Raw genomic sequence first — 72,089 nt, 5'->3', positions numbered from 1 at the left:
CAACTCAAAAGAGGCAAAAAAGGGCAAAATAAAAACTGGTCCTACCGTTCCCAAACGTACGGAAATACGTTAGTGTTTATTTGACATTTCGATATAAACACCCAAAAAAAGTCACTTTGCCTAACTTCCGGGCTGTACTTATAATAATGTCGAAATGTCTGAATTTGATTGGCCGTTATTCTATTTATGAAGTGGTACTTTCATTCGTCAGCAGGTGACTCACTACTCCGAGAAAGAATCCACCGCCGTGTTTACTCGCCTGCCCTTCTCGGTAAGAAATGAAAGCATTTCTTCCTCCTCCTATCGTTCCTTGATTCGTATTTTATTTTTAAGAATATTTAGTTTGTTTTTAAATAAGTAACCAGTTTCCCCCTTCTTCAAAACTGTGTTTACAATTGTGGCCGAGGTTAAGGCCAACCACCACAATTTTACTCCTGAACCATTGGAGACGACCAGAGATAATTAAAATTAATTGTCACATAAGCTTCCCTAATTTCACTTTTGCGTGTAGGCCTATATCTAATAACAGTTTTTCTATCCTCCTGGTACACAGCATTCACTTTTCATTTTTATACGCCCACCATATACACAACATAGTAAGTGAAATCATCTGAGATATTTCAAAGGTCACCTGTTTATCTCATGTCCTCACTGGAATGTCATTCAAAACAAAGAAAATAATTATCCGAGCCTGACTCCACAATACCGTAGTTTTTATAGAGCAACGGACAAAACACACGAATGTTTAAAATCGTTCTTTCAATGCCGTGCGGTGTTTAGAAACGGAAATAATCCGTTTAATTTATAGGAAGTACTGGCAATACATTTGACTAGTTTACTAGGGTACCTATTATATCGGTCCGCCTCTGTGGTGTAGTGGTTAGCGTGATTAGCTGCCACCCCCAGAGACCCGGGTTCGATTCCCGGCTCTGCCACGAAAATTTGAAAAGTGGTACGAGGGCTGGAACGGGGTCCGCTCAGCCTCGGGACGTCAACTGAGTAGAGGTGGGTTCGATTCCCACCTCACCCATCCTCGAAGTGGTTTCCCGTGGATTCTCACTTCTCCAGTCAAATGCCGCGATGGTACCTAACTTTCTTTTGCTAGTTGCTTTGCGTCACACCGACACAGATAGGTCTTATGGCGACGATGGGATAGGAAAGGCCTAGGAGTCGGAAGGCGGCCGTGGCCTTAATTAAGGTACAGTCGCAGAATTTGCCTGGTGTGAAAATGGGAAACCACGGAAAACCATCTTCAGGGTTGCCGACAGTGGGTCTCGAACCCACGATCTCCCGGATGCAAGGTCACAGCCGCGCGCCTCTACGCGCACGGCCAACTCGCCCGGTACCTAACTTTAGGCCACGGCCACTTCCTTCCCGCTTTCTTGTCTACCCCTTCCAATCTTCGCATCTCTACAAGACCCCTGTTCAGCATCGCAGGTGAGGCCGCCTGGGCAAAGTACTGGTCATCCTCCCCAGTTGTATCCCCAACCCAAAGTCTGAAGCTCCAGGACACAGTACATGAGGCGGTAGAGGTGGGATTCCTCGCTAAGTCCTGGAGGGTAAACAGATTAAGAAGAAAAAGAAGAAGAAGGAGATCTATTATATCTTTCTCCTTCGATTCTATTCAGGTATTTATGTTATGTTTCATCCAGTGAGAGTTACACTATTTGGTTTTAAAATGAAACGGTACAGCAATATCCCACATCTTCCTTCGTTTTTATTTCTTCTGTTGTTTTGAAGAAGGTAGAATGGGACAAAAGCTTGTCTGCTAAAGACAGCGGTAATAGATTTACTGTGAATGGGCTTCAAATGTGATGATAATGGTTGTGGTGATTATTTCTTTGAGATGAAGTCAGCTGTGCACCCTTCCTTCTGTGTCAAATATAGTATAACATAGGCAGTATTAGAAATAGGATGTTGTTCGATAAAATGAATGGTAAGTCGCCAATTACACTTCCACAGAACGTAATTCATTGACAAAGGCAACATTGCAAGCACTGGATTTGCTAACGACCGAGCGAGTTGGCCGTTCGCTTAGGATTGCGTAGCTACGAGCCTGCATTCGGGAGATAGTGGGTTCAAATCCTACCATCGGCAGCCCTAAAGAAGGTTTTCCATCGTTTCTCATTTTCAAACCAGGCAAATGCTGGAGTTATACCTTAATTAAGGCTAGGGCCGCTACCTACCCAGTCCTAGACCTTTGCCGTGCTTGAGTGGCCGAAAATCTTCGATGTGTTAATGCAACGTTGTAATAATCGTGTATGGCCTCCGGAGAGGCCTGGTCGGGGTCTTTTTCTCGTAGGCGGCCTACTAGGCGATATGCATGTCTGTGAAGATGAGGGCCCTACCTAGGATCATTTCTAATGCTGAATACATCACACACACCCAGCCCCCGAGCCATTGGAATTAACCAATTAAGGTTAAAATCCCCGACCCGGCTGAGAATTGAACCCGGGACCCTCTGAACAGAAGGCGAATACGTGGACCATTCAGCCAACGAGTCGGAGAATGCAACGTTAAACGACTAGTAAAGAAATGGACTTTGCTTCAAGATATTTTTATTTTTTATTGTTAATTGTTAATGTATACGATAATGGAAATAACATCTAGGAAGGAAACAAATATAATAATGTAAATTATATTTCCATTCCTAGGATAAATTCAGATTGAAATTTGAGAAGGACTAACGACTTCCCATTTATAAACTAGTGCGGTGTATGATCCAAATACAAGAGTGAAGGAATGAATTATTACACGATTTAATAACTTATATTATACAAATTTGTAGTATTATGAATGTTTGGATGAAGTATTTTAGCTATGTAATAGCCAACAGTACTGAAACACTACACTGGATTCCAAGAGGTCACATAAGTTAACCTAGCCATATTTTTAAATTATGGTTGTATGATCCCTCTCTGACAGGTTTGTCGAGTAAATAAGTGAGATGATTGAATGTCTAATTTTGTGATGATTTTTTAAAAGCCTTTTAGGGCAAAGTCATGGTAAAAGTACATAAGAACTGCGAATAACTTTCGTTATGTAGAATGGGATAATCATAGGAACACAGAACAGCATGTAGCCCTATATCATTCTCCATGCACCATGCATATATCATTAGATATCAGTCTGATGAAACAAGATCATCAGCAGAATTTTCGTTCTACAAATAACTTTCGTCTCTAAAATTCGCTACCCGAAACTTTCATAGCATAAGCAGAGTCATCTCGGTACAGCATATTAGAACCTTCGGAATGAAGGGTAATTGCTTCCACGGCGCTAAGTTCTGAGCCCGACTGCATTTGCCCCCAGGAAATAACTTGGTACTCATTTTCGTGTAGGCTGATGCATGGTTTCAGGAACATGTGATATCGATCTTATAGCGGCATCGACTGTTAACTTCTGTAAGAGAGATCTTTCGCTTCGATAAAGCGCCCGTTAAATTAGCGGGCCCTGACTAAGATATATCTATTCCTTAACTTGGCGAGTGGGTGTGTATTGCCGTAATGTACATCGGCAGTTAATATACACTGACTGACAGAGCAAATGCAACACCAAGGAGGAGTGGTTCGAAAGGGATGAAAGTTGGGGAAAAAACAGAGTCGGCACGGAAGAATAATTGATGTTTATTTCAAACCGATATGCAGGTTACACAATGCGCACGGCATCGACTCAGTAGGATGTAGGACCACCGCGAGCAGCGATGCACGCAGAAACACGTCGAGGTACAGAGTCAATAAGAGTGCGGGTGGTGTCCTGAGCGATGGTTCTCCATTCCCTGTCAAGCATTTGCCACAGTTGGTCGTCCGTACGAGGCTGGGGCAGAGTTTGCAAACGGCGTCCAATGAGAACCCACACGTGTTCGATTGGTGAGAGATCCGGAGAGTACGCTGGCCACGGAAGCATCTGTACACCTCGTAGAGCCTGTTGGGTGATGCGTGCAGTGTGTGGGCGGGCATTATCCTGCTGAAACAGAGCATTGGGCAGCCCCTGAAGGTACGGGAGTGCCACCGGCCGCAGCACATGCTGCACGTGGCGGTGGGCATTTAACGTGCCTTGAATACGCACTAGAGATGACGTGGAATCATACGCAATAGCGCCCCAAACCTTGATGCCGCGTTGTCTAGCGGTAGGGCGCTCCACAGTTACTGCCGGATTTGACCTTTCTCCACGCCGACGCCACACTCGTCTGGGGTGACTATCACTGACAGAACAGAAGCGTGACTCATCGGAGAACACTACGTTCCGCCATTCCCTCATCCAAGTCGCTCTAGCCCGGTACCATGCCAGGCGTGCACGTCTATGCTGTGGAGTCAATGGTAGTCTTCTGAGCGGACGCCGGGAGTGCAGGCCTCCTTCAACCAATCGACGGGAAATTGTTCTGGTCGATATTGGAACAGCCAGGGTGTCTTGCACATGCTGAAGAATGGCGGTTGACGTGGCGTGCGGGGCTGCCACCGCTTGGCGGCGGATGCGCCGATCCTCGCGTGCTGACGTCACTCGGGCTGCGCCTGGACCCCTCGCACGTGCCACATGTCCCTGCGCCAACCATCTTCGCCACAGGCGCTGCACCGTGGACACATCCCTATGGGTATCGGCTGCGATTTGACGAAGCGACCAACCTGCCCTTCTCAGCCCGATCACCATACCCCTCGTAAAGTCGTCTGTCTGCTGGAAATGCCTCCATTCACGGCGGCCTGGCATTCTTAGCTATACACATGTCCTGTGGCACACGACAACACGTTCTACAATGACTGTCGGCTGAGAAATCACGGTACGAAGTGGGCCATTCGCCAACGCCGTGTCCCATTTATCGTTCGCAACGTGCGCAGCACAGCGGCGCATTTCACATCATGAGCATACCTCAGTGACGTTAGTCTACCCTGCAATTGCCATAAAGTTCTGACCACTCCTTCTTGGTGTTGCATTTGCTCTGTCAGTCAGTGTACATTGTAACTCTCGTTGCCATTAGACGAAAGTGTATAGACATGCTTAACGTTCCAAAACGACCACGATTATTATCATGGCCGTCCTCATGTATATATATAAAATAACTTGTCCTGACTGACTGACTGACTGACTGAGTGACTGAATGTATCTATATCTCAAAACTTTTAAAGTTTATAGGTGTAGAAATTGGTATTTAGAATCTCCTTTTAAAATAAAGAGACACGTATTTTTTTGTTTCCGGAAAATCCCAATTGGAAGGGTGGAAAAGGGTGAAAATTGGGTTGAATGTCTTTAATGAGGCTACTTATATTTCAGAACCTGAAGATATTACAGACCTGAAAATTGGTGTTTGGGATCTCCTTTAAAAATAAAGAAACACGTACATTTTGTTTTGGGGAAATCCAATTAATGGGGGGGGGGTGTGAACAGGGGGTGAATTTTTAAAATGAGTGTGCCTACATCTTAAAATTTTAAAAGTTTACAGATGTAAAAATTGGTATTTGGAATCTCCTTTAAGAATAAAGGAACACGTATATTCGGTTTTCTGTAAATGCCAATAGGAGGGGTGTAAAAGGGTGAATAATGGGTTGAATGCCTTATAGAGGATACATATATTTGAGAAACTGAAGATATTACAGAACTGAAAATTTGTATAAGGGATCTCCTTTAAAAATAAAGAAGCACGTTTTTTTGATTTTGGAAAATCCAATTATTGGCGGTTAAACAGGAGTGACAAAGTGGGGTGAATTTTTTGAAAGACTATATCTACAGAATATCTGAGAAACGTAAAATATTACAGACGTAAAAAGTGGGTGTTTGGAGTCCCCTGTAAATGTAAAGGAACACTGGTGATTTGTTTTTGGAAACTTCACTTAAGGGTAACTAAAAAGGGGTGAAATTTCAAAATATGAATTTCTACAGAATATCTCAAAAAACTTAACAAGTTACAGAAGTGAAAAATGGTATTTTTTATCTCTATTAAATATAAAGAAACGTGTATTTTTAGTTTTCGGAAATACCACTTGGGTGGGAGGGGGGGCGGTAAAAGTGACTGTAAATGGTGTTGAATTCTTTTAATTAGGCTACTGATATCTCAAAAATGAAGATGTTACACACGTGAAATTTTATATTTGGAATCTGCTATAAAAGAAAAGAAAGACCTCGGAAAATCCACTGAAGGAGAGGGGGGGGGGGAAGAATTGAAAAATTAATTGACTTAATTGTATGAGAATACATACATCTAATAAAAACTGAAGTTGTTACAGACGTGAAAATTGGTATTTGGATCTCCTTTAAAAACAAAGAAAAACGCGTTTTGGGGGGGAAACCACCTTGGGGGGCTGGAGTGAAAAGGAGTTGAATTCCTTTCATGAGGACACATAAATCAAAAACCGAAGAACTTAGAGTCGTGATAATTGGTATTTAGAAGATCCTTTACTATTAAAGAAACACGTATTTTTGCAGGTAAATTAACTTAGAAGGGAGGAGTGTGAAATGAAGTGAAAAACGTGAATTTTTTATGGGGATACTTATATCTCAAAACGGAAGGTATTAGACGTGAACATTGGTGTTTGGAATCTCCTTTAAACATAAAAAAACACACCTTCTATTATTTTTTTTCGGGGGGTGGTGTGTAAATATACTTAACGGCCTTGGGGTGTAAATGGAGGTTAGACCAATTGATTTTACTGTTCATAATGTACTTATAAGGACCCTCCGTTGCCAAGGCGGCAGCGCGACGGCCTCTCACAGCTGGATTGCGTAGTTCAAATCCCGGTCACTCCATGTGACATTCGTGCTGGACAAAACGGAGGCGGGACAGGGTTTTCTCCGGATACTCCGGTTTTCCCTGTCATCATTCATTCCGGCAACACTGTCCAATATTTCATTTCATTTGTCATTCATCGATCATTGCCCCAGAGGAGTACTTCGGCAGCCGGCATAATTCCTATTGTCGCCGCTAGATGGGGCTTTATTCATTCCATTCCTGACCCTGTCGAATGACTGGAAACAGGCTGTAGATTTTCGATGTACTTATTCTGATCATAAACCGATCATTTTTAATCTTCCCTGGGGTTCGTTTTCAACAGCCATATTTTTCTTCGGAGAACGTTCTTAGATTACAGTATATTCTCCTGGCATATAAATAAAAATTTGAACACATTTGAAATAAACGATAGGAATGAGATTGACCGTCAAATTGTTCACCTCCATAATAAGGTCAATAATGTACGGAAGTATGTCATTCGTATCGCCAGAAATACCGCACACTTGCCTACGCGCTACAATGGTGCTGGTCACATTGTCAACAATGACAATGGCAGCAGATGGAATTTACCGTCAAGTACCGGTATTGCATCTTGCTGTGGAGTCCAGATCATCAATAATAACAATAATAATAATAATAATAATAATAATAATAATAATAATAATAATAACAATAATAATAATAATGTTCTGGACCGTCGTCAAATGTGCGGACCTTGCTGGAAACGGGTCCTGGACGCGTAATAACTGAGAATGCAGTCCGGCCGCGGGTTCAGTACCGCCAAGGCACCCAAGAGGACAAAACGCCGGATCTCCTGAAGGATTTGAACCATATTAAAAATGCTTATAGGAAGAGATGGTACAGATTTAGGGGCCCAAGTGATCGGGTGGAATAACTGGAAGTACGAAATCGATTGCTGGTAAGAAAGATTGAATAATGGGAGGAAACTGGCCGTAATCTATTAGGAAACGAGTCAGATCGCGAAATTTGGCGGATTCTCTCAGGAAAAGATTCAGATCGCGAATTTCGGCGGATTATATATAAAACAATAAGCATTCAATTATAAATTTTAGTATTATACCGTTGCGAAGCACGGGTATCTTGCTAGTATTCTTATAATAGCACTGCTACCGGTAATTGAGCATATCCCAGTTATTTCTGGGGTCGCCGGAGCCACTTACGTTCATTTTGGTTTTGGCTGGGATTTAAGACCAGATGTCGTTCTTGACGCCACTTGATTCTTGAGCTCAAAATCTCGACCCAGGATCGATCGAGTGGGAAGCCAACAGCTAAGCCACAGAGCTGATCACGCCCCCAGAATTGAGCATTACATATTTAAAAAAAATCATAGTACTCTAGGCCTCGTTACGGAGGCAATGGGCATATAATTTTATCGTTAGTTTATTTTATTTATTTCTTAATCTGCTTATCGTCCAGGGTTGGCTTTCCCTTCGGACTCAGCGAGGGATCCCACCTCTAACGCAATAGAGGATACTACTGGAAAGGAGGACCAGTCCCTCGCCCAGTTAGCCTCACCTGCTATGCTGAACAGGGTCCTTGTAGAGGATGTGAGATTTGGAAGGGACGGACAAGGAAGTGGGAAGGAAGCGGGGATCAGTACATCGCCCAGGCGGTCTTACCTGCTATGCTGAACAGGGTCATTGTGGGGGAATGGGAGGATTGAATTAATCAATATTGGCTTTACGTCTTACTAACTACTATTTCGGTTTACGGATACGCCGAGGTGCCGGTATTTAGTCCCGCAGGTGTTCTTTTACGTGGCTGTAAATCTGCGAACACGAGGCTGTCGTATTTGAGCACCTTCAAATACCACCGGACTAAGCCAGGTTCTAACCTGCCAAGCTGGGGTCAGAAGGCCAGTGTCTCAACCCTCTGAACCACTCAGCCCGGCGAGTGGAAGATTGAAAGGGACAGACAAGGAAGAGGGAAGGAAGTGGCCTGGCCTTAAGTTAGGTACCATCCCGGCATTTGCCTGGAGGGGAAGTGGGAAACCACGGAAAACTACTTCGAGTATGGTTGAGATGGGAATTGAACCCCCCACCCCTAATCAGTTGACCTTCCGAGTCTGAGTGGGCCCCTGTTTTAGCCCAGGCACCACGTTTCTAATTTCCTAGCAGAGCCTGGAATCGAACCCAGACCTCCGGGGATTGCAGCTAACCACTACACCACATAGGTGGACTATGCTTGTTAATTACGCGGTATTTATCGCTATACTGTTGTCAAACAATAGTTACGTGTTTTGTAATAGTAAAGGGTAAATACATTACAGTACGCTTATGAGGCTCGGTGCATACTGAATCACGCCTGATAGGCGCTGTTGATGCGCACGTTTCATTAGAAAACCGTAATCAACCCTCGAATTATAATGACTGTCCTCAAACCATACGAAACTGAAATCCTCGCCTGCAAGGACATCGAACTAGAAGTCGGAATTGCTGCACGAACACTCGAAATACATGTGAGCACGCGTGTGGCAGTCTCGGATAGTTTCTGATCGCTGTGGGAACAAACCTCATGATTGTATAGAAACGAAGCATTGCGAGGGTTGGCTTATTGTGAATAGTTACGAAACTTGATTAACGAGATCATACTTAACAAATCAATGTTAGCGGCTATTGTACTGCGGAACATAGCGCCGATTTTTCGAATCGACAATAAGTGTAACAAATGAGTAGCTGCCGGAGAGATATCTCACCATTCCAAAAATTGGACATGTGTGATCTTTAAGGGCCTATAAAAACCACTATGTGGTAATATTTCAGCTTAGAACTCTGACCAGAAAGGTTTTGTCACCTAAGGTTCAGTATTGCATGAACTGTTTCAAAAAATTTTCCTTTTACATGTGATACATGTGCTACGGGACAGTATTTTACATATGATACATGTGCTACGGGACAGTATTTTACATATGATACATTTGCTACGGGACAGTATTTTACATATGACACATGTGCTACGGGACAGTATTTTACATATGATACATGTGCTACGGGACAGTATTTTACATATGATACATGTGCTACGGGACAGTATTTTACATATGATACATGTGCTACGGGACAGTATTTTACATATGACACATGTGCTACGGGACAGTATTTTACATATGATACATGTGCTACGGGACAGTATTTTACACATGATACATGTGCTACGGGACAGCATTTTACATATGATACATGTGCTACAGGACAGCATTTTACATATGATACATTTGCTACGGGACAGTATTTTAATATGACACATGTGCTACGGGACAGTATTTTACATATGATGCATGTGCTACGGGACAGTATTTTACATATGATACATGTGCTACGGGACAGCATTTTACATATGATACATGTGCTACGGGACAGTATTTTACATATGATACATGTGCTACGGGACAGTATTTTACATATGATACATGTGCTACGGGACAGTATTTTACATATGATACATGTGCTAAGGGACAGTATTTCTCCCTTCAGTATTATTACGTAACAGCGCAGCGACGGTATAATTTCTTTTGAAATTTTAAACTTGACGTGCACGAGTAAAAACCTGTCAGGGTTTTCCTGTTATGTCAATACTATGAACTATTTCAAAGAATTTTCCTTTTACATGTGATACATGTGCTACGGGACAGTATTTTACATATGATACATGTGCTACGGGACAGTATTTTACATATGATACCTGTACTACAGGACAGCATTTTCATATGATACATTTGCTACGGGACAGTATTTTACATATGACACATGTGCTACGGGACAGTATTTTACATATGATACATGTGCTACGGGACAGTATTTTACATATGATACATGTGCTACGGGACAGTATTTTACATATGATACATTTGCTACGGGACAGTATTTTACATATGACACATGTGCTACGGGACAGTATTTTACATATGATACATGTGCTACGGGACAGTATTTTACATATGACACATGTGCTACGGGACAGTATTTTACATATGACACATGTGCTACGGGACAGTATTTTACATATGATACATGTGCTACGGGACAGTATTTTACATATGATACATGTGCTACGGGACAGCATTTTACATATGATACATGTGCTACGGGACAGCATTTTACATATGATACATGTGCTACGGGACAGTATTTTACATATGACACATGTGCTACGGGACAGTATTTTACATATGACACATGTGCTACGGGACAGCATTTTACATATGATACATGTGCTACGGGACAGTATTTTACATATGATACATGTGCTACAGGACAGCATTTTACATATGATACATGTGCTACGGGACAGTATTTTACATATGATACATGTGCTACGGGACAGCATTTTACATATGACACATGTGCTACGGGACAGTATTTTACATATGACACATGTGCTACGGGACAGCATTTTACATATGATACATGTGCTACGGGACAGTATTTTACATATGATACATGTGCTACGGGACAGCATTTTACATATGATACATGTGCTACGGGACAGTATTTTACATATGATACATGTGCTAAGGGACAGTATTTCTCCCTTCAGCATTATTGCGTAACAGCGCAGCGACTGTATAATTTCTTTTGAAATTTTAAACTTGACGTGCACGAGTAAAAACCTGTCAGGTTTTTTCTGTTCATCTACCCTTTTTATAAAGAGAGCTTTACATAGAAACGTAGATGCTCGGGCTCGACGTAAGGACACATTACCACACAGCAGATTTTTTTTGCTAGTGGCTTCACGTTGCACTGACACATAGCGCAGATGGCGACGAGGGTATAGGAAAGGGCTAGGAAGCGGCCGTGGCCTTAATTAAGGTACAGCCTTTTTATAAAATGATGAATTTTGAAAAATCATCTTCAGGACTGCCGATAGTGGGATTCGAACCCACTATATCTTGGATGCAAGCTCACAGCTGCGCGCACCTAACCGCATGGCCAACTCGCCCGGTGACAGCACGTTTAGCACTGGCTCTGTTACGCAATACAGGGCATAATACGCGACCAGGGGCAGTTACCTGAACGAGTATAGAGGACCTGACAGGATAATACATCCTGCTCCAGGTAAACTTCTGCACAGGATGTCTGGTCTACGATTCTTCAACCTACCTGGAAATGCGTATCAATATGACATCATCATCGAGGATCGTATGAGACATGAAATAAGGGAAAGAAAGTTTTACTATTCCGAGGGAAAAACCGAACCTGGAGGGTAAACAGATGATGATGATGAAGTTTTACTGCATTAAATTCTAGGGGCCACCAAATCAGACGGATCGGATAAATGACGATTTCCATTTACTGGCGAGAAATGTCTAAAGCATTGACAGTGATGGACGGTGTATTCTCTCTCGGCTACTGATGGTGTCTGCACATAGATACTGAACCATCCTGTTCATTGGGACAATTGGATTAATTTTAGTATTGGATATTGGAATAACACAAGGCCACCCACGAAGCCAGTGTCTTACAGTCAATGTCATAAAGAAGTCCAGAAGAAGCGTTCTTGTGTGAAGTGTGTGCGAGCGTCATGATGAGAAATCTCCAGAAACTCATTAAAAGGAGTTATGTCCCAAGCCAAGCCTCTTGATGAAGATTGGGGACGCTTCCCAGATCCCGGCAAAACGTATATGAGGAGGGAAGAAAGAATTAAATTAATATCTTTAGTTACGGAAGAGTTGCATTGGATTTGAGACAAGAATTGCAACCTGCATAATTTCTGCTTTATGTTGATATGCATTAGGGCTGCATTCATTAATGCATTCGTTAATTAGAGCTCATGATATACTTAGTGCGGGAAAAAAATTTCGCGGGCGCGCGCGGATTGCACGCGACCAAGCGGCTTGATGACGCTATCCGGGATTATAAAATAAGACCGCATGGCATATCAGAGTCATTCGTGGACAAGAAGACTGCTTGAACGAGTCGTCATACTGCGTGTCGGTACTGAGAACAACGCTTTGTCTTCGAGCAGCACAGACGAAGAGTACAGCTAGATCTGCGAGGAAGTAAGTAAGCAACTTGAATATTCAGCTGAATTTAAGATTTTACCTGTGAGAATATGCTATGGGGAGATGAGGTATTGCTTCTAAGAGACTAATGAACTAGTAGCTTCATATTTCTATGAGGTCAAGTTATTACTGACGAAAGGCTAGAATTAATATTGGCTCAGGTTAGGCATTCTGAAACTATGTGTTGTCCGTGTGATAGGGTGAAAGAACAGTGACTGAGAGGAGTGAAGAAACTATTGTGTACCAGGTTAAAACTCTGAACGAGACTTGGTCAATGTGACGTGTGAGACACGATAGTAGTGGAGACAGGCATCGAGTTTGGACAGTCGGTAATATATGAATTTATTTTCAGTTACCCCAGCATCAAGTCAGAACGAGTGTTTGACAGCATCATTGCAAAGAAGCCACAACCAGGAGCTGAAGCCAACACGACAACGGGCATCGATCCAGGAACGTTGGGAGCACCTGATCAGCACGACACCGAAGGGGACACCTTCCAACTACAGAGGGAGCTGTACGAAGACGCCACACAAGCAAGAATGTCTCCAGGTGGTCAACAGTATCTGATGCCAGCTCCGCAGTCTATCATGATGTGGTAGATCCAGTGGTCCACAGGGATGGCCGCTCCGTTATGTCCCGATAAATAAGGTCAGAGCTTTCCAATTCTGTTTCAAGCATGTCATTTAAATTTAGATAGGAATATGGGGGCCGTCAGTCCACAGATTAGTTATGGTAGGAAAATTTTCCTTGTAATTTAGAGCTAGGCCTCAAACTCGAACCCCGTACTTTAAGATAGATGTTAATTGTAGAGTCCTTGTTAGCGTGTTCATATTTCATTTTGATTGTGTTATCATAACGTACGTGTATTTGTAAGGGTCTGATCGAACTCATTTGGTCATAGGAGGTTAGTCTAACAGATAGGTACTTTTATTAGATCGCATTTAGGCATTTGTTTCTGCAGACGTAGATGTGTATAGTTGTGACCAAGACGTGACCAGTAATTCACCCAGATTCACTGATAGAGCGAGCGAGTCCGAATATTTAAGAGATTTGAGCCCATGAGAGGCAGAAGTAAGATTTGCAGTTGATATGAGAGAGCCCAACAATTGAGAGTTTATTGAATATTTTTGGAGAGGCCTAGTATGGCCATGTGACTATCGCTTAATGATTAGTGTTTTTGTAGCACCAGGATTTAGCCCATGAGAGGCATAAGTAAGATTAGCGAGATTGCTGGAGATATTGAGACGAGGGCAGATAGCCCAGGTATATTTAAAAGAGGGCTTTAGCAGCTGATTACGTGAGGTGTTCTTTTGAAAGGCGAGAATTTAGCCTGTCGCCCATTTGAGCTCATAAATTAGGGGGCTGCCGCAAGTGAAGTGGTGAGGGTGGAGGTCGTTGAGCTTGACGTCACAGGCTTGTGAGTTGGTTATTGTCGTCTGCAGTTTGTCAAGTGTGCCAGGGGGGAAGAAACGACCTTCATGTTTTGAAAGCAGGGAGAGATCTTTTTTATGTCCTATTTGTTTTACGTAAAATTTTAACACTGACCCGTTTTATACTGACACCCATGTATATGTTGATTGGGTCCTTTTATATTGTTTGCATAGGTATCTTTGACGCCTTACACGTCATGGGACTAGGGTTCGTGGCCGAATCAGGTCATTGTAAATTTTGTAGTGATTTTTGTTTGCACCGGGGTTCGACGGCGCGAGGCATTGTAAATTTGATGGGAATCATTGTTTATGAGTAGTTAAACAGATATCCATCTTTCTAAACTTCGTTACTTACACTATTGTAACATGCTTGTTGCAGTACAGCTGTTTCGTGAAGGCAGTGAACTGGTTGTCATCGGCTCAGCGTCATTTTACCCTATCATATTGAAAAGCTCTTTCATTTGTAAATAATTCAATTTTGTGTAATAAATCCCTATTTGTTAAACTTTGAATGCAGCGATGTTTTCTGTTAGATATTTTATTTTATTTGATTTAGCGAATTCTTACCTGAGTAGGCACATGTCCTAGTGTTTTATCTTTATGTTGCCCCGTTATACCCATGTTATCCCTGAGAAGAGCACTTTCCCGGCTGAATGAAGAGGACTGTGTTCAGGTAAGACTATGTGCACCAGCTCACGTCTGTGAGAGTTCTTTCACTACTGTACTCTGGGTTCGAGACCGGCTTTCGCCTGGACGGAACTTTAAAGTGCAGTAGGGCACAATACCAAGTGATTTAAACTACTAGATCCAGTAGTGAATAATTACATTTTTACAAATCACTTTAAATAACTAACAAATGTAAATTAAAGAACAAGTGCATTGAAGTCAGAAATTGGTGTATTAGGATTTTTAGTAAACGAGGATTCTTCATTGCTTTTTTAGACCAGCAAGAAATACAGGAAATCGTCAGAATAAACTTTTGTCTGAAACATTTTAAATTGGATTTTAAGTTTTCTGTGATCGTTGCCATATAAATGCCGCTAGCTGTGTATCGACGACCAGGTATCTGAGGTCGTTCACCTCGGTACAGGACATGGTTTTTGGTTTGAATAACTGGATGCTGTTACGCAACAAGGAAACATTTTTTAAAAAATCTCGATGTTCAAGATTTTACCTCTCTGACATGAAGAATGTTCGATATTCCTTTTCTTAAAATTCTTAACTAGAGTCCTGAAGAAATTAGTTTAGACTCTGTTCGACTTCAATCGGCCAGCGAACATGACGCTGTCGTATTCAGCCGAACATTTCACAACTGAGAGATATGATGTTTTCTCTCTTACTTGAAACTTAGTTAAGATTTTTCATTACAAGAGACCAGTTCCTAAGACTTCTAGAACAGTTTTTAAGTTTTATATGTTTTCTTGTCCTTATGGGTTACTAGTTACTAAGCGATGATGTAGGATGTAACCATGGGCATTTTTATTTAACTTACAACTCTGAAATTAATGTTGTAAGTGGGTGATCAATTCTTGTTCTAATGATTGCCCCTTTTGTATTCTTTCAGTTTGCTGATAGTGTTAGCAAACATTTGGATATTAATTAATGGCTAGCGGATAACAATCGAAACAGAATTATTTTCTTACTCATAATGACAATGAAATCCTCCGTGGCTCAGACGGCAGCACGTCGGCCTCTCACCGCTGGGTTCCGTGGTTCAAATCCCAGTCACTCCATGTGAGATTTGTGCTGGACAAAGCGGAGGCGGGACAGTTTTTTCTCCGGGTACTCCGGTTTTCCCTGTCATCTTTCATTCCAGCAACACTCTCCATTATCATTTCATAGCATCTATCACTCATTAATATAAATCACTTTGGGAGTGGCGGCCCCATCGTAATAACAGCCTATATCTGATTCATTCATTACATCCCTGACCCGGTCAAAGACTGGAAAACAGGTTGTACGTTTTCATTTTCAATGACAATGAAGGCAGAGGAACATATTTATGGATGAAAACGTTGTTCTTTTTGATGATTTTGCTTTTGTTGTACGTGGTGGTGGTGGTAGTGGTAGTGGTACGATGCTATGGAAAACAACGGAAACCAGTATGGAAAAAATTTGACGCAGAGACAGAAAGGAGCCAACATTTACAAACTCAGCCGGATATTTCATACTCGATTGTGGTATACAACACTGCTTCACACAAACGTTTGGTAGTTTGCCGATGCAGCCGGGCGTCAGACTTCTTCGCTTTGCCTATAGTGTTCATACTCTGTCACTCAGGGCTCTACTCCGAATCAACCAATTTCCATATAAAGTGATACTTTCAATTTTGCATCAAGGATCCAAACCACATAGAATTCAATTCTGAATCGTAAAACAGGTCCGCGCAAAGTAAACTTTAACAGACTCCAAATCAGATAGATAGTCCTTAAAAAGTCACTTCCGATGTCAGTTTTCGTGAGAAATTGCTTTAGCGCTCTTGTACAATGAAAATGAAATGTTGTATGGCTTTTAGTGCCGGGATATCCCAGAACGGGTTCGGCTCGCCAGGTGCAGGTCTTTCTATTTGACGCCAGTAGGCGACCTGCGCGTCATGATGGGGATGAAATGATGATGAAGACAACACATACACCCTGCCCCCGTGCCATTGGAATTAACCAATTAAGGTTAAAATCCCCGACCCGACCGGGAATCGAACCCGGGACCCTCTGAACCGAGGGCCAGTACGCTGACCGTTCAGCCAACGAGTCGGACGGTCTTCTACAAGAACTTAAAGTACAAAAGAAAACAGTCTGGATGGCACAAGGGCCGAATGGGGAACCCATTTATATCGCGAAGATAGAAGACAAAAATCTCACACCATCTTAATGGCACAGCTTTGACGACGATCTAGTTTGATGAAGTGACGCGATCGAAGACACAGATAGATTTAACACTCGGCAGGATTCTGATGAGGAAGGAGATGATTGGTGTACAATGGACACGACAGTGATCGCGAAAGTCACCCGGTACTTGAGTATCGAGTCTGTGTGACTGTGAGCAAGATTATAACAAAGATTATTCTCCCAATTATAACTCTCAGCTGACATGTATGGTGACGTAGTAGCTATAAAATAGCAGTTAGACAAACATGAATCAATACTCCGCTGGTAATTTGGAGGTGCTGGGTTTATAGAGGATTCCGTGCATGGGACATAGATAAGAAAATTTACGAAGATCCTTGTAAATTGAAATAGAAAGGGGTAAATTCTTTCAACAGCGTGTCCTAATGACTTTGAACACCGAACAATAGATTACAACACTCTCCATGAGACTACAAAATTATCATATGTACCTTATTTTTTTCCTTATTGTTTTTTGCTGATAACAAATCTATCTGGGATATTAATTCCAAACAAACATACGAATTAATCTGTATCTAATAAGAATATGGACAATAGAAGCAATATTCCTAAACCACCAAATACGTGAAGTAAAAACAGGAGTTCAGTAATCAGTTTAACAAGCAACAAGGCGTACAGATATATAAATTTCGACTAGTTCAAGACTAGATATTCACAATAATCAAAGAAGATAATTGGTAGGGAAAATGGGAAGGAAAGGAGGAGGAAACGACGGGAGCCCAAGAGATGGAATTGTCCTTAGAAAAAAGTATTATTGCAATATAACTCTGACTGATACATAAACAGGGTGTAAATGCACACGCCTCCTATATTTGTAGTGCCAACTCTTCATGCATTAGTAGACATTTTATCAACATCTTCAGAAAATTGTAAAATGGCGTACATTTTATAGGCTTTAGATTGAATTTATGCTCAACAGAATTGGTGATATAGAATGGCATATTTAGGAGGCTTGGACAATCACCCACATCAATCATTAGTGAACTTTTGCTGTGATTAGCTTCGATAATTGAATACTCACTCACTCACTCACTCACTCACTCACTCACTCACTGCTCAATGATACGAAAGTGGTATGGCAAGGAATAGCAGGGTACCTAAGGGATCCAAGCGGCCCCATTCAAAAAACAGAACTGGCGGCCGCTCTTGCCATCAACCCTGGGCACTACAACCCGGACTTGGACTACGTCGGCAACGCTGTCAAGAAAACTCTATGTCAACAATCAGTAACATATAGCCAGAATTGACTTTCTGTCAACATATACACCTACTTATAAATGCTTTTCTAAAACTTAATGTATCTCAAGATTTCAAGCTGTTTATCCCGTTGTAAAACCTTAGGGCGTGGTGGTCTGTACCGGGGGTACATCCTTTCCGGCCAGTTAAAATGGGCGCCTTCTATAAGGCCATATATGTAAACAAACTTAAATTGGTGTATTACAAGATTCATTGGTCTTCGACTGTTAGATGTCCCTCTCATCCCTCTGGCGGGATCAACAATAATTAATTCTTAAAGGAAAGTTTTTTGACAGTTGGCTAACCTTAAGTTTTGAAGATTGTTTTGTCCATGTATCAAAGTTGTCATCACGTCTGTTGGTTCCTTCTTCAATAGTATTCAAACTATCATAAATTTGCAAATATTTTCCCTAGTAAATTTAAAATGGGCGGTGTGTACAGAAATCCAGCCTATCCGTAAACAGTTCTGGAAGCTTTCCCTCAAAATTATATAAAATGTGTGCGCTTTAGGCCTGTATTTTCTGAACTGTTCCAGTGTGAGGTGGTGTATTGACGTGAACCAGGAGGCAGGGGCGCGGGCGGGGTTCGGAAGGCCCAGCAACTCGAGGTAATGGCAGAATTTTCAGAGCTATGTGACAGCTCCTGCGCATAGCATTAGGGGAAGGATTCAACCTCTTCTTTTATGTAAATTTGCTGGTTTAAATGTAAAATTTTCGGCAAGTTTAAGGCCTCTATCCCATTCCCTACCGGTAAACATGTAATTTAAGGGAACAAAATGTGATTACTCTCTGTTGATTCTCATTCGACTTGGCATGGGGTGACTAGAGTTTTCAAAACCTCTAAACTTCTTTAATCATATTAGGCTTTACGATTTCTTACTTAGTCACCCCAGTGTAGAACCGGTTTAGCCCCTGTATCATTGGGCCAAAAGCCCACTTAGGGTTTCAACTGTTTCTACAAGGAAGGCAAGTGTCTCGCCTCATAGCCTTTTGTTTGTGGCAAGTCACGTTCACACTTTTCCGTTTTAATTAAGGCCAGTTAGTATGGGCAATCATGCCCCTGTTTATTCAATAATTGTTCCTGGTGTGAAGTTCCCTTTAGGATCAGTAAGGTGAGTAACAGATAAGCCCCAAATCGTGGCTACTTGGTGTAAATACTTAAATGAGGACAAACGATAGATTGTAAGTGCGCCATGAGAAAATTGATTCCTCTGCGAGGGTGGACGTTTCTGGTGCTTTTCTATCTCTTATAAAAAATTTTACCTGTCAAGGGCAGTAACGATCTTTTCTATGTAAATCAACGAAGCTATTCACGGATTAGAATCTAATCTGAAAGGCTGGGACTAGGTCCTTATAAGTATAAGAATGAAACCGAAATCCAGTTCACTGGAATAGCTATCAACTTACACAAAATTCAATATAAAAAGCAAGATAGGCGTACAAGAACAACTTATTTATCCCTAGCATCTGGAACATGTACCATAGACAGAAGACCTTGAAACCATGGTGATGGGTGTGAAAGTGAATGGAACAATGGTGAAAATAATTAAGTTTGTGGAAAATCGTGCTACGTTGGCAGGAAGTATATCTTCCTTACAGTCCATGGTCTGCAGAATGGCATCTTCAGAGGAAAAATTTAACACAGGAAGAACAAAATGCATGGTCATCTCACAGTCCCGAATCGAAGAATACTTGCATTCCAATGTGAGCGCCAAGTTCACTGTACTCATCACACGTGGTTTTCTGACGAACATTTCTGTGAATGATGGATCGCCTAACAGCTACCGATGCCGACAGATCAGCATCAAACATAGACACACCGTGGGTTTCAGCCGGTGTCACCGTAGCGCAATCCTGGCAGCTCGGAGGACCGTGTTCAAATCCCTCCCCTGGCGAAGTTTATTTCTCGACTGGTGCTACCAAGCTCTTCTTAAGTCACGTGCAAATTTAGCAACACCACCTTGCAAAGCCCATTTGATTTCGCCCACGAAGCGATCTGATGGGCTACCTTCAGCATCTGATACGAATGAAATGGTAACGGCGCAAAATATTGAATTTAAAAATATATGTTTTTGTGAGTTTCAAAGGAGTCAAATGGAAGTGGGACTCCGTTACTCCCATTGGTCTGAGGCCCTCTTAAAACTTTCTGAGCTCGGTAAATTCTGTGAAGCAGAATGCTATCCTACTTACACATAGGCCAAGTGAGGATCTCACCTCTAACGGAATAAGGATCACCAATGAACTGTTTAGCCCTAGCCGCCTGAGCAAAAGCAGGGCCATGACTCATAATAATAATAATAATAATAATAATAATAATAATAATAATAATAATAATAATAATAATAATAATAATAATAATAATAATAATAATAATAATAATAATAATGAGACTAATAGTAACAAAAATAATAATCCTAATAACAATAATAATAAACAAGAATCTACATATTAATTTGATACAAAAAGACTAGTCTAGCCCCCTGACCTTATATTCACCACATGACCGTCACAACAGATTCAGCTCATGTCCTTCTTACACAGCTGCTCACTTCGCATTCTTTGTTCCCTGACCCACTTCTCTGGATTCAAGTACACCAAATGACAAAAATTGCATACTATCCTGTAATATCGTAATTAGTAAGGCCTCTACATTTCCAACATACCATACCATTTACTTACTCAACTAATTCGCAAACTCAATGCCCTTCGTTATCACTTGGTCTTATTTAACCTCCAGGCTCGAAGTCTACCTTCTTCACTATGTACACATCACCAGCATTTCACTTACTGTTAAATTTACCAAACAAACTCCATCCACTGAATATCCTCATACTCTTAACCCGGCCTCCCTTACATCCTGTCTTATCTCTCCCTTTTACACATCTCCAGTACTCCACTTACCATTAACTTTACCTTACAATCCCATCAACTACGTATCATCATACTGTTAAACAAGACCCCCATAAACCTACATAAACACACATCCCCATTCCAAACACATACCCCCTTATTCTCTCCAAGCTATACTTCCACTTCGCATTCACTGCATATACCTCCCTTACACTCACCACAATCGCCCTAAGACTCTCCTTCTTCCATTTTTCTCACACAGGATTTTTACCGCACATAAATACCTCTACAATTCTCCTCCGTCTTCCCATTCCTTAATAATCCACCTTATAATACTCCTCTCATCCAGTTTTCCTAATATTTTCCGATGTTTGGCACTCAATAAACTATTTCTAATCTTACTTGTTTCTTCACAATTACCTAATAAGTGAAAATCATCCTTCTCTGCCCCACAAAGTATACATACTGACATATCTCTACCTTTTAAGCAGCCCTTATTCTTATGTAACCCCATCAGCCACCATACCAGCCCTCTCCTGTTTAACCTATCAACGTATCTAATATTTATCCCCGTTACTTCCTGTACTTTATTAAAAACACTAGGAGAACTTAATCTACTTTCTGCCAATAATTACGACCTATACATGTCTCTAATCCTCCTTGACAGCACCTTCAACCCTCTAGCTTCTGCCTTCGTCCACACCTCTTCCGACATGTAACCCAAGCCTATCATCTCCAAGTATCCCTTAATTTTTTCTAGCCAGCATTCCTTATACATGCTCTTCCGTTATTGTTCGTACGCGGCTTGTAATACCTTCCCCCTTCCTGTCTTTTCAAATTCATCCAGTATCTGACTATTCTTTTCACACACTCAAATTCCAAATCTTCCCCACACATTAATTCCGACCCTTCATTAGCTGTGCACAGCGGGAGCCCCATCACCATCTTGCCAAAATTACTAATAATTCGTCTTAATTCCACTCTTTTCTCATCTAACCCCCATACAATACCATACCGAAAATCCCTGATATTAAAACTAACCTCAAGGTTTTATAACTGATGCCCGGACATTTAGCTAGCAAGTTTTTGACTGAGGCTAGGGCGGCCAAACCTCTCCCTGCACGACCCATTTCCCGTCCTCCCTTTTTACTTTGTGTACATGGGCTACTAGCATTTTAGATTTATTCCCATTAATTTTCAAGGCCCATTTCTTCGCGAAATCCGACACTGCGTTTAAAGCCTTCTGCATCCCACCTGAAGTCAGAGTCATCAATATCACATCATCAGCAAAAATCAATCCCAGTACCTCCAACCCATTAATTACCAGCACGGCCCAGTTGCTTGCCCCATGCCCATCCAAGATATCGTTAATAAATAAAATAAACAATATTGGCGATAATTTGCACCCTTGCTTTAAACCCACATTGGACTCTAAGGGTCTGCTCAGTCTATCGTCTCCCAATTTTACACAGAACCTGACTATCCTATATATTCCCTCCACTGCCTTCATCATCTTTTCCGAAACCCCCAAACTACCCAATTTCTCCAATAGAGCCCCTCTATTCACCTTATCGAACGCCTTTTCAAAATCGATTGCCGCCACATGCACCTTATTTCTTGACAGGCTCCTGTGTGTTGAGTCATCAGTCCATAGACTGGTTTGATGCAGCCCTCCACGCCACCCTATCCTGTGCTAACCTTTTCATTTCTACGTAACTATTGCATCCTACATCTGCCCTAATCTGTTTGTCATATTCATACCTTGGTCTACCCCTACCGTTCTTACCACCTACACTTCCTTCAAAAACCAACTGAACAAGTCCTGGGTGTCTTAAGATGTGTCCTATCATTCTATCTCTTCTTCTCGTCAAATGTAGCCAAATCGATCTCCTCTCGCCAATTCGATTCAGTATCTCTTCATTCGTGATTCGATCTATCCATCTCACCTTCAGCATTCTTCTGTAACACCACATTTCAAAAGCTTCTATTCTCTTTCTTTCTGAGCTAGTGACCGTCCATGTTTCACTTCCATACAATGCCACACTCCACACGAAAGTCTTCAAAAACATATTTCTAATTCCGATATCAATGTTTGAAGTGAGCAAATTTCTTTTCTTAAGAAAGCTCTTCCTTGCTTGTGCTAGTCTGCATTTTATGACCTCCTTACTTCTGCCATCGTTAGTTATTTTACTACCCAAGTAACAATATTCATCTACTTCCTGTAAGACTTCGTTTCCTAATCTAATATTTCCTACATCACCTGCCTTCGTTCGACTGCACTCCATTACTTTTGTTTTGGACTTATTTATTTTCATCTTGTACTCCTTACCCAAGACTTCATCCATACCATTCAGCAACTTCTCGAGATCTTCTGCAGTCTCAGATAGAATGACAATATCATCGGCAAATCTCAAGGTTTTGATTTCCTCTCCTTGGACTGTGATTCCCTTTCCAAATTTCTCTTTGATTTCCTTTACTGCCTGTTCTATGTAAACATTGAAAAGGAGAGGAGACAAACTGCAGCCTTGCCTCACTCCTTTCTGGATTGCTGCTTCTTTTTCAAAGCCCTCGATTCTTATCACTGCACACTGATTTTTATACAGGTTGTAGATAAATCTTCGTTCTCGGTATCTGATCCCTATCATCTTCAGAATCATAAATAGCTTGTTCCAATCAACATTATCGAATGCCTTTTCTAGATCTACGAATGCCATGTACGTGGGCATGTCCTTCTTGATTCGATCCTCTAAGATCAAACGTAAAGTCAGGATTGCTTCACGTGTTCCTACATTTCTTCTGAAGCCAAATTGATCTTCTCCCAACTCAGCTTCAACTTGTTTCTCCATTCTTCTGTAAATAATACGTGTTAAAATTTTGCAGGCATGAGATACTAAACTAATGGTGCGGTAGTTTTCACACCTGTCAGCACCGGCTTTCTTGGGAATAGGTATAACAACATTCTGCCGAAAATCGGATAGGACTTCTCCTGTCTCATACATCCTGCACACTAAATGAAATAACCTTACCATGCTGGTTTCTCCTAAGGCAGTCAGTAATTCAGAGGGAATATCATCAATTCCAGGTGCCTTGTTCCTATTTAGGTCACTCACAGCTCTGTCAAACTCTGACCTCAAAATTGGGTCTCCCATTTCCTCAGCATCAACAGCCTCTTCATGTTCCAGAACCAAATTATCTACATCGTTACCTTGATACAACTGTTGGATATGCTCCTGCCATCTTTCTGCTTTGTCTTCTTTCCATAGAAGTGGCTTTCCATCTGAGCTCTTAATATTCATGCACCTAGATTTCCTTTCTCCAAAGGTTTCCTTGATTTTCCTGTATGCAGCATCTACCTTTCCCAGGACCGTACAGCCTTCGACATCCTTGCACTTCTCCTTCAGCCATTCTTCTTTAGCTACCTTGCACTTTCTATCCACTTGATTCTTTAATCGCCTGTATTCTTTTCTGCCCTCTTCATTTCTAGAATTCTTGTATTTTCGTCGTTCATCAATCAGGTCTAGTATCTCCTGAGTTATCCACTGATTATTAGTTGATCTTTTCTTCCTTCCTAACATTTCTTCAGCAGCCCTACTGACTTCACTTTTCATGACTCTCCACTCTTCCTCTATTGTGTTCCCTTCAGCCTTTTCATTTAGTCCTTGTGCAACATGTTCCTTGAAACAATCCCTCACACTCTTTTCTTTCAACTTGTCTATATCCCATCTTTTTGCATTCTTTCCTTTCTTCAATTTCTTCAACTTCAGATGGCATTTCATGACCAACAAGTTGTGGTCAGAGTCCACGTCTGCTCCTGGGAAAGTTTTGCAATCCAACACCTGGTTTCTGAATCTCTGCCTGATCATAATGAAGTCTATTTGATACCTTCCAGTGTCTCCAGGTCTCGTCCACGTATACAGCCGTCGTTTGTGGTGTTTGAACCAAGTATTGGCAAGCACTAAATTATGGCTCCTATACGTCTCCAAACCTGTCATCACTACCATTATACTTATCCACTGTTCTTTTCTTTCTTCTAAATCCCCCTTGGTAATCTGTCAATACTTCATTTCTTTCGGCCCATTCACTCAACCTGTTCGTCAACACCCCCGTGTAAATTTTACTTAAGGAATCCAACAGAGATATTCCTCTATAATTATTCAAACTGTTTTACTACCCTTTCCCTTATATATTGGACATACAATTTCTGTTTCCCATTCTTTCGGGTACTTCCCCTCATCAAAGATCTTATTGAATAGTTTAACTATGCCCTCTATCATTGTCACATTTTTCCTAATTTCTTTCCAAAACTTATTATTGATCCCATTACAACCCCCCGCCGACCTGCCCCTGATTCTTCTTTTCACTCTCAAGGTTTCTTCCCTTGTAATTTCCTTATCCAGTTCGTAATTTGCCACTCCTCTATTCCTCCAAATAACTTTTTCCCCCGTCTTTCTCAACCATTCTTCCCCTTTCCCCCGAGTAATTCACCAAAGTAGCTCACCCACAGTACATCCTCAATGCTCTTTGTATCTAGATTCCTTCCACCCTTAATTATTCTGTTAATCCTTTCCCAAACATTTTCAATGCTGTTAGTCTTACATTCTTTATTTATGGCTTCAGTTTGTTCCTCTAACCACGCCTTTTTTTACCTAACAAATTTTCTTTTTATACTCTTTCCTCAACTTACAGAAGACCTCCCTTTCTGCACTCCCACCTTTTTTCTATACTGTCCTAACGCACCCAGCACCCTCTTCCGCATTCCTTCACACTCTCTATTAAACCATTCTTCACCCTCGTTCTTTTCCCTCCTTCTACATTTTACCTTCTGTGCTATCATCTTTATTGAATGTTGTAGCAATTCCAAGGCATTATCAATATTATTCTCCTCTAACGCTCCTTCCCATCCATATTTCAGAAATTGTAATTCCTCTTTTGCTACCCTATCCCAGTCCCGTTCCACTTTCTCTGACCATTTGTACTTATTATATTTTTTTTTTGCTAGCGGCTTTACGTCGCACCGACACAGATAGGTCTTATGGCGACGATGGGATAGGAAAGGCCTAGGAGTTGGAAGGAAGCGGCCGTGGCCTTAATTAAGGTACAGCCCCAGCATTTGCCTGGTGTGAAAATGGGAAACCACGGAAAACCATCTTCAGGGCTGCCGATAGTGGGATTCGAACCTACTATCTCCCGGATGCAAGCTCACAGCCGCGCGTACTTATTATATCCACTCCCTAGTTCATCCTTCATCTTAACTTCCTTCCTACCGAGCTCGATAGCTGCAGTCGCTTAAGTGCGGCCAGTATCCAGTATTCGGGAGATAGTGGGTTCGAACCCCACTGCCGGAAGCCCTGAAGATGCTTTTCCGTGGTTTCCCATTTTCACACCAGGAAAATGCTGGGGCTGTACCTTAATTAAGGCCACGGCCGCTTCCTTCCCACTTCCAGCCCTCTACCGTCCCATCGTCGCCCTAAGACCTATCTGTGTCGGTGCGACGTAAAACAAATAGCAAAAAAAAAAAAAAACTTCCTTCCTTATATGCTCCTTTTCCCACATTTTTAACATAACCCACACTGGGAAATGGTGTGATTGAATCCAGTCTCCTACTTCCATACTTAAAATATCCTCCAACACTCGTTGCGATCTTAAAACCATATCTATCACACTTTCTCCCTTCTCTGAAATATAGGTCAATTTTCCCGTACTGTCACCCTCCTTCCATCCATTCAGAATATACAAATTTCCCGCAGCGCACATCTCTAGGAGCTTCTCTCCATAGCTGTTTATAATTTTATCCTCACTTCTTCTACTTTTCAACAAACACCTCCCATCTTCCCTACTATATACCGGGCTCTGTTCCCCTATTCTCGCGTTCCAATATCCGAATAGCAACATATCCTCTTCTTCCGCAAACTTCTCTCTTATCATACTAATATCCACCAATAGCTCTTCAGAAAGATGCTTATTTGCATATGCTGAACTACTAGGATGTCAATAAACGAACGCTAGATTTATGTTCTTCATCCCTCTCTCTGCCCATCCCATATTAAATCTCAACCATATGGTTCCTTTCATACATGTCTCTATATCCTCCACTAGTTCACTAATTTATTCGTTAATTAATACTACCATCCCTCCTGGGCCACGTCCCATAGTCCTCTCCTTTCTTCTATACTTATATCTAATCACAAACCCCTTCCATGAAAACTCTTTCCCTGTTTCCAGCCACGTCTCCAAGAGTGCCACAAATATCCCGACCTGGCAGGAGCTGGATAAGGGGAAATGATTATGATGACGATGATGATGATGATAATGATGACTCTTCTACCTAATAACACTGCCCCGCGGTACGTAAGTGCTGGTCTTAAACCAAAATAGCGGGTTCAATCGCGTATGTATTAATTTATTTGTGAGTGATACAAATGCTGAAACAGGGTGAATTCTGATTGAAATGTGTGTTGATCGTTCAGGGGCTAGCGACTTTCAGATCAGGAATGAAGGAGGAACCAATAAAGGTACCACTGTATCACCGAGGACTGACTGACTGACTAACTAAGCAATCGCAGATATAGCGCGTTCCTGTACCTGACGAACGAGCTGAATGGCATAGCAGCGGACGTAAACAAGCAGTAGTTCCTGGCACGGCCGAGTACAATCATTTTCTAAACATACAATTGGTGACCTATTGTACTATATGAACAAGATTAAAAAAGAAACACGACGAATGTTCCCGTGCTTATTGCTCGTTTACTTTTCACAAACACTGTGACTGTGCTTGTCACACAGCGGTACGGAAGGATGTGGATTTAGCGCTCGATCCATAATTAGGTGATATGAAGCTAGTGATAAAAGGCAAAATGGACGTGAAATGGTCGTTCGGTTTGCTTCATGTGAATACTTAACATGTTGTTGATTTGGGTGATTGTAAGTTATGCCGGAATATTTGGATGCCAAAGGCCAGTAATATAGGAGAGAAAACTTCTTGGACAGACATAATAATAGTGATGATAATAATAATAACGTTATTTGTTTTACGTCCCACTATCAATTTTTACGGTTTTCGGAGACGCCGCGATGCCGGAATTTAGTCCCGCAGGAATTATTTTACGTGCGAGTAAATCTACCGACACTAGAAGAAGTTTGACTCCGTAGCTGACAGCACAACGTTCTGGTCCTCGGACAGAGATGTTTCCGGCCGGGTTGTGGAATTCCAGTGGCTCGAGGACTCGGGTTTCCGCCTTCCTTGAGATTCTTGCATCTCGCACAGTGCAGCGTATACTTTCCTACACTGCTATTTCAGTCTGTCGAGCACACGGGTTACATATTGCACTATAACATACCTCTAAAAAACATTATTAAACTAGGAAAAAAATACACACAATTATACAAAAAAGACGTGTTTCGTTCCTGAAAGAACGTCATCAGATTCTATCAAATCAAACTAACATATTTAGAATATTTATGTTTAGGAACTTGAAATCTGGAATTTACATTAATGATGTCCTCCTTTATCTCTACCGAGCTCTATAGCTGCAGTCGCTTAAGTCGCTTATCTCTACTGCAGCATTTTTTTTGCTAGGGGCTTTACGTCGCACCGACACAGATAGGTCTTATGGCGACGATGGGATAGGAAAGGCCTAGGAGTTGGAAGGAAGCGGCCGTGGCATTAATTAAGGTACAGCCCCAGCATTTTCCTGGTGTGAAAATGGGAAACCACGGAAAACCATCTTCAGGGCTGCCGATAGTGGGATTCGAACCTACTATCCCCCGGATGCAAGCTCACAACCGCGCGCCTCAACGCGCACGGCCAACTCGCCCGGTACTGCAACATTTACTGCGAGGTTTCCGGGAAACAGGTATGTTACAGTGAAATATTTATATTTCACTTGTGTGTTCGACCGACTGATAAGCTATTAAGTTACATTACTGCTATGTCAAGCAGTTTCCTCTTCACGACAGGCACTTCACATCTTCACCAGGAAGATATTTTTTTTTGCTAGTTGTTTTAAGTCGCACCGACACAGATAGGTCTTATGGCGACGATGGGACAGGGGAGGGCTAGCTAGGAGTGGCACGGAAACGGCCGTGGCCTTAATTAAGGTACAGCCCCAGCATTTTCCTGGTGTGAAAATGGGAAACCACGGAAAACCATTTTCAGGGCTGCCGACAGTGGGGTTCGAACCTACTATCTTCCGAATACTGGACACTGGCCGCATTTAAGCGACTGCAGCTATCGAGCTCGGTCCAGGAAGATAGAGCATCATGGAACTTCTTCTTCCACTTCTACCGCTTTTCCCACAGCTGTAGGCTTTCGAGTGCGAACTGTGTCGTGCGTGTGGATTTGGCCCTGTTTATCGGCAGAATGCCCTTCCTGACGCCAAGCCAATATGGAGGGAAGTATTCACTATTGCATGTTTCCGTGGTGGTTGGTAGTGTGGTGTGTTGTCTAATATGACGAGAAGAGTGTTGATACAAACGCAAACACTCAATCCCCGAGCCAGAAGAATTAATCAGACGCGATTAAAAACCCCGATCCAGTCTGAAAACGAACCCGGGGCACTCTGAGCCGAAGATCTCAACGCTGACCATTCAGCCAAGGAGTCGGACAAAGCTGCATGAAACATTATTATTATTATTATTATTATTATTATTATTATTATTATTATTATTATTATTATTATTATTATTATTATTATTATTATTATTATTATTATTATTATACAACTCTTCGGCTGAATGGTCAGCATCGAAGCCTTCAGCTTGCACATAAGAGCAGTTGAGGGAAGAAGTTGCAGGGCCAAGGATTCTGGACAAAATGACCATACAAATAATCTTTATATTTTGAATGAAAAAAACCTACAACTTGTTTTCCAGTCAGTGACCGGGTCAGGGCTGGAATGAATGAAGCCCCTATCTTGCGGCGAGAATAGGAATTGTGCCGGCTGCCGAAGCCTGTCGCACTCCTCTGGGGCAAGCATTAATGACTAACAGATGACATGAAATGATAGTGGAGTGTTGCTGGAATGAAAAGATGACAGGGAAAATCGGAGTACCCGTAGAAAAACCTGTCCCGCCTCCGCTTTGCCAGCACAAATCTCACATGGAGTGACCGGGATTTGAACAACGGAACCCAGCAGTGAGAGGCCGACGCGCTGCCGCCTGAGCCACGGAGGCTCCATATTTTAAGTGCATTTCCTAAACATTTTGTTTTGTTCCATCTTTTCCGTTTCTCTTTTCAAACGATAACAATAAAAACAACAACAATGGGAATAAATATTTAGTAACGGAGATATCAAAATGTTCAACAATTCAAGCTATAGAGCTTCATAAATAACAGAGGAGGAAGAGCTCCCAACTCACGACACTACTAGCCTTTACAATGTTTAGGCAAATTTTTTGTGTACATGGTGGTCGGAAATAACGTGAACCGTGTGTATGAGCGTTAGAGGCTTGGGCATGCTGATAAATAACTTGAAAGAAATAATTCAATACCTCGCACCGTCGTCATTTTATCAGCTGCTCAAGTTAGCCAATCAGATCACTTCACGAGCGAATTCAAATGGGCTTTGCGCGATGGTGTTGCTAATCTGTACGTGACTTAAGAAAGGCTTGAGAAACATGCCGAGAAATCAGCATTAAACACAAACACACCGTTGCTTTCAGCCGCTGTCACCGCAGTGTACTTGCTTTGGCGTGATCCTGTCAGCTCGAAAGTCTGTATTCAAACCACCCTTGCCATGGCGAAGTTTTATTCTTCGATGGTGCTGTCACGTACAAATTTAGCAACAAAGCCCCTCAAATCCCATTTGAATTCGCCTGCAAAGTGATCTCTTTGGCTAACTCAAGCAGGTGATAAAATCAGACCGGTGGGAGATATCAAATTATTTCTTTCAAATGATTTATCATTATTACCTCCCTCTAACGCTCATATGCCCGGTTCACGTTGTTTACGACCACCCTGTATAGTGCAACCTTTTGATAGATACAGTATAACTTACATTGCTCTGGGAGATCGAACTCCCAAACCTCAAGAGCCTAATGGCCTAGTACCCACACCAACGTACTCTTTCAATACATTCGCAAAAGGGAAAAGATTAATGTTAATCTTATCGGCTTTTACACCTTTACACATTCACTACTCTTATTTAACAAGGAAGCAAGAGAAGAACATTTGGATCAGAAGGATCCAGAATAAACAGAAGCAAAGCTCATACTGCATGGCCTAGAACAGTTAAACAGAATGTTCAACAGGAAAGGCCAAAAGCAATAAGAAGTGGATGCTGAACCCCCTCGAGCAATCAAATGATATGACTTGAATAAAACCAAATGGGGCAGAAGACCTGGTGACACAGAGGATAAGCCACACTACATTGTAACTAAGACCATGAAAGTTAAAAACCGAAAAGCATGAAGGAATAAATTGTATTTTGAAAGGCTTACTGACAATAACGCTAAATAAACAAGGGAAATGAGGGCCCACACTCGTGCTTCTTTATGACATGACACCCGCTCGGGTGGTTAACACTCGTTGCAAGGAAACCTTGAAACCTGCGTTTTACAAGGCAAGTATGTAACGGTTAGGATAGAGCCGCAGACACTTTATTGTAATGTAGAATTTCCTAATTTAACTTACTTTTGTTCATGGTATCTTTTCGCCGCCACAAATATGTAAGTTCACATGACAGGATAAATTTTAGCCGCCTACCTTAGATGCTGCCCTAAAACCTTACTACTCAATGCACAACTTCACATGGATGCATAAGGTCTAAGATCTTAAGGGTGAGCTGGGCTGAAATTGGTTGAATTAAACTTGAAATGACAGTAGAGGCAACTTAAGAATAGAAGTAGGCCAGGAAGTATAAACCCCTAACTATTACAATACTAATGAGAGTTAATTCCAAGTACCTCCGTGGCACTCCAAACCAAAGTAGTGACATATGTTAGCAATCTTCAAAATTATGTGGTTTTTATAAAATTCATCATGTCTCCCCGAGACTTCGCCATACTCAGGCGTTTGAGGTGTCGCCTACCACTCGGGAGGGGCCTTACTGTTGGTACAAGTTGATAGGATTTCAGGGTCCGATTCCTCGTTGGGACACGGATTTTAATAGTGTCCGATGAATTCCTCTGACCCATCGACTGGGTGTCGGTGTTCGCCCCAACAAATTCTTCTTCATCCATTCACAATACGCCACACTATAACCACAACAGGGACACACAGTAGTTTAAATATAGCCATCAACATAGGATTGGTCTCAGGGAGGGTGCCCGGCCGTAAAGCAAGGCCAAAATTCACATGTGAGATAGGGTTTGCACTCGTGACCACAAAATATAGAGGGAAAAGTGGTGGAAGGACATTATTATCATTAGTAGTAGTAGTAGTAGTAGTAGTAGTAGTAGTAGTAAAGTTCGGACCGAGCTCGATAGCTGCAGTCGCTTAAGTGCGGCCAGTATCCAGTATTCGGGAGATCGTGGGTTCGAGCCTCACTGTCGGCAGCCCTGAAGATGGTTTGCCGTGGTTTTCCATCTTCACACCAGGCAAATGCTGGGGCTGTACCTTAATTAAGGCCACGACCGCATCCTTCCCACTCCTAGCCCCTTCCTGCCTCATCGTCGCCATAAGACCTATCTGTGGCGGTGCGACGTAAAGCAAATATCAAAAAAAGTGAAGTTCGGAATCATCTGCCTTAAAAACTAAAATTAAAACGATAAACGAAAATATGCATTTACTTTTAACTATTAGTTGCAGATGAATTAATTCATATCTCTACTGAAAATGTAGAGTTGCACTGGATGACACCATGTAGTTTCAGGAGGTCAAACTTGAAGGATATCCGGTTGTCAGCAAGTGGAGCCTTGTAAATGAAGAAACTTATTTCTACATAGCACAGCTTAGCGTGGGCATACTTGAATAAAGTCCAATCGTTAGCGGAAAGTGCCGGTTCATTTTTCGTCGAATCTCCTTCCTTTCCACAAAGAGTGTCAGCATCTTTACACAATGATGTATATCCAGGATTTCTTTCAAGTAAACGTAATTCTTCCCTAACTTGTCAGCTGCTCACCTTGTTCTCTCCATAACTCACTTTCAGATTGCTTCACAATACATCATGCACCACACAATTGCATGCCCATGGTTTCAAGGCGAGTATCAAAACACTTCTCATCGAAATCTTTAACAAAAACTTGCAACCTCGCATACTTTAGGCATCTTTAAACTACACCGAAACAACTATTAGCAGAGACAGAATGATACTGTACAGGGGCAATGCAAGTGTGTGGTTGAAATTCCATTCCACCGCTCCCCAGAACAAGCTATCTGAAGGTTAGCCGTTAAATGTGCGAGGTGAAAATTATGGTTGAGAAAGGTTTTACAGTGCAATAACACTGCAATACTGCTTAACCCCAAAAAGCTGTGTAAACACAGAAATTAGCCCTGGGAAGCAAACAGCGAATGCTTTTCGTGAAACCACACAGCAGTTAATTTTTATCGGCCTATGCATTTCAGTCCTGGTAAATCCCGTTACCCACAAGTGAAGGTTGGCAAACAAACGATCAGCTGCACAAGCATTATGAAATGATCTGCTAAAGTGTTCAATATTACATAAATATGACTAAAAATATGCCCTCATTCGATGACTTTTTAACTAACGCTAAAATATGGTCGAACATGTATATATATGACAACTAAAAACTGCTTCAACGTGCTCAAAAATGTTAGAAACCTGCTTAAATTAACTTAAGGATGGAAAAACAAGCCAGGATAAAAATACGACATGTCATAAAAACCCCGAGCTATAATTATTACCCACCAAATGGAAACTGCAAGAAAATAATATAGCAATGGAAAATAATAGATCGCCAGTTGTGTGAGACATTGTTTTCTCTATTCAAGGAGAATCTTCTATAAATTATACTGGTATGTCTCTGCTAACCAATAATGCTGTTCCGCGGTACATAAGCGCTGGGCTTAGATTGAAATAGTGGGTTCGATCCCAGCTCAGTCCAGTGATATTTGAAGGTGCTCTAATACGCCAGGTTCATGTCAGAAGACTTACCGACATGTAATAGGACCCCGGCGGGGCAAAATTCCAGCACGTCAGCATCTTTGAGAACTGTAGACGTGATTAATGGGACGTAAAACCAATAATATTATTACATTGTTACTGTGTTTAAGGGGCAAGTGATTGAAAAATTGAATCGTAGAAGGTAATTTTCTTTCGAGTTGGCTGCATTGTCAGATGTAATGCCATATTATACTTAAAATTGAAGTGATTATTGCAGAGGATTTCTTCTGTGAACCGCTGACAGTCCGTGCAGCTCCCATAGAAACGTTATTGATAATTCCTGGGTTCAACAATGTGAATACACTGGAATTAGATAAATGAGTGAGTGTTTGCTTCAACACAATAAATTCCTTCACAAGGAAGAGTATCGACTTAGTTACAAAAGTAAGAACAGAGCGAGTTGACCGTGCGTTTAGGGGCGCCCAGCTGTGAGCTTGCATTCGGGAGATAGTGGGTTCCAACACCACTGTCGGCAACCCTGAAGATGGTTTTCCCAATTTCACACCAGGAAAATGCAGAGACTGTACCTTAATTACGGCCACGGCATCTTCCTTCCAACTCCCAGCTCTCTCCTGTCCCATCGTCGCCATAAGAACTTCCTGAGTCCGTGCGATATAAAGTAAGTTGTACAAACAAAAGAGTAATTACCTCTGAAATGTTCTTCACTTAATTCAATCACGGAGAAGAAACCTTCATAAAACCTGCAAAACGCACGATGATGAAGTTAAATAGTGAATACTACTACACCATATTCAGGTAGGACAACATTTTCTATTAGTTTTATGCACCCATTTTTGACTGGTTAGTTTTGTAACTACATCAGTAATGCCTTCAGGTGGAGATGACTGACAGGAGAAGAGCCAAAACTTTCAATCCCACCACACGACTTCTAATTCTTATTTCCCTTTCATTCTCCGAGAGAACTTCACGATTTTTTCTCATTTCGATAGTCATCTTCATTATCTTCGTGATCAACTGAAGCCATTGAACACGCAGTTTTGTTGCTTACAAAAAACAGTCATGACAGTAATCAACCATCATAGCCAGTTAATTCATTGCACAATACTTCCACATCAACAATGCTCCCACTGACGGACTTAGGAAAAAACATTCAAATTCGTAAATATCTCCATCACTGTAACTACACGGCAAAAATCTGTCAGATATAAAAGTCTGAAAATTAGATTTCTTTATAATTACGTTATATAACTTTTAAATAGAACCGAACTTTCCTGAGATGTTTTCAAGTTTTTGAAAACGTAATAATCGGGCATATCTCCATTATTGTTCCTCGTGCAGTTAATAGGCAAGGAATGTTACATCTTGCACATATTTCGTTATGTACAGTTTGGGATGCAGTTAATATTAACATGAGAAATTTGAGTTTTCCCGTCCCGTCCCCGTTAATGTTGCTACACTAATGTAAACTTATCAAATAATATATAGCCTTGTGCACAACTTGACTATCTCTGAACTTAAATACCATCTTTCGAGAATTGTGTTAAGTGATGTCCACACAAACAGGCAGAAAGGCAGGCAGACAGCTAAAATTAAACAGAACGCATTTACCAATTTTGTACAACTAATTGGAAATGAACATGGAGTAAGAGGGAAGAATTTGCAGTGTACAGTCGAATTTTTAAAGTGTAGATCCTTCCACCTCTCCAAGAGCTTTCATGGCCCATAATGACTTTCTCTTCTTTAATTCTCTATCATAACTTGTAGCTGCGGTATTCATAAGTGAACAGCGTATTGTCATTAGCGAATTAAGGTTTAAAAATTCGAGAATGGCTGAGGTGAAGGAACTGTGGATGTGAGTGGGCAAAATGAAGAAAGAGTTTTGAACCACGAGATACGCTGGATGTCAGAGCTCAGAATATATGCGGTGTACACAGTGAAGGACACTCTCACTTGCTACGCGTCGTTCATTTGCTCACTTGCTGTTAGATTCAATACGCAGTGAGGTCTTGTAGACCTGGACAGCTGCTGCTCGCCACCACGAGAACAGTCTCATTTCTCGATCGTTTAACAGACCATCTAGATTCATAGCAGACGTCAATAGTGTTCGTGAAAACAGGACGTATCATTGCGTGTCAATTGTGAAACCACGAGTTGAGAATCCATACTAATATTTTCGTGTAAGTTTCAGTGAACATCAAGAGGTACCAGTTCGTAACCGGACGAGGCAATGAAGACCAGCATTAGGAAAGGCATTTACCCCGAAGACATCATCCATCGCATCTTACAGCACTAAAAGGGAGGACCGATGCCGACAGCGTCCTAATGCCATGAATCCAATCCAGAAGGAAACCAGGGTCATCCAGACATCCAAGTTAAGTCGTCAATTAATTTATACTGGGTATTATCTGTTCTATGTAGCTGTAATTAGTTAATTTTCTTCTTGAAGGGATTATTGGTTGAACAGTAGTTTGAGTAGAGCAACTTTAACCTGTCATTTTCTTGCGTTATGCGACGTTGAGTCTGTATTTTCTTCAATTATACGATTTTTAATGTGCGTGATGACTGTATGTCAAATCATCGATTGTGCGGGCATGAGTAAGTCATGTCATCGTATGAGTATCTGGTTTAAATATCAACCATCGGCTAACCTTTAGTGAATATTATTTTTCAATTCAATTTTTACGATATTGAGGAATATGTACATGTAATATTTTTACTTTTCGGAGTTTATTTCTCCTATATTGTTCTCAAAAGTGTTTGCTACGCTAGTGATACGAATAGATTTCTTTTGAATCCGATTTTATACTTTTAAGGGAGGACATTTTTTGATAATTACATTCATGTGCGGTTCGAGTCATTTATGTCATTTTATCCGTTATGGTTCGGACGGATGTTGCGAATTATATTGATATTTCCCTCTCACGTTGTGCCATGTGGAGAGATGTTGTATTGGATTATGATAATTTTGTGTGCTATTTGGGGACGAATCTTCGCGTCATTATGATCATAAGCACATGTAGTCTATTTTCTGCAATGTTGTGTATAATGATGAATGAATATTTAGAAACAATTTATCGTCATTTGATATACCTACGAGTAGTTGTTTTTCGTGAGAGAACCATAGACGGTAGCGTCCTCACAAAGTATTATCGAACCACGAGTTAAACAACATGTCTTCTTATAAAATCAAACTGAGCGTATGAGATTATTAGAGCCTCTTGTCATACCAGATGAGCGTCACCACATTGATATTAAATCGTAGCTGTATGATACTACCCAATTCCTCAATATTCGATTGATTTTCGTAACGACTTGCGTTCGATGTAGGCATTGACGATCTTATCAGTCACAATTACCCAGACCATTTACATAGGATTGATTACTGTTATTTCAGGCCATCTTTCATGGGATTATTTCATCTCCATTAAAATGGATGAGAAACGTATGGACACGTGTTGTAATATTTGTAAAATAGTACTTTTAGTCGTAGCTGCTTGCATATCCTTCCTTGGTAGATGATGGTAACGGGAGATTTATTACGTGCATTTCTTTTTGTTTCCACACGTTGAGTGACTTTTATTTTATTGTAATTTAATAATGTGTGTGTCACCATCGTTGTCCTAAGTTTCGGCGTTGTGTTAAGGTCATTACACATGGTTAAAGATTTAATTTTAAACTTTTTTACTTTCTTACTTTTGTCACGTAGAGTCACGTGTATTCTGAGGTAACGCTGAACAGATAATAAATGAAATGTCGAGTTAAATTGGAGGGACATTTAATCAAGCCAAATTAAGTGAAACTTAAAATATTTTTTTTTAATTTTCATATTTTGATCAGTCATGTAACTTAAACATTTAAAATATTGTTCCAGATTTTCCGGCAGGATTTGACATGCGTACGAGCATCATTCTCTTAAAAATAAAAATTAACGTTCATTAAATTCGAAAATGATGATTCAATGTAAAATGTTGTTAGAATTAGTAGGGATTTACTGGCATGTACCATCCCATTTGTTTTATTTTTGGATATACATAAAGATTGATCGTAAAATTTAAAATTCTAGTGATCATCTTACATAATCATAGTTCTCAGGATGACGAAAATTTTATAATAAATCATCTACCATTGATTTGTATTTGAATACTTGTATATATATTTTTATTTTTGTCATTACTGTTTCATGTTATCACTAAACTCTCTATCATTGACAAGTTTACGCTACGTAAACAATACTGTACACATATAAGATTGTTTTTAAAAGTGATTTGATAGAATCTGAAGATGTTCTTGTAGAGCGAAACATGTCATTCTTTGTATGTTAGTGTGTTTTTAAATGTATGTTTATAGTGTTATAATTTACATTATATTTGATGTGTGTTTGACAGACTGAAAAACCTATGTTACATTTAACTAAGTCAACACTGAAAATCATGGCTTCGTTCTTAACAAGTTGTATTTGAAGATTCGTTATTTGCCGATATCTGCCCATTTCCTTTGATCCACACCATTTTGGAACATGCCAATCCCTTACTGATCACCCCTGAGGGTGTCTTGTGCTTCTAATGTAGTTAGTCGCGGCATAAACGGGAAGAATACATACATACATTATCATTAAAGACTGTTATGCCTTTCAGCGTTCAGTCTGCAAGCCCCTGTGAATTTACTAAACGTCGCCATAATCCTCTATTTGCAACTAGTGTTGTGGCCTCTTTTAGTTCTATACCTCTTATCTTCAAATCGTTAGAAACTGAGTCTAACCATCGTCGTCTGGGTCTCCCTCTACTTCTCTTACCCTCCTTAACAGAGTCCATTATTTTCCTAGGTAACCTACCATCCTCCATTCGCCTCACATGACCCCACCACCGAAACCGGCTTATATATACAGCTTCATCCGTCGAGTTCATTCCTAAATTAGCCTTTATCTCCTCACTCCGAGTACCCTCCTGCCATTGTTCCCACCAGTTTTTACCAGCAATCATTCTCGATATTTGCATGTCTGTTACTTCTAACTTATGAATAAGATATCCTGAGTCCACCCAGGTTTCGCTCCAGTAAAGCAAAGCAAAGTTGGTCTGAAATCAGACCTAGAGTATGTAAAGACACTTTCGTCTGGGAGCTGACTTTACAGAATACTGTTGATCGCAAAGAGGTGCCTGCACCAAATACTTTAACAAGGAACTACACAGTTTTCATCCTCTAGTACATCAGTGCTGAAACAGACAAGTTGAAAGATGTACTTGTTTTCAACGCATGACCATTCCTTTGCGAGAAAATGAGTATTCCAAACTCTACTCCTTCGACGTGAAGGGGCTGAGTGGCTCTGACCTCAACTTGGCAGGTTCGCTCCTGGCTGAGTCCGATGGTAATTGAAGGTGCTCAAATATGTCAGCTCGTGTCGGTAGATTTACTGGCACGTAAAGGAGCTCCTGCGGGACAAACTTCCGGCATCTCGGCGTCTCCGAAAGCCGTCAGAAGTAGTTAGTGGGACTTAAAAACAATAACATTATTTATTCAAACATGGCGCGTCTATTGGATCTCATTCAGTAACAGGAGGTCTTGGAGAATAGATATGAGTTACGAGTGTCACGACGCACTGATACGCATGTAGAACCTCCACCCAGTTTGAACGACTGTAGTAAGATACAGCACATCTTCGGCCATAAATACAGTTCGAATAGGAACCGTCCATTGTGATGGTGCTTAAATGGAAACGGAAAAGTTAAATACACCAATAGTTTACTAGGCCTATTTTTTCTTTCTATGCGGAATAACATGATTTGTTCTGCTGTGCAAACATGAAAGCATGAAAGCATTTTATGCGTTCGACAAGCCCTGCTGGATAAATAGGGTAAGTAAACTGTGAACGTATCTACATTGAAAATGGCACCGTGCCTGAGTAACATGCAACATACAGTATGTATCATCCAAACCCGCACATTTGAAAGAGCATAGTTTGGAATACAGATTTACTCTCAGAGGAATGATCGTACGTTAAACGCAAGTAAATCAGTGAATCCATTCATTCGGCACTGCTATGCTGGTGACTGAAACCTATAAAGTTCCATAATAAAAACAAAATTGGCATTGATTTCACCGTTATTAGCAATCCCACGGAAAAGTGGAGCATAATATTTCACGAGCCTCCTAATACGATTTAAGAATACGGAAGAATGTCTATACCTTTAAGGTGTATGTTGGGTAATCAGCCCGAAGGCTGATTTGATTCTCAACAACTATGGCAACAGCTATCATATGTGCCCTAGTCGTCACTGAAGAGGCATACTAGGGAAATGAGGAGTAAGGTAGTTTGCCGTCTCTTTCCTCACTGAGCCAGAAGTTGCTATTACATATTATTCTGCCAAGCCCACTGAAATGTATGCACCAACCAACCTTATGAGTGATATTTTCACACCATTCCTAACAGGGATGGCTGCGTAAAGAATGGCATTATTAGCATCGCTCATAGTCATTTTCATACTGTCAAAGCCAAGGATGAGACTGAGACAGGTCAATGAAAGTAACAAATTAATTCGAGCCGGTGCCAGAAGACATAGCGCACTGTAAACACTACGTCTTGCCGGTAAAGGCATACCTCTAAGGTATCTAGAAGTATTTCAGATTGGATTTATTATTGACTCATCCTGGGTATATTGGTTTGGTAGTGATCTGCCGAAATATTCAAACAAGGTGCAAAAAATATATTATATCGGAGTACTCAAACATAAGACAAAGTCCGCTTTCCCAACAAATTACTGGAGACAGGATACAGATATGATAACATAAATACAAACATGGTAACTCTCCATATGAACCCCAAGGGGCAAAGCCACTGTAGAACAGCATGCAATATACACACTATATCTCAAAGCACCAACATTCTAAATGAACAAAGAATTCAAATAATGATCATATAATACAAACCTGGTTTTCCAAACATAATGCCTGTCATCATCACATCATAGGCATTCCCACGCTGGCGAGTGTATTGATTGCCCTCCAAATGTATCAATGTTGCGATTAACGGTTCTTAGATGGCTGAAGAGAGCAATTCTAGAACCGCGAACTCTGCCGCACTCAGAGGATTAAACGCATAATTAGCCAATTAACAGCTAGAACCAAACGGCATAATTCCATGAGAGGAATTACTGAGTTGCTATTCGATTTCTTTGAATTCATTAACATCGACTTCCTGCCAGTACGTTTTTATTTCTTTTTTCCTGTTTGTTTTACGCTGCACCGACACTGACAGTTATTATGGCGGCAATGGGATAGGAAAGGGCTAGGTCTGGGAAGGAAGTGACCATGACCTTAATTTAGGTACACCCCCAGCATTTACTTGGTGTGAAAATGGAAAAAAACGGAAAATCATCTTCAGGGCTGCCACAATCTCCCGAAATCAATCTGACAGCTATGTGACTCAACCAGCTAGCCAACTCGCTCGGTATTCCTACAAGAAAGCGTTTGCCACATTCATTACGCAGTACTTTCCCGGACGAACATTACCTTCGTGGAGCATGAGGCTGTCACTTTTCCGGTTGTGTTGCCACGGGCAAGTTGCCACCATCGACACCGTCCTTACTCTACCGTCAACACTAGTATTGCCCCACAACCATTGTCACAGTTCCACATGCTGGTTGGTACTACTTGTAATGACAGACTTTACTCTTGTTAATGTTGTTAAATACAAGGCGTCTGGTAATGTAGGTCAGAACGCGTTTAAACTCCAAGTAAAATTGTTCGTAAAAATGAGTCGAAATAGCCCACGTCTTTAGGCACATTCTTCAATCCTCCTCTTCTGGCCGACAACGTTATCTCAGTATTACAATATTGCAAGTGTAAGCAAATGAATTAATAGATTATAAATATCAGTACCTACAATAACTTAGCGCCTACAAGGAAACAAATTGTGCTGAAACTCATTTTCTCTCATATCGGCCACCCGGTATTAATGACTGGCTCATGTGAGAAAATTCAGCACCAGAGGAGACAATTGAAAGAAGTCACACCCTGGTTAAGTGGAGTGAGAATCCTACAACTAGAGAATTTTGACCATTTGAGATTTATCTGACATATTGTACCCTATAGCATCTGGTTCCTTTCAAGCTTTCGCTGAGAACAAACCGGAAATACCATAGTGGGTAAAATTACTCACCTAAACAGTGCTTATACCCTGGAACATAGCTTACCTGAACTCTTGATTTCATCTTCTACAGCTCCAGGTAACTCAGCCGGCGAATTATGTGGGTTAAATAAGGGCGTCGATAAAGTAAATTGAAGAGGAACAGGATAATTTGGGTATAACTACCTCAAACTTACCTAAAAACGTGAGTTGCGAACAAAGTTTTATATTCAAATGACATATTTTATTTAACAAAATCGAGAGATGAAAATCCAATAACGTTTAACTGGCGATATAATTGTATGAATTTGCATTAAATATTAAACAAATTGCAGGCCAAGAAATGGCATCTTCGATCGTTGCCAGCTTTCCTATTCATTCTTCATTAGAGCTGTTTGCTGAATACGTTCTCATTCTGCTTTCTCACGGTGCAGACAGATCCTACGAGGGTCATTGGTACCTTAAATTCAACATTAAAATATGAGTTAGAAATAAATAACTTCACAAAAATTAACCTAACAATTCCCCTATCTTTAGGGATACTTACTTTACACAACAGGACATTTTAAACTATAAACAAGAACTTATCACTGGCCATGCATATCTCGTCGCTTCATGACCGGGACATGAAGCTATGACTCATCTTGGAGACATGCAATAACTCAAAATAAATCACAATGCTGAAACAATATAATGACAATGCGCAGAGAACTTCAGGTATCTCCACATTCCTGTAAATTAAAATACAAAGAGAAAGGCGTTTATATTTCAACTATTAGAGAGTGCACATACATGGTTAAAACTGTCGGCAGGGGCAACGACCTTCTTACCTGCTCGGTGAAAGAACAGCTAACCCAAACGATGTCAGAACTCACTCCCTCGACAACCCCAGACAAGCGGCAGGGGTGGTGTAGCGGCCACCATGCATTCCTGAGGTGATTTACGAGTCTACCCAGCTGGTAAGTTAGCAGTTCTGGCTAATGGCGAGACTTCTTTCATACAACGCAGGCCCATACATAATAACTAGATTACCTTGCCCTTTCATAACATCGTTTAGCGTGAAACCGTCTTTCTTTATTCTCATTACTCATTGTGCGTATACCGACACACAAATTTATTCATCAATACAGCTCAATTCAGAGCATTCGTAACTCTTATTTCCTGTGCACATTTCTGCACGCACATATTCTCATCTACAAAGCTCAATACAAGCCACTATAAATCATATTAACACGCTCATTCTCGCGTTCCTTACGTAAATTAGGGGTCATTCTCTCTTAGCATCATTGGGCTGATTAAATACACTGACTGACAGTGACAATGCAACACCAAGGAGGAGTGGTTCGAAAGGGATGAAAGTTGGGGAAAAAACAGAGACGGCACGGATGAATAATTGATGTTTATTTCAAACCGATATGCAGGTTACACAATGCGCACGGCATCGACTCAGTAGGATGTAGGACCACCGCGAGCGGCGATGCACGCAGAAACACGTCGAGGTACAGAGTCAATAAGAGTGCGGATGGTGTCCTGAGGGATAGTTCTCCATTCTCTGTCAACCATTTGCCACAGTTGGTCGTCCGTACGAGGCTGGGGCAGAGTTTGCAAACGGCGTCCAATGAGATCCCACACGTGTTCGATTGGTGAGAGATCCGGAGAGTACGCTGGCCACGGAAGCATCTGTACACCTCGTAGAGCCTGTTGGGAGATGCGAGCAGTGTGTGGGCGGGCATTATCCTGCTGAAACAGAGCATTGGGCAGACCCTGAAGGTACGGGAGTGCCACCGGCCGCAGCACATGCTGCACGTAGCGGTGGGCATTTAACCTGCCTTGAATACGCACTAGAGGTGACGTGGAATCATACGCAATAGCGCCCCAAACCATGATGCCGCGTTGTCTAGCGGTAGGGCGCTCCACAGTTACTGCCGGATTTGACCTTTCTCCACGCCGACGCCACACTCGTCTGCGGTGACTATCACTGACAGAACAGAAGCGTGACTCATCGGAGAACACGACGTTCCGCCATTCCCTCATCCAAGTCGCTCTAGCCCGGCACCATGCCAGGCGTGCACGTCTATGCTGTGGAGTCAATGGTAGTCTTCTGAGCGGACGCCGGGAGTGCAGACCTCCTTCAACCAATCGACGGGAAATTGTTCTGGTCGATATTGGAACAGCCAGGGTGTCTTGCACATGCTGAAGAATGGCGGTTGACGTGGCGTGGGGGGCTGCCACCGCTTGGCGGCGGATGCGCCGATCCTCGCGTGCTGACGTCACTCGGGCTGCGCCTGGACCCCTCGCACGTGCCACATGTCCCTGCGCCAACCATCTTCGCCACAGGCGCTGCACCGTGGACACATCCCTATGGGTATCGGCTGCGATTTGACGAAGCGACCAACCTGCCCTTCTCAGCCCGATCACCATACCCCTCGTAAAGTCGTCTGTCTGCTGGAAATGCCTCCGTTGACGGCGGCCTGGCATTCTTAGCTATACACGTGTCCTGTGGCACACGACAACACGTTCTACAATGACTGTCGGCTGAGAAATCACGGTACGAAGTGGGCCATTCGCCAACGCCGTGTCCCATTTATCGTTCGCTACGTGCGCAGCACAGCGGCGCATTTCACATCATGAGCATACCTCAGTGACGTCAGTCTACCCTGCAATTGGCATAAAGTTCTGACCACTCCTTCTTGGTGTTGCATTTGCTCTGTCAGTCAGTGTACATTCATCTCGGCTGGGCCTTACTTCTCTGCATGAACATTCTGCCGTTCGACTCCCGCTCATTGACTGAAGATGCAATTAAAGGAACTATTGTGATGATCTTACAGCTTATACAGCTGGCAACCAAAGGAAATTTATCTCTAAACATGCTCATGCATTTGTCTAGCTAATGCCTACGACACAAGGTCTGCCTATAAAATTTTCTAGACTGCGCAGGTCCTTCTATTGACGATCTTATAAACAATCCCTTCTTCAGGGAATGACAAATTTATGTACAGCAATAAAGAAAACAACCTAAACTATAGTCAGTGGAAAATAACATGCAAACAAATAAGCTACCCTCACTGTACATGCCTGTCCTGAGTGTAAACTCTATTTACATGTTCGCCTGAAGGGCATTAACATTCTATTTTCATGTTTGGCGAAGCTATCCTAACTCTATCTCCCGCTTATTAGTTAGAATCTGTCTGACCTTCATTAGTTGCTACACTTAACGATCCTCCATGGCGGAAAGTAGCTTTAGTATCTCATGTTACTGTCGTTGGCAGAGGGCATCAATCCTCGGTTCGACACCAGCAACATGACCATGGTCTTCTTTCTTCTACCTGTAACCTCGTACTGATGACTCCATACGGACCGTGATGACCAACGCCGCTCGGTAATGGATCTTCTTCTCCCAGCTGCCAATGATGTCTCGATCGGACGTGATGACCAACGCCGCTCGGTAATGGATCTTCTTCTCCCAGCTGCCAATGATGCCCACCTTCATCTTCTCGTTCAACAGGCACGCGCCGTGATATATTAGCACCTGAGGGCGAATATTTGTAATCTAAGGCAACTGTAAGGAAATGCAGTGTTATCATACGTAACTGGTTAAATGCGTGTGTCCTTATTTCGCATTTTACTGCACTACTTTTAACTACTTGCCTAATATTTAAACTGATACTTGTATAAGATCGCACACAGACTTCGGGTACAAATAAAGTGCTGGCTTCCTGCTTTCTTACACTTGTGCCACACACATTAACATATTTACAGTTTACGTCGTTTATTCAAGTTAAGCGCCTAATATTTCTGCACTTACTTTCTGCCCACGTGAAACAGTTCATTTTAAGGCAATTGAATTTATTCTGTTCACTCCGAGCCTACACCGACTTAGAACAAGTTAGCGTCAGACTACTCTGGTTTTACTTATCCGAAGGATGATAATGGCAAAGTAAATTATTTCTAACTGGTATCATCTTAATCAGTTTACTGTTCAAATCTAAGACACACAGTTACTATACCTGCTGTTTGCTTTCCACACAGACAAAAAAAGTTCTCTAACTTCGAATCATAAGTATGAATGAATGCTTTGTTCTATCTAAGAGCAATCGACACACGAGACGTACCTCACGGACAGAGTTGAGCGTAAAGAATGATCTCCGCGTCCCCTCAGCGCAGTATTTATTGGAGTGACTATCCCAAGCCATGCGATGATTTTCCCAGCGTTGGCCTCTTGAGTTCCTCTCCTGGGACTGGAATTCTTCTCACGGTTCTTGAGATAAATGCCAATTAATTCGAAGAAGTGACAATTAGTTTGATGAGGCATATCAAATCACTCAGAAAATTGCTCTTAATAATCCGATCGTTTTATAATTTTAATATTCCATCCGTGGATGGAGATATCTCTCTTTTATTTCCATCAGGCCTGGTTTCTTCCGCTATTTCTTGCAGAGATACTGGCATCAGAAATCCCCAGAGTCAATTGGTTGGCTTGGCTTTATTTCCCTCCTTGTCTGGGTGAGAACTTCACCCCAAAGTGAAGCTATGATGCTCTCAAAAACGCGCACTATTGCGTCGTGTTGCACCGTATTACAGAACGGTTCAATATAAATGTACAGGTGTATCCATTATGATGTTTCAAACTTTCATGGATGGTGAAGACCGCAACATTCGAGTCAATAGTTAAGGAAAATTCTTCTTATTTAAGTCCATTTGCCTGCACAAGTTTCACAAGCTGTTCTATTTACAACAAATTTTAGAAATGGCGTCCCCCTGCGTTAATGTAAGCATGGCATCGTAGCACAAAGTTCTGTCGTACCCGTTCGAATATCCCCGGTGTCGTTTGAACAGCGTCGCATGCAGCGAGAATTATTGCCTTGTGTGTGAGACACCTGTCGAGACTGAAGAGGATATCTTAGCACATGTAGTATACAGTACATTCGGAGGTATCAGAACGAGTTTTGCTATAACGTTGGACTGCCGGCCGCAGTGGTGTAGTGGATACGGCGTTGGTCTACAAATGCCAAGTTACGGGTTCAAACCTAAGTTCGGTGGATTTTAGGGGTGTTTAAAGGTGACAACCCCATGCCGTTGGCTTCCGGCACGTTAAAGAACTACTGCGGGACGAATTTCCGACATCGCGTCGTCTGTTAAGAACGGACGGACGTTAAGAAAATTGGATTATTAATAAATTTTTACTTCAACGTTTCCGGACTACAGTTCCTTATCACAAATTGATCCATTTGCCGTCCCACATCATCCGTGAAAGTTTAAAACATCATCGCGGATACACCCGGTATGATCTCCTGATTAAATCAGTGAACCTTTTATAACTCGTTTCAGTGATACATTCATGACGTTCACAACGCTGTAGTTAAAATGACTCCATTCTTCGGATGGTTCTCGTAAAACCTTTGCATTTCAAAACCAAGTTATATATTTTAGCCTATACGAGATAACGTTGACACAATCTTCTGTTTATGTTTTGTGCATGAATGTGCTGTTTTCATATAATAGTTACATTATTAGAATTGTTTGTAACGCGCAAGTGGCCGCGCGGTTAGGGTCACGTAGCTCTCAGGAGATAGTGGGTTCGAACTCACTGTCGGCAGCCCTGAAGTGATTTTCCGTGGTTTCCGATTTTCACACCAGGTAAATGCTGGGGCTGTACCTTAACTATCTCTCCCTTTCCACTCCTAGCTCTTTCCTGCCACATCGTCGCAATAAGACCTATCTGTGTCGCTACGACGGAATGCGAATTCCAAATTCTAAAAAAAAAAAAGTTTATTTTAATCTCTGGCTAGACCTATTGTGCATATTGCATTTCATTTTAGTGACCGCACCCTCAGTTGCAAAATATTAGTGAACATCTAGCTTGGTATAGTCTACTGTTCAATGAAATTCCTCGATAGTTGTTGCAATCCATTTCTTCTTACATGAGGTAAATTACTGCTTTCGTCCAATCACAAGGTACCTGACTAATATTCCATGCTAATCTTAGTAGTCTGTGGAGCCATTTTATTTCTGCCTTCCCACTACATTTCATCTTTCAGGTGTAATTTCATATATTCCTACTGCTCTATGACAATGGAATTTATTTACCATGCTTTACACTTCTTCAAGCGGTATCTCACAAACATTATTGTACTCCTCAGCATGAGCGACGTCCACATAAATATTTCCTTTTTTGAGAAGACATTAAAATTACTATCACGCAGAAAGTTAACATGAAATCGTATATCATGTTCAAATCGGAACGCATTCTAGCTCACTCAACTAACAACAGAGGTTAAATTATTATCTTTTAATTGTAGCTGACGAGATTTCAAAAAGACATAGGAACTCTGATTTGGCAAAGGTAACATATGAAAGATACGGCATTCCTAATACTTTTTAAAGAAATGACTGTTTTGTCATGGACTTTACAAAACATGCAAGGTTACAGAATGACTGACCTCATTCGGAAGATAGTTAAGTTCTAAAATAGCAGCATTTTACCGGAAAACTACAAGAACATTCACCTACTACTAAAATGTTTTCAATCTTCCCCTGAAGAGGGAGGCGGGCCTCTTAGACGGTTACGCCATCTCTCAGGCCGGAAGATTTGTTACGGTGAAGGATATGCTCGGAGAAGGTGAGGGGGTTGGTGACCGTGCCCTATACTAGGAACTGTCCCGGCATTCGCCTTAGTGCAGGAGAATGGAAAACCACGGAAAACCATTTTCAGGACAGCCGACGGTTAGAGCCAGACATGAGGTCCAGCCCTGTACAGTCTCCCGAATAGAGAGGGGTAGAGCAACGGTAGAGCCATGGCCACCCCTCCTCTGTTCGGTTGGCCGTTGAGAGTGCAGAGCTGTTGGACCATGGACCACCCATGGCCACTTATGGACCAAGGCCCACTCTGCACCTACCGACCGGGATGTTCCCCCAGTTGACAGGCCGGCTGGTTACGATCATCAATCATCAGTCAATACTGATCTGCATTTAGGGCAGTCGCCCAGGTGGCAGATTCCCTATCTGTTGTTTTCCTAGCCTTTCCTTAAATGATTTCAATGATATTGGAAATTTATTGAACATCTCCCTTGGTAAGTTATTCCAATCCCTAACTCCCCTTCCTATAAATGAATATTTGCCCCAATTTGTTCTCTTGAATTCCAACCTTCATATTGTGATCTTTCCTATTTTTAAGACGCCACTCAAACTTATTCTTCTACTAATGTCATTCCACCCCACTTCTCCGCTGACAGCTCGGAACATACCACTTAGTCGAGCAGCTTGTCTTCTTTCTCCCAGTTCTTTCCAGCCCAAACTTTGCAACATTTTTGTAACGATACTCTTTTGTCGGAAATCACCCAGAACAAATCGACCTGCTTTTCTTTTATCTCTTCCAGTTCTTGAACCAAGTAATCCTGGTGAGGGTCCCATTCACCGGAACCATACTCTAGTTGGGGTCTAACCAGAAACGTATATGCCCTCTCCTTTACATCCTTATTACAACCCCTAAAAACCCTCATAACCATGTGCACAAATCTGTATCCTTTATTTACAATCCCATTTATGTGATTACCCCAATGAAGATCTTTCCTTATATCAACACCCAGATACTTACAATGATCCCCAGAAGGAACTTTCACGTCGTCAAAGCAGTAATTAGGACTGAGAGGACTTTTCCTATTTGTGAAGCTCACAAACTGACTTTTAACCCCGTTTATCATCATACCATTGCCTACCGTCCATTTCACAACATACCACTGACTTACATTTTATGATGCATGGACATAACCTACCAGGTGTATGCATAAGTCTTTTCCGGTTTCAGTAGGAGATGGTGCCAGCGAACAGTGCGCAGCATATGAATTTGACACATAAGTCAGTTTGTTCGTCTGACATTAACCTACCAACACACTCAAGTTGAGTCCGCCAAACACTAGCGTCTGTGTTGTATCGTTCAGTGATCATGGCGATGTCTGTGCCTGAAAAAGAAAATTTGCGGCACGCGTTGCTTTTCTTATTTAGTGAAAAGAAAAAGGCTGTGGAAAGTCATCGTTTTCTGGTAGAAACATATGGTGAACACGCTCCATCGAATAGAACATGTGAGACATGGTTTCGACATTTTAAACGTAGTGATTCCAATGTTAAAGACAGTGCGCGCTCTGGTAGACCACAAAAGTGGTATTGTGTAGTATGAACTCTTGAAGCCCGGCGAAACCGTTAATGCACAACGCCATCGCCAACAAATGATTAATGTAAATCACGCATTGATCGAAAGCCGACCGGAATGGGCCAGAAGACATGGCAAACTGATTTTGTCACACGACAATGCGCCCTCTCACACAGCAAAACCAGTGAAAGACACCTTGAAATCGCTTGGATGGGACATCCTTAAGCACCTGCCGTTCATTCACGACCTGGCGCCATCTGACTCACCTCTTCGCATCAATGACGCACGCGCTCGCAGAGCAGCACTTAAGCAATTTCTAGGAAGTTGGAAAATGGCTCGACGAATGGTTTGCCGCAAAAGACAAACAGTTCATCTGGCATGGTATTCATAACTTACCCGAACGATGGGCGAAGTGTGTAGAAGCCAACGGCCAATATTTTGAATAAACAAAAAATGAATTTCCCTTGAAAATTACGTGTTTTATATACGACAAAAACCAGGAAAATTTATGCATCCACCTGGTATTAATCAATCAATCAATCAATCAATCAATCAATCAATCAATCAATCAATCAATCAATCAATCAATCAATCAATCAATCAATCAATCAATCAATCACTACTGATCTGCATTTAGGGCAGCCGTCCACGTGGCAAATTCCCTATCTGTTGTTTTCCTAGCCTTTTCTTAAATGATCGCAAAGAAATTGGAAATTATTGAACATTTCCCTTGGTAAGTTATTCCAATCCCAAACTGCCCTTCCTATAAACGAATATTTGCCCCAATTCGTCCTCTTGAATTCCAACTTTATCTTCATATTGTGATCTTTCCTACTTTTATAAACGCCATTTAAACTTATTCGTCTACTGATGTTCTCCCCCGCCATCTCTCCACTGGCAGCTCGGAACACAATACTTAATGGAGCAGCTCGTCTCCTTTCTCCCAAGTCTTCCAAGCCCAAAATTTGCAACATTTTTGTTACGCTTCTCTTTTGTCGGAAATCACCCAGAACAAATCGAGCTGCTTTCTTTGGATTTTTTCCAGTTCTTGAATCAAGTAATCCTGGTGAGGGTCCCATACACTGGAACCATACTCTAGTTGGGGTTTTACCAGAGACAAATATGCCCTCTCCTTTACATCCTTACAACAAGCCCTAAATACCCTCATTACCATGTGCAGAGATCTGTACCCTTTATTAACAATTATATTTATGTGATTAGCCCAATGAAGGTCTTTTCTTATATTAACAACTAGGTACTTACAATGATCCCCAAAAGGAACTTTCACCCCATCAACACAGTAATTAAAACTGAGAGGACTTTTCCTATTTGTGAAACTTACAATCTGACTTTTAACCCCGTTTATCATCATACCATTGCCCACCGTCCATCTCGCAACACTATCGAGGTCACACTGCAGCCGCTCACAATCTTGTAACTTATTTATTATTCTGTACAGAATAACATCATCTGCAAACAGCCTTATCTCTGATTCCACTTCTTTACACATATCATTGATATATATAATAAAACATAAAGGTCTAATAATACTGCCTCGAGAAATTCCCCTCTTAATTATTTCAGAGTCAGATAGAGCTTCGCCTACTCTGAGTTCTATTTTCTAGAAATATAGCCACCCATTCAGTCACTCTTTTTTCTAGTCCAATAGCACTCATTTTTGCCAATAGTCTTCCATGATCTACCCTATCAAATGCCTTAGATAGGTCAATCGCAATACAGTCCATTTGGCCGCCTGAATCCAGAATATCTGCTATATCTTGCTGAAATCCTACAAGCTGAGCTTCAGTGGAATAACATTTCCTAAACCCAAACTGCCTTCTGTCAAATCAATTATTAATTTCACAAACATGCCTAATATAATCAGAAAGAATGCTTTCCCAAAGCTTACATGCAATGCATGTCAAACTGACTGGCCTGTAATTTTCAGCTTTATATCTATAACCCTTTCCTTTATACACAGGGGCTACTACAGCAACTCTCCAATCATTTGGTATAGCTCCTTCAACCAAACAATAATCAAATAAGCATATCAGACATGGTACTATATCCCAACCCATTGCCTTTAGTATATCCCCAGAAATCTTATCAATTCCGGCTGCTTTTCTAGTTTTCAACTTTTGCATCTTACTGTAAATGTCATTGTTATCATAGGTAAATTGGTAAGTTACCTCTATAGGCAAGCGGTATCTATCATTGTTCACTGATATTTTGGGACGGACGGTGCGGTCTCTGAGATGAAATGAACTATAATAGACCATTAAATGCAATATGTACATTAGGTCTAGCCAAAACAAAGATTTCTAACAATGAAATAATAACTTTCTAATAATGATACTATTCCCTCTTTCTTAATCTGCTTACCCTCCAGGGTTGGTTTTTCTTTCGGACTCAACGAGAGATCCAACCTCTGCCGCCTGAAGGGTAGTGACCTGGAGCGTGAGGTATTGGGTCGGGGGTACAACTGGGGAGGATGGCCAGTACATCGCCCAGGCGGCCACACCTGCTATGGTGAACAGGGGCCTTGGTGGGGGATGGGAAGATTGGAAAGGATAGACAAGGAAGAGGGAAGGAAGCGGCCGTGGCCTTAAGTTAGGTACCATCCCGACATTTGCCTGGAGAAGAAGTGGGAAACCACGGAAAACCACTTCCAGGTTGGCTGAGGTGGGAATCGAACCCACCCCTACTCAGTTGACTTCCCGAGGCTGAGTGGGCCCCGTTCCAGCCCTCGTACCACTTTCCAAGTTTCGTGGGAGAGCCGGGAATCGAACCCGGGCCTCCGTGGGTGGCAGCTAGTCACACTAACCACTACACCACAGAGGCGGATACAATGTAACTATTCATGAGCAAAACGTGAAATGAAGATTGTGTCAACTACTTGCTCGTCCTGGAGTAATCAAAGAGAAAGAAAAACCTTCATCGTACCAAATTCTTACATTGAACAAGATGTCCCTTACATAACATTAAACACATTTTTTTCATACATACATACATACATACATACATACATACATACATACATACATACATACATACATACATACATACATACATACATTATCATTATAGACTGTTATGCCTTTCAGCGTTCAGTCTGCAAGCCTCCGAGAATTTACTAAACGTCGCCACAATCCTAGATTTGCAACAAGTGTTGTGGCCTCATTTAGTTCTATACCTCTTATCTTTAAATCCTTAGAAACCGAGACTAACCATCGTCGTCTTGGTCTCCCTCTACTTCTCTTACCCTCCACAGCAGAGTCCATTATTTTCCTAGGTAAACTATCCTCCTCCATTCGCCTCATATGACCCCACCACCGAAGCCGGTTTATGCGAACTGCTTCATCCATCGAGTTCATTCCTAAATTAGCCTTTATCTCATCATTCCGAGTACCCTCCTGCCATTGTTCCTACCTGTTTGTACCAGCAATCATTCCTGCTACTTTCATGTCTGTTACTTCTAACTTATGAATAAGATATCCTGAGTCTACCCAGCTTTCGCTCCCGTAAAGCAAAGTTGGTCTGAAAACAGACCGATGAAAAGATAGTTTCGTCTGGAAGCTGACTTCCTTCTTACAGAATACTGCTGATCGCAACTGCGAGCTCACTGCATTAGCTTTACTACACCTTGATTCAATCTCACTTACTATATTACCATCCTGGGAGAACACACAACCTAAATACCTGAAATTATCGACCTGTTCTAGCTTTGTATCACCAATCTGGCATTCAATTCTGTTTAATTTCTTACCCACTGACATCAATTTAGTCTTCGAGAGGCTAATTTTCATACCATACTCGTTGCAACTATTTTCAAGTTCCAAGATATTAGACTGCAGGCCGGCACAGTCTGCCATTAAGACCACGTCGTCAGCATAGGCCAAACTGCTTACTACATTTCCACCTAACTGAATCCCTCCCTGCCATTTTATACCTTTCAGCAGATGATCCATGTAAACTACGAACAGCAAAGGTGAGAGATTACAGCCATGTCTAACGCCTGTAAGTACCCTGAACGAGAAACTCATTCTACCATCAATTCTCACTGAAGCCCAATTGTCAACATAAATGCCTTTGATTGATTTTAATAATCTACCTTTAATTCCATAGTCCCCCAGTACAGTGAACATCTTTTCCCTCGGTACCCTGTCATATGCTTTCTCTAGATCTAAGAAACATAAACACAACTGCCTATTCCTCTCGTAGCATTTTTCAATTACCTGGCGCATACTGAAAATCTGATCCTGACAGCCTCTCTGTGGTCTGAAACCACATTGGTTTTCATCCAACTTCCTCTCAACGACTGATCGCACCTTCCCTTCCAGGATGCCAGTGAATACTTTGCCTGGTATGCTAATCAGTGAGATACTTCGATAGTTGTTGCAATCCTTCCTCTGCCCTTGCTTATAGATAGGGGCAATTACTGCTTTTGTCCAATCTGAAGGTACCTTACCAATACTCCACGCTAATTTTACTACTCTGTGAAGCCATTTCATCCCTGCCTTCCCACTATACTTCACAATTTCAGGTCTAAATTCATCTATTCCTGCTGCCTTATGACAATAGAGTTTTTTTACCATCCTTTCCACTTCCTCAAGCATAATTTCACCATCATCATTTCCCCCCTCCCCATGAGGTTGGCTGTTTGCAACACCACCAGGATGAATTTCCTTTTACATTGAGAAGATGTTCAAAATATTCCCTCCACATCTCCAGTGATTCCCTGGGATCTATTATGAGTTCACCTGAATTTCTCAAAAATCTGTTCATTTCCTTTTTCCCTCCCTTCCTAAGATTCTTTATTACTGTCCAGAAAGGTTTCCCTGCTGCTTGACCTAGTCTTTCCAGGTTATTACCAAAATCTTCCCACGACAACTTTTTTGATTCAACAGCTATTTGTTTCGCTCTGTTTCTTTCATCTACGTGCAAATCCCTGTCTGCCTCGGCCCTTGTTTGGAGCCATTTCTGATAAGCCTTCTTTTTACGTTTACAGACTGCTCTCACTTCATCATTCCACCAAGATGTTCGCCTTTTCCCATCTTTACACACAGTTGTTCCTAGGCATTCCCTTGCTGTTTCTAATACAGCATCCCTGTATGGCACCCATTCGCTTTCTATATCCTGAACCTGCTTACTGTCTACTGTTCGAAACTTCTCACTAATCATATCCATGTACTTCTGTTTAATTTCCTAGTCCTGGAGATATTCTACCCTTATTCGTTTGCAGACAGATAGCACTTTCTCTACCCTAGGCCTAGAGATACTTAGTTCACTACAGATCAGATAGTGGTCTGTATCATCGAAAAATCCCCGAAAAACTCGTACATTCCTAAAATATTTCCTGTATTCGAAGTCGGTTAAGATATAGTCTATTATGGATCTGGTACCCCTAGCCTCCAATGTGTAACGGTGAATAGCCTTATGCTTGAAGAATGTATTCGTAACAGCTAAACCCATACTAGCACAGAAGTCCAGCAAACGCTTCCCATTCCCATTCGCTTCCATATCTTCCCCACATTTACCAATCACCCTTTCGTATCCTTCAGTTCTATTCCCAACTCTCGCATAATCACCCATTAGCACTATTCTATCCTTGCTGTTGACCCTGTCCACGATGTCACTCAATGCTTCATAAAACTTGTCAACTTCATCCTCATCTGCACCCTCACATGGTGAATACACGGACACAATTCTTGTCCTAATTCCTCCAACTGACAAATCTATCCACATCATTCGCTCATTTACGTGCCTAATAGAAACTATGTTGCGTGCAATAGTATTCCTGATAAAGAGCCCTACCCCATACTCTGCCCTTCCCTTTCTAACACCCGTCAAGTACACTTTATAATCTCCTGTCTCTTCCTCGTTATCTCCCCTTACCCGAATATCACTTACTCCTAGCACATCCAGATGCATCCTCTTTGCTGACTCAGCCAGTTCTACTTTCTTTCTTCCATAAGCCCCATTAATATTGATAGCTCCCCATCGAATTCCATTTCGTTCGCCAAGCTGTTTCCAAGGAGTCCCTCGCTTGTCAAATGGGAGTGGGACTCCGTTACTCCCATAGGTCCGAGGCTTGCTTAAAATGATCTGAGCTCGGTAAATTCATGAAGCAGGATGCTACCCTACTTGCACATAGTCTAAGTGAGGATTTCTCCTCTAATGGGTTATAGACCACCAGTGAATTGTATAGTCCTAGCCGCCTGAGCACAAGGAGGGCCATGACTCAGAATATGTCCGAGATGCCCACTCCCATTCCATAGCAACTGGTATCCCGACTCTCAGAACCACTTACTGGGCCACTCAACGCTTGCCCATGGTTCACGAACTAGGACGTGACTACAGTAACCCACAAACATGAACATAACGTTTTTTTCATAACCCCTATATCAAGGGAGGTATTTGAACTTTTTGTTTAATGGTTCCTGAAATTCCCCAGCACATTCAACAACTTTAAAATAGAATTCGTCTATAAGGAATCACTGAGTTGGTTCATTCTAAATAACTCGAGTATTTGCCCCGTCATTTTTTTCCACGCGAGTCTTCAAATAATCGGAAAGGTGTGAAAAACGCCAAATTTGGTATGAATTCGTAAGGAACAGAGAAACTTTCAAATGTACATATTATGAAATAACAGTGTCACGCCATATTATCACTGGTTCAGTCTGTCTAGACGTGTCTTCTAAGCCCAACGGTTATGAAGCAGTAAAAATTTAACTTCTGATTATGGTGTCGTAAGGGAACTATTTCGTTCTACACTATAAAGGTGACCGTCTACGTCAGAATTTTAGCGAATGGCATGTTTGTCCTCAACAGGTCAGTTCTATTCAAAACGTAAATAAACCAAAGCCATTTCTTTACATCCACGAAGAACCTTGGGGAATTGCACCTCGGTACTACAGTAAGTAAGATACAGTGCGTTGTTCTACATTTTAAAAATAAAATTTGGCTTTCGGTCTGAACGACCATTTAGTCAGCTAAAATTTGTATGTTCATGATTGTTAATTATGAATCGACTTTGATTATTGAACCTATATGTTTAAGATGAACACAAACACCCAGCTCCCGAGCCGGAGAAATTAACCAGACGAAGTTATAATCCCCGACCCGGACGGGAATCGAACCCCAGTGATCAAAGGCCAGTACGCTAACCATTTATCCATGGAGCGAGTTGTTTTATGCCCGACCGACTTTGTCCCCAGAGATCGACCGGGTGCTTGTTTACGGCATAGGCTGAGAGAACCCCAGCCCATGTGCCATTCCAGAAATGTCCGCTTTTTCGAACGGGGAATCGAATGCATATGCTTTAAAAACCTTAGCCAGGCATTCTTATGCATATCTCTTTTAATACCGGTAGATAATTTATCCTAACACTGATTAATTATACGGGGATTCAAGATAGAATACAGTAGAGGCGCGTGCTCGTTAACAGAAGGGATTCTGAAAATGAAGAGTTCATGCAATTTTTTTCTGTTTTTTTTTTCTTTTGTGACTAATGTTACATCAACCTCGTAACTACTGAGCGTGTGATTGATTGCGCCATTAATCATCTACACGTTAATATGATAGGTATTTGCTGGCTTTTAAATATCTGCCATTCACCTGTGTGGTGAATACTCTATTGGGCAACAGTAACATACGCAATGAGCACGCCCACCAGTGGCGTAGGTAGAGATATATATATACCACCATGAGGCGCTTATCATAAATATATACTAAAGCATAATAACAAATGCGAAAACGTCCGTTTGCAGAAACACCAGTTTAAAATGTGTTTTATTGTTTGTATTATTATTACTGTTCATATGTCCGCCTCCGTAGCGTAACGGTTAGTGTTATTAGCTGCCGTCCTCGGGGGCCCGGGTTCGATTCCCGGTACTGCCAGAAATTTAAGAATGGCAGGAGGGCTGGTATGTGGTTGAAATGGTTCATGCAGCTCACCTCCAAAGGGGGTGTGCCTGATAAGAGCTGCACCACCTCGGGATGAGGATACGAGTTTGCATTTACTGTTCATATACACCGGTAAGAGCGTCCCTGGCTCAGTCGCCACTGCGCCGGTCTCCCACCACCGGGTTTCGTGGTTCAAATCCCGGTCACTCCAAGTGGGATTTGTGCTGGACCTAGCGGAGGCGAGACAGGATTTTCTCCGGGTACTCCGGTTTTCACTGCCATATTTCATTCCAGCAACACCCACTATCACTTCATCAGTCAGTCAGAGTGCGACAGGCTTCGGCAGACGGCAAAATATTTCTATCCTCGCCGCCAGATGGGGCTGCATTCATTCCTGACCCGGTTGAAGCTGGAAACAGGCTGCGGATTTTCGTTTTCACCCCCAGCCCGTGAATTGTATTTAAATGGACCCCTGCATACTTTTTTTTTGCTAGTTGTTTTACGTCGCACCGACACAGATAGGTCTTACGGCGACGATGGGACAGGAAAGGGCTAGGAGTGGGAAGGAAGCGGCCGTGGCCTTAATTAAGGTACAGCCCCAGCATTTGCCTGGTGTGAAAATGGGAAACCACGGAAAACCATTTTCAGGGCTGCCGACAGTGGGGTTCGAACCTACTATCTCCCGAATACTGGATACTGGCCGCACTTAAGCGACTGCAGCTATCGAGCTCGGTCCTGCATATTTAAAATGTATTATTATTATTATTATTATTATTATTATTATTATTATTATTATTATTATTATTATTATTATTATTAATGTTATTATTATTATTATTATTATTATTATTATTATTATTATTATTATTATTATTATTATTATTATTATTATGTTACTTGCTTTACGATCCCGTAACTACTTTTAAAGGTTTTTGGACGTGCCGAGGAGGCGGAATTTAGTCCCGCAGGAGTTCTTTTACGTGCCCGTAAATCTACCGACACGAGGCTGACGTATTTGAGCACCTTCATATACCATCGAACTGAACCAGGATCAAACCTGCCAAGTTGGGGGCAGAAGGCCAGCGCATCAACCGTCTGAGCCACTCAGCCCGGCTATTATTACCATTGACGTCCACTCTCTACAGCACAAGGTTTCTACCCTTCTACAGTATCAGTACGCGGTATCAACAGGACAGAGTGATATCTTACCTGTTTTCGTTGCTTCATGAAAGGGGATATTTACAAAGTGGTGTTTTGTCTGATAATCTGTGTCAATCTGGAGTCTGTGATGTGAGTATTTCTGGTTCATTCTGTAGTGATGTGGCGAAAGGTGACATGTCCTTTGATTCAAATTTTCAGGAGAGTTGATTTATGTACGTGCTATATAAAACAGGCATGGTTTAATTGGATTATTTTATTGAAAATATATGAATTTAACGTATCTAATAATAGAATCTAACTCATCGTAACACAAATTATTGATTATTTTGCCCTTCATGTCCTTATAAAATACATTTCATGATTTCACATACTTCACTTCTCATGTTCATACCTTACTTTTTTGCAGAAGGAAATACAGATTTCTTGTTGATAGTAGAATTATTTCGGGCAGCGTGGTGCGTTCAATCAACTTTTGATACATCTGGTGAAAATTTGAAGTGAACAACTTAATATGAATTCATAGTTACGGTTGTGACAACACTGCTTTGTTGTGGTAAATCGTCAATCTTTAAAACACTACATCATTCTGTTTTTCACTTCCATTTCACACATTTTACTCATCATCAGCTTCAATCTCACTCTGAGGACCAATACAAGGAACTCTTGCAGTAGTGGCTGACAAGTGGTAAAACTCACGATAGGCCATGATGATACACGGCTACCACTACCAGTATCGGGAAAGATGCCACTGGTACTGGCTCGTTTTTTCCGACGTCTGTGAGGATGGGCACTAATTCTAATGCTGAAAACGGCAAAAACACCCAGCCCCCGAGCCATAGAAATAAACTTATGAAAGTTAAAATCCCCCACCCGGCCTGGAATCTAACCCGGGATCCCTTGTGTCAAATACCAGCACGCTAACGATTTAACCATGGAACCGAACTCATCAGTACTTAGTGTCATGCACTGCAAGAATTTCTTCTGCAGTCACATTTCTTGAAACTGTTCTGTTCATAAATATTTTCTGTATATCTATCTGTGATTAAATTTTCAGAGGCAGGACTTGGAGCAGCAGTTAGAATGCTGTTCCAAGACGGTGATTTCATTAAAGTTTCTTCTCTCGTAGGCCTACATCACCACTCGACTCTGAATCAGAATGATTTACTACTTGCATTGAGTCACACCGACACAGTTAGGTTTTTCAGCGACGATAGGATAGGAAAGAGCTAGGAATGGGAAGTAAGCAATCGTGGCCTTACTTAAGGTGCAGCCCTGCTATTTGCCGAGTGTGAAAATGGGAAACTACGGAAAACCATCTTGAGGGCTGCCGACAGTTGGGTTCGAAACCACTATCTCTTAAATGCAAGCTAGTAGCTACGTGACACCACAGTCAATTGCTTAGTGAATCAGAATGACTACGATTATGATCTTCTGAATTGTAATCAAATCCCAAACCCTCAGATTCAGATACTCATTCGTAACTTTCACTATCTGGAACGAAGTTCTGAACCCCAGAAGAAAAATCAATAACAAGAACACAAAATCTAAATTTAAGAAGACAGTCTGATTACCATTTTTTACTTACCTTCATTTTATTTCAAGTGCTCCTTTACCTAGAACTTTTCTTTCTTTCTTTCTTTCTTTCTTTCTTTCTTTCTTTCTTTCTTTCTTTCTTTCTTTCTTTCTTTCTTTAGTTCTTTCTTAATCTGTTTACCCTCCAGGGTCGGATTTTCCCTCGGATTCAGCGAAGGATCCCACCTTTACCGCTTCAAGGGTAGTATCCTGGAGCGTGAAACTTTGGGTTGGGGGATATATATGGGAAGAAGGACAAGTACCTCGTCCGGGCGGTCTCACCTGCTATGCTGAGCAGGGGCCTTGAAGGTAGATGGGGAGATTGGAAGGGACAGGCAAGGAAAAGGGAAGGAAACGACCTTGAATTAGGTACCATTCCGGCATTTGCCTGGAGGAGATGTGGGAAACCACGGAAAACCACTTCGAGGATGGCTGAGGTGGGAATAGAACCCACCACTGCTCAGGGGACCTCCCGAGGCTGAGTGGACCCCGTTCCAGCCCTCGTACCACTTTGCAAATTTCGTGACAGAGCGGGGAATCGAACCCGGTCCTCTGGGGGTGACAGCTAATCACGCTAACCACTACACCACAGAGGTGGACTATCTAGAACCATTTCCGTTATTTTTTGCGCTCTGCTTTTAATGTTACCCATTGTACTAAGCTATAGCTTGGTTCGTATAGTGTATTATACAACAAACACACCAAAAACGGGAAAATGAAACTGATATCACGTATGTATGGCTGTGCAATCACCAGCAAACTGGACTTCCTACCTCCTCAACAACAACCAACACTGAAGCCATTGTTGTCAGCTCTAGAGAATGTCAATTGCACATTGTTACCGGAAAGAACATGTCAGCTTTAGACATTCAAAAGTATTTTCAAATAGTGTACCAAAATGTGACATGTACTCAGGTTAAGAACATAGAAAATATAGAGTCCTGGAAACTCCGCTTCGATAGCTTGACATTCCATAAAATTCTTCTGCCGTTGGCAATTTTTTTAATAGCTGATATACCTTAGCCTCCGACAGACTCATAATAAGCAACGATGTTATTCATACCAATGCCCTTGCAGCACTACAGGGATCCATCAGGATATTGAGACCGCATTTACGTTCATACTCATGTTCACACACTCAATGCGTTGCGAATCACACTTTTTTGGTATTTATATTTCGCCTACTTTGCTCATAAATGTTGTAAGGGCGGGCGAGTTGGCCGTGTAGTTAGGGGCGCGCAGCTGTCAGCTTGCATCCGGGATATAGTGGGTTCGAGCCCCACTCTCGACAGCCCTGAAGATGGTTTTCCGTGGTTTCCTATTTTCACACCAGGAAAATGCTGGGGATGTACCCTAATGAAGGCCACGGCCGTTTCCTTCCCTCTCCTAGGCTTTTCCCATCCCATCGTCACCATAATAAACTGTGTCGGTGGCCGTGCGTGCAGAGGCGCGCGGCTGTGAGCTTGCATCCGGGAGATAGTAGGTTCGAATCCCACTATCGGCAGCCCTGAAAATGGTTTTCCGTGGTTTCACATTTTCACACCAGGCAAATGCTGGGGCTGTACCTTAATTAAGGCCACGGCCGCTTCCTTCCAACTCCTAGGCCTTTCCTATCCCATCGTCGGCATAAGACCTATCTGTGTCGGTGCGACGTAAAGCCCCTAGCAAAAAAAAAAACTGTGTCGGTGTGACGTAAAATAAATTGTTAAAAAATCGTTAGTTTATACGGTTCCTTGTGGGTACATGTAATTTCAGGCAAACTGTTGAACAACGAAATATTAATTGCTTTTCTAACTCATCCTGTATAGTTATAGTGAGTATCGAGGGAGCAAGCAAGAGACTGAAATCTCTAGTAAACTTAAAAAAACGGGATTACAGATTATGTTGATCGTCGTATGGCAGAATGGTTAGAACACGCTGGGAAATGAACTTCTAACAAATGATGATACAGTTGCACTCTTCAAAGAGGAGAATGAGTTATCAACGTGTGAGAACGTGGAAACAATGCAAATATTAAAAGGAATGAATGATGGCTCTTGTGAAACCGCGATGTTACTTTGAGAAGCAGCGGACATCTACAATGGACATGTTAGTACTCTTCCGTCTACACAACAAAGCAGTATATAGAAGGAAACAATCTGAGGGACAGTTTCTCATCACTAGATTTTTTCCTAAGGAGTGTTGACATTCCATCTGGAAGCAAGTTTGGGAATTACTTTATGTTCAAATGAATATTCTCTCTTGCCCTGAGAGCCTACAATGCTTATAAAAATGAAATTTGGATGACAGTACTCCATTTTGCATTTCTAATATTCATTCTACCATCGTCTTGAGGAACATTTAATCAAGTGTGTGGAATTCTACTCTAGGCCGTGTAGTTAGTGCTGCTGTTCAAAAGGAAACACCAGTAGACTACCTAACTGTCTTGAGTTAGGTAATAATAGCAGAAAGTTCAGTTTATATTATTATTATTATTATTATTATTATTATTATTATTATTATTATTATTATTATTATTATTATTATTATTATTATTATTATTATTGGTGGTGGTTGTAGTAGTATTGCTTGGTTATAAAGGATAACTGTAATGTTTATAGTGTTTGTACATAGACCGAAATTAGTTCACGATGTTGGAATTAGCGTTAGAAATATTTCACTTACCTTTATTGTTCAGAGGGCCAAAGTTACTTGTTGTTGTTAATCAGTAAGTGTAACGAGAGATTAACCACGACCTTCAGCTGATACTAAGGTCCGGTATCGGTGACTTGTTTCACGCTGTACGTCACACTTACAAGGCTCTAACATAAGCTTAATTTAGAACTGAATATTATCACTTCAAATTACGGACTTCACGCAGTTTAGGAGTTCTAAACAATTATAATATATGAATGAGGTTACAATACAACTCGAAACATCCGTTCATGACTCAACCCGGATATACCGTAGCCTACAAGTGGGGTACGGAAAAGCAACGTACACCCATGTTCATAAAAAACAGAACACCTTGAGCCACTAGAGATAGGAAGTTCATATTCACAGGACATGCTCATTAGTATGTTCTGCAGAAACGATTAGCATTTCAGTCACCTAGGTTCACCGTGTGCCCTGTTGCCTAGTAGGTCCTGGGTCCTCCATGGGCAACGATAACTTGTTCCATGCGTGATGGCATCGACGCGTATAAGGCGCGAATGGCGTCCTGGGGTATAGACACCCATGCTGCGTTCACCTGGTTCCACAGTTCATCATTGGTGGTTGGCATTTGGCCACAGCGCCGCACCCTTCGTTTCATCATATCTCACACATTTTCGATTGGCGAAAAGTCCGGTGATCGGGTTGGCCAGTTCAACAGTCTGGCATCCTGGGACAACAAGAAGGCACGTGTTCGTGAATCAACATGTGGTCGCGCATTGTCCTGCTGAAATATGGCGTCTGAGGTGCCGTGCACAAAGAGTATGGCTACGGGTCGCAGGATGCCATTCACGTAGGTCAAACTGGTCACAGAGTCCTGAACACGCACCAACTGTGATTTGTGGTTGTACTCAATAGCACCGCTCACCATAAGGCCTTGGGTCGGCACTGTATGTTTTGTGCGAATGCAGTCAATGTGATGCCTCTCCCCCTGTCTGCAGCGAACCAAAATGCGGAAATCATTTTCAAACAAACAGAACCTGGATTCCTCCGTAAACACCATCTGCTGCCATTCCCTTCCCCATTGACGTCATTCCATATACAATTGCAGTCTAGCATGTTTATGCACATTAGTCAAAGGTAGGCGGAGAAGTGGACGATGCGCCGGTAACCCAGACCGTAATAAACGGCGACGGACTGTAACTCCTGATAGCGTATGATGTGTAGCACTGTTCCACTGTTGCGCCAGAGCCGAGGAGGACACAGATCTGTCCTCTAATGCCATTCGAATTAGGTATCGATCTTTTTTTTGGTGGGGGAGGGAGTGTCTGGATGATGCGACCAGATCCAGCTCGTCGTGTTCTACAGACGTCGGTGAACCATTCTGTACACATCCGTTGAACTGCCTACACACTTCGTCCCGAATGAGCAGAAATTTCCCGGATAGATGCATCAAGTTCTCTCATGCTAATAATACGCACTCTTTCAAACTCATTTGACGGTCCGGTTCTTGCATACGTCTGCGAGGCATCTTGCACGTCTGCTCAAGTCTCACTGATCCATTACCTTCTGTTTATAGCGACAACGAGAGCCGCAAGGAAAAGTTTACCAGTCGGTGGTGGTGCGCCGAGATATCGATGTGCACCTTGAACTTGAGGGCCGACATGGTTCAAATCCTAATAATTTCTTCAAAACATACCAATGCACATGCCCTGTGAATATGAACTTCCTATCTCTAGTCTTTCAAGGTGTTCTTTTTTCTTGAACATGAGTGTATTTAAAGGAAATTGCAGGATATGCTTAATAGAATAGAATAGAATACTGCCATCCCCCAGTTTTGGATCACCTGAAACTAGGGAGGGAATACTAATTTATTGTAATCAAAAATGTGTTTTGATACATCTATTCATTTCCTTATTACTCCTTAATCTGTTACTAACTTACATTAAACGGTAAAATGAAACTTCTTAACTATTTCAACCCAATTTCTAAATTGCAGTTCTTTAAATTTATTTATTTATTTATTTATTTATTTATTTATTTATTTATTTATTTATTTATTTATTTATTTATTTATTTATTTATTTATTTATTTATTTATTTTGTCCTAGCGTTAACAGAGTTATATAGTCTAGAACAAACATATATCTTACCCTTCCTAAGTTGTATTAATGCCAGGGGCGGCCGTACCTTATGTGCTGAAGTGCTGCAGCACACTGCCTGTTGGAAAAATAAATTAGTTTAAAAATATTATCTACAATCAAATGCGATGCATTGAAAACGACGTCAGCCAAAGAATAGGAAATTATTCAACTCCCCTCACAACCAGTTAACTACTGGTGCGCTCCACCCCGGGTGCTGTGCGATCACAGCTCAGCGAGAATTTCTAAGCTTTTAGCCGGAAACCAGGAACTCTGCCTTTTGCGCATGCGTGCCCAACGTTTCCGTTACAAAGAGAATGTGTTCCGATAGGCTGTGGAAACAACAGCCAAGACATCACTTCACAGCGATTCTTCGTTCGACCACAGAGAGGCAGCACTAGCACTAGTCACACTTGCATTACGACCGATATGAGAAGGTGGCAAGTGGGCACCCTCTTGACTCAGCGGTAGTATTTAAGAGGGGATCGCTCAAAGCAAACGGGAAAACAAAATACTGTAGAGCTGTTCCCGCCAAGTCTTTTGATATCAAAGAGGATAGAATACTACCAAGTTGCCTATTCCATAGCAACATTTGTAAATCGATGAACTATAAAAATTGTACTTTCTATGTTGTCAAAATAAGGACATGATATTGTGATTTTTATTAATTAAAAATATCTAGTTTATAAATGTCACTATAAAAACATAACATGTAATTTTGCATTACGCCGTTGCTGGTTTATTTCAATGATGTTGGTAACATTGGGAAGTTCTGATTTTGTGCGCTCACACCAAGTGTTTGAGTTCGTGAATATTTTGCCATTGCAGGTGTTATTGTGTGTTTAATTATATATTTTTATAGTTTCTTTTATGAGGAATGTGTATATGTGTTGGGGTTGTTTGCGTGTTTGTTCAGTGTGGAAAACTCAGTGGAGAGCCTCTTGAAAACCACATACCGGTATGTTTCGAAATATTTTTATTTTCTGGAGTGGGGATGGGTTACAACACACAACTGATTTTCTGCACCAGCCGCCACTGACTAGTGCTAATTCTGTGTCACAGGTCTTTATAGAGTTATCCTACAATTCAATTGGTAAGATTTTCCAATCCCTAACTCCCCTTCCTATGAAAGAATATTTGCCCCAATTTGTCTTCTTGAATTCCAACTTTATCTTCATATTGTAGTCGATCCTACTTTTAAAGACACTACTCAAACTTATTCGTTTACTAATGTCAATCCACGCCATCTTTCCACTGACACCTCGGAACATACCCCTTAGTCGACCAGCTCGTCACCTTACTCTTAAGTCTTCCCAGCCCAAACTTTGCAACAAGTTTGTAACGCTACTATTTTGCCGGGAATCTCCCAGAACAAGTCGAGCTGCTTTAGTTTGGATTTTTTCCATTTCCTGAATCAAGTAATCCTGGTGAGGGTCCCATACACTGGAACTGTAATCTAATTGGGGTCTTACCACAGACTTATATGCCCTCTGCCTTACATCAACAACCACTGAATACCCTCATAACCATGTACAGAGATCTGTAAACTTTATTTACAATCCCATGTATGTGATTACCCCAATGAAGATCCTTATTTATACAGTATTAACGCCTAGTTACTTACAATCATTCCCATAAGGAACTTCACCCCATTAACGCAATAATTAAAACTGAGAGGACTTTTCCTATTTGTGAAACTCACAAACTGACTTTTAACCCCATTTATCAACATACCATTGTGTACTGTCAATCTCTCCACATTATCGAGGTCACTTTGCAGGTGCTCATAATCTAGCAACTTATTAATTACCCTATACAGAAAAACGTCATCCGCAAAAAGCCTTACCTCTGGTTCCACTTCTTTACTCATATCACTTATATATATTGTAACCGTCCAGGCTTCTCCAGCCCTACTAATTTAATATAATTTTACGCGATATCTTTTTGATATCAAGTTTATCCGCCATCGGCAATTATTCGTAATAACATATTTATTCTACGTCAACCATTTGTAAATAAGGTTTTTGCAATCATATTGTATATATTATAACATTATTATTTATTATTATATTATGAAAGATAGGAATTTATTATGTATTGGATTTGGTTAATATGCTGAAATGTAGTTGTTGTCATTTCATCTCATATTTGTGTATACGGAAAAGGTTATTCATGAGCGTGGAAATTTGCATGACTCACGGGGTTTAACTCATGAGCCAAGGCTAGTAAACAGCGACCCGCGTGCGAGGCTTGCAAGCTGGTCAGCTACATCATCGCCACGCCTACTGGACTTGTCAAGAAAGGAGAGAAGGGAAGTTGATAATTCGACCTACGAATCAGATACTACGTTGTATATGAGTTTTGAGATTGAACTGTTACCAAGAGTGGGGGTGAGCCCGGATATATAGAGATTCTCACCACGAGAACTCAGATCCTAACTACTATTAGAACTTCTGCTGTGAACGACGTTGTTGATTTTTGAAACAGTGTGTGGTCTCTCCGAGACATAGTTATTTTTGTACAGTGTGTTATCGCTTCGATACAGTACTTAGCTGCGGTTATGTTATCGGATCTACGTGAAACGAAACAAGCTTACGGCTTGTGTTATATTCAGTAAATCTTCTGGACGAAGAACTATGTTTAGTTCAAGTCTACGGAATTTGGTACAAGTCTGTACCGTATAAATAGTATAGCTTGTAACCTTTTGATGAATACTAATAAATAAAATCATGAATAAAAATATATAAATAAAATAATTGCTCAAAAACGTAATAAAATTAATAAACATAATGAACCGAAATGTCCGTAGTATGGGCGCCAGAGTTCACCAGAATGGATCCCTCGAATTTAAATAGAGCATGATAAACTTTATATCCCAGGGTGTGTACATAATGCCGTGTACTGGTACATCTGCTGCAGGCCTTACCTAACCTCCTGAAAACGACTAAATAGATAGGAACTGCACTTAGGTTCATCAATAACACTGATTCTAAAATAGCTAACTATATTCTTAACAAAATCCGTGCATGAGCACCTCATCAACATACAACATTATACATATAATACACACATAAAATATAGCTGGAAGACTCCATATTTACAACAACAACAATAATGAAAACCGTAGGAAAACGGAAGCGAGAACTAAGCTACCATTTGTAGATAGTCCGATGAACAATGTACATGTATGAAGATAAATACCCTTCACTGTCTCTATATCAATTCGACTTACCGATTCCCATAATCGGCAGTTATCACATCACACAGATACTGTACCTTGTAATTCTGTGTTCACATGTTTTAACACTTGTTGTAAAGATATATACACACGTCTGTCGATCCTCAACATAAATAATGGAAAGTCTGAGATAGCTTTCACCAACATATAATGCCAGACCTCCACAAGCACTACAATACTTAATGCATACGCCCTCCACAATTTGTTGATCAGCCACTTTCCACGAACATAACAAGACTACGCTCCACGAACGTTTGACGTCCAGTCCATTGCAGCCGTGTCACTCCAGTACCATGTATCAGCACTATTTCCTTCCCGTACAGTGTGTCAGTTGTCGTTCCTTCAAACAGTGTTACTGCCTGTAGTTGTAGTAGTCTTCCTTCTCGTTCGTTTACAATGCCCTCGGGTGCCGCCGTATGATCAACCTTTATAGACATCAACATCCCCTTCCTCTCAGATGATACGTCTGGATTGGTGCTTGCCAGCCAATCATTAGTGAACCTCTTGTCAAGACATGCCCTGAACTTCTCCTTCCTCCCAAGAGATAAACAAACTCTGGGGTTTATTACATGAGTCAACGAACTTCCCTAATACAACAACAAGCTCATCTCATCAGGCTGGGATATATATATGACTCATGAATTTCCCGACACAAGTACATCACAACAAACACTGGGGTAGCCATATGACTCATCCAAATTACCAGAGTTATTAAAGCAATGTTTTCCCACTCATGCAAAACAAATTACTCATACCTACATATGTAGATATCTTCCAGCTTACACATATAAATGGCAAAATATACAAATGAAATACTGATAATAATAATAATAATAATAATAATAATAATAATAATAATAATAATAATAATAAATCGAATACTGACAATAATATATCTAACTTCTACATATAATTCGGGGGTGTGATATATGTACTATCACAAGCTCAGTTGGATTGAGATTTCTACTAATATGGAAAAATTCATATCTCTGAATTTTCTCCTCTTACGATCAACGCTGATCAGTTTTTACAAGTATAGGGCCAATGTCTAATTTAAAGACTAGGCAATTAGGGAGTGCTAGTCCAGATAGCCCGTACCACATCGGAGAAGGAAGGAAGGATGTCCATGGAGCCAATTCTATATCGAGAAGAAGAGAACGAGTAACCACGGAAACCCGATGACTTCAAAGAAAGCTGCAATTGGTGAGCTTCAATTAGATAAAGCAAGCAATTAGTAAATTCAGTAAAGTAAATTCTAAATCCCTCCACGCTTTAAGGAACTTTTCCGATTCATCTAACTTTTTTTGTATAATAAATTCATTTGTATTTTATATTGCGTTAATTTCCTTTCTTAAGCGATACTTAATGGTTAATTATTTAAAATCCTACCCCTGTGATTTAAGTATAAGTCTCTATGCTAGTAAATATAAATTTTGGAAAATTGTAACCCTGGCGCCCAAACATCACATAGAGAAATGGGAAACCATGGAATGTTAATTGTTTCTATTTGCGTGACAATTTGCGGGCAAGCCACATATAGTTTATTTGATATGCATGTGTCCCAAGGTAATAACTTTCATCTCTCCAAGTGTCTTGATGAGGAGAGCGAACAGTTACAATATATAAGTAAACGTAAAGGACCGAAAATACTGCCTTGAGAAATTCTCCTCTTAATTATTACAGGGTCAAATAAAGCTTCGCCTACTCTAATTCTGAGTACTATTTTCTAGAAATATAGCCACCTATTCAGTCACTCTCTTATCTAGTCCAATTGTACTCATTTTTGCCAGTAGTCTCCAATGGTCTACCCTACAAAATGCCTTAGATAGTTCAATCGCGATATAGTCCATTTGACCTCCTGAATTCAAGATATCTGCTATATGCTGCTGAAATCCTACGACTTGAGCTTCAATGGAATAACATTTCCTAAAACCGAACTGCCTTCTATAGAACCAGTTATTAATTTTGCAAACATGTCTAATCTATATATATAAAATAGCTTGTCCTGACTGACTGACTGACTGACTGACTGACTGACTGACTGACTGACTGACTGACTGATTCATCATCGCCGAGCCAAAACTACTGGACATAAAGAAATGAAATTTTGGGGATATATTCACATTATGATGTAGGTGCTCGCTAAGAGAAGATTTTTGGATATTCCTTCGGTAAGGGGGTGAAATGGGGGGGTGAAATTTTAAAATGATTGTATCTATATCTCAAAATTTTAAGCGTTTATAGATGTGAAAATTGGTATTTAGAATCTTCTTTAAAAATAAGGAAACACGTATTTTTTGTTTTCAGAAAATCCCAATAGGAGGGGTGAAAAAGGGTGAAAATGGGGGAAAGTGGGTTGAATGCCTTTAATCAGGATACCGTTACTTGTATACCAGAAACTGAAGATATTACAGACCTCAAAATTGGTACTTTTGATCTCTTTTAAAAATAAAGAAACACGTATTTTTTGTTTTTGGAAAATCCAATAAATGGAAGGGTGAAAAGGGGGTGAATTTTTAAAATGAGTGAATCTATATCTCGAAACTTTTAAAGTTTGCTGATGTAAAAATTGGTATTTAGAATCTTCATTAAAAATAAAGAAACACGTATTTTTTGTTTTCGGAAAATCGCAATAGGAGGAGTGAAAAGGGGTGAAAATGGGTTGAATGCCTTTAATGAGGCTACTTATATCTCAGAAACTGAAGATATTACAGACCTGAAAATTGGTGCTTGGGATCTCCTTTAAAAATAAAGGAGCACTAATTTTTTTGTTTCTGGAAAACTCAATTATGGGGGGGTGAAAAGGGGGGTAATATTTTAAAATGAGTGTATCTATATCTCAAAACTTTTAAAGGTAAAAATTGGTATTTAGAATCTCCTTTAAGAATAAAGAAACACGTATTTTTTGTTTTCGGAAAATCGCAATAGGAGGAGTGAAAAGGGGTGAAAAATGGGTTGAATACCTTTAATGAGGCTACTTATATTTCAGAACCTGA

The sequence above is a fragment of the Anabrus simplex genome, chromosome 2, assembly GCF_040414725.1.
Source record: "Anabrus simplex isolate iqAnaSimp1 chromosome 2, ASM4041472v1, whole genome shotgun sequence".
NCBI classification, from domain to species: Eukaryota; Metazoa; Arthropoda; class Insecta; order Orthoptera; family Tettigoniidae; genus Anabrus; species Anabrus simplex.
This window is presented reverse-complemented; position numbering follows the sequence as displayed.